The sequence below is a fragment of the Benincasa hispida genome, chromosome 1, assembly GCF_009727055.1.
Source record: "Benincasa hispida cultivar B227 chromosome 1, ASM972705v1, whole genome shotgun sequence".
NCBI lineage: Eukaryota > Viridiplantae > Streptophyta > Magnoliopsida > Cucurbitales > Cucurbitaceae > Benincasa > Benincasa hispida.
Window position 1 is genome coordinate 28,854,144 of NC_052349.1, and position 69,862 is coordinate 28,924,005.

The 69,862-nt window shown below is 34.7% G+C and overlaps 5 protein-coding genes across 7 annotated transcripts; 4 read left to right on the top strand and 1 right to left on the bottom strand.

The window, feature by feature from the left end:
* The first annotated feature begins 17,289 nt into the window (after window positions 1-17,289).
* Window positions 17,290-24,313, top strand: LOC120072123 (DNA-directed primase/polymerase protein). Of its 2 annotated transcripts, XM_039024536.1 has the most exons (14): window positions 17,293-17,521; window positions 17,815-17,951; window positions 18,136-18,299; window positions 18,405-18,551; window positions 18,660-18,711; window positions 18,826-19,000; window positions 19,743-19,825; window positions 20,244-20,453; window positions 22,070-22,186; window positions 22,356-22,512; window positions 22,767-22,874; window positions 23,113-23,178; window positions 23,264-23,511; window positions 23,893-24,313. In XM_039024536.1, the coding sequence occupies exons 1-14, from the start codon at window positions 17,452-17,454 to the stop codon at window positions 23,968-23,970; spliced, it is 1,812 nt and encodes a 603-aa protein (XP_038880464.1). In that variant the 5' UTR covers window positions 17,293-17,451; the 3' UTR covers window positions 23,971-24,313. The 2 variants fall into 2 exon arrangements, with proteins under 2 accessions (XP_038880469.1, XP_038880464.1); XM_039024541.1 differs by lacking the exon at window positions 22,070-22,186 and having other exon boundaries at window positions 17,290-17,521.
* Window positions 24,314-25,653: 1,340 nt separating this feature from the next.
* Window positions 25,654-29,571, top strand: LOC120072142 (protein SAR DEFICIENT 4). Of its 2 annotated transcripts, none has more exons than XM_039024561.1 (3): window positions 25,654-26,511; window positions 27,256-27,606; window positions 28,722-29,571. In XM_039024561.1, the coding sequence occupies exons 1-2, from the start codon at window positions 25,803-25,805 to the stop codon at window positions 27,573-27,575; spliced, it is 1,029 nt and encodes a 342-aa protein (XP_038880489.1). In that variant the 5' UTR covers window positions 25,654-25,802; the 3' UTR covers window positions 27,576-27,606; window positions 28,722-29,571. The 2 variants fall into 2 exon arrangements, with proteins under 2 accessions (XP_038880489.1, XP_038880486.1); XM_039024558.1 differs by lacking the exon at window positions 28,722-29,571 and adding an exon at window positions 27,693-28,093 and having other exon boundaries at window positions 25,655-26,511.
* A 59-nt stretch (window positions 29,572-29,630) lies between these two features.
* Window positions 29,631-40,877, bottom strand: LOC120072133 (uncharacterized protein At3g49140-like). The gene is made up of 11 exons (XM_039024549.1): window positions 40,695-40,877; window positions 39,844-39,940; window positions 39,027-39,249; window positions 37,570-37,672; window positions 37,404-37,471; window positions 33,627-33,821; window positions 33,422-33,547; window positions 32,942-33,283; window positions 32,077-32,229; window positions 31,109-31,204; window positions 29,631-29,939 (listed from the first exon to the last, which is right to left on the bottom strand). Exons 1-11 carry the CDS (start codon window positions 40,762-40,764, stop codon window positions 29,835-29,837), a joined length of 1,578 nt encoding a protein of 525 aa, XP_038880477.1. The 5' UTR covers window positions 40,765-40,877; the 3' UTR covers window positions 29,631-29,834.
* Window positions 40,878-42,362: 1,485 nt separating this feature from the next.
* LOC120072995 (pentatricopeptide repeat-containing protein At4g18975, chloroplastic-like) lies at window positions 42,363-43,338 on the top strand. Its single transcript, XM_039025547.1, has 4 exons — window positions 42,363-42,373; window positions 42,492-42,700; window positions 42,782-42,929; window positions 43,003-43,338. Exons 2-4 carry the CDS (start codon window positions 42,504-42,506, stop codon window positions 43,075-43,077), a joined length of 420 nt encoding a protein of 139 aa, XP_038881475.1. The 5' UTR covers window positions 42,363-42,373; window positions 42,492-42,503; the 3' UTR covers window positions 43,078-43,338.
* A 5,434-nt stretch (window positions 43,339-48,772) lies between these two features.
* On the top strand, window positions 48,773-50,024 carry LOC120076683 (protein Ycf2-like). Its single transcript, XM_039030585.1, has one exon. The coding sequence runs from the start codon at window positions 48,773-48,775 to the stop codon at window positions 49,796-49,798; it is 1,026 nt and encodes a 341-aa protein (XP_038886513.1). The 3' UTR covers window positions 49,799-50,024.
* The last annotated feature ends 19,838 nt before the right edge of the window (window positions 50,025-69,862 follow it).

The following is a 69,862-nucleotide window of genomic DNA, read 5'->3' on the forward strand; positions in this document are numbered from 1 at the left end:
GCTCATCCCTCTCGTAGATTCTCACCTAAAGGAGAATACAGAGGTTTCTTTCTAGTGGTGTCCAGCCAATTGGTTTTTGGCAGTGCTGTGCATTTTCGAGAGTTTGTGACTGGAGAGGTGATGGAACGAACACATGTGCAACAGAAGAAAAATGGATATAAAGTACTATAATTAGGTTAATCATAAAGGTTAAGCATGCAATTAAATAAAGTAGAAGGGGAAGTAGAAATACAACCTTTGTAGACTTTGAATCTTCTCCAAATTAGCTCCAATCTTCTTACGAATGGTTTGTAGACCACCACAAGAGTCTTCCCGACTATGCTCCGACCTTATAATGGGATGGTGGAATCCGGTGAGTGACTAATTTGGAGAGGAAAAGGTTAAGTTTTTTCTAGAGAAAATTATAATGAGATTATCATATAATTTCATCAATTTCCATTATGATCAAGAGTTCTAAACAATCATAAACTCTTCCTTTTAAAGACCATTACATGCAAAACATACAACTTTAAGTTTGATGAGAATTTGACACTAAAAAATTCACTAACTCAAAGTGGGATTTAGTGGGGCAAGTGTCTTCAAATGAAAACAACACTTAGCAACGCAAAAGTTGGCATTTCCCACTCACAATTTGTTGGATCTTTCCACTAACTTGGTCGATGGTCAAAGTTTGACTCTCAAAGTCCAAAGTAAAAAAATTTGATTTTTTGACTTTCAAAGTCAAAAGTCAACAATTTGACTATCATTACATTTTTTTTACCCAGTCAACAATTTGACTTTTAATGCAATTTTGACTAATTCCATTTAATTTTTAAATTAATTCTAATAATCAATTTTAAAATTAAATAATTTAATTAATTTAATTTAATATTAAATCCAACACTAATCCCAATCAATATGAATCCATATTCATAATCTTGATATTAAAATCTTATTTAAATATCTCATATTTTCTCTCTTTTTATGTTTAATTCACAATTAAATATTAGGTTAAATATATCGTATATATTTAACGTTTTGCTCCAAAAACCAAATTTGAACACTTCAAATTTGTTCGTCACATTATTCTAAGGTTTAGTTCGACATGAGCTAGTAGGGGGACCTCATGGACCTACAGATCATGGGTTCCAACGATCCGCGATTAACTGACTAAACACTTTAACCTAATTAACGACCATTCATTAACTATCGGGTCACTTCATTAAAGCCCAGTAGTTGCACTCTCCTCACTTTAGATATATTATGTCCACTCGATATAACCATAATTAGTAAGTTAACCCTTCACAAGTTCTTCGTAATAACGATTGGGTCAAAAAGTTATTTTACCCCTAAGATTACATCTTGCTCCTTAAGTCTCACTGATGCTCTAATGAACAATTGATTTGTGATTCAATCATTAAATCGAGTCCCTCTCGAGCCAGTAAGAGGGTGGAGCCCCTTGTTCAAGACCCAGACTCAGCATTTAAGGGAATAATCTTTCTACTATCCTTAAAAGCGGGTAGGAGTGAATTTCGTCTTACACCCTATGTCCCCAGCTATCAACCTGGTCTTACCCTGAAATGGGAGACTTATGGAGTCAGCGTCGTTGAATCAACCCTCACCCATGAAAATCTAATGATAATCCCGAATAAATAGGAGTTCATAGTTAGCTTAAGATTAAGGTCAAGTTACCTAGGTCATCGCTTTGAAATGATCAATCTCAAACAGTAAACAACGTTATAAAGTAAGAGTGACTTATTTGTTGGTCCGATCTTATGCAAACTCATTGCATAGGACGCCCCCACTCCTCATGTCAATACATGAACGAATCAGGATCACTTCATTTGTAGCACTTTACAACTAATTGTAACAACTACAGAGTGGGTCGCATCCAATAGTGTTACCAGAATAAGGTATCCAGCTTTATTTATATATTATAAACCATTTTGGCTATTACTGAACTTGATCCACTCTTATGTCTCCACATAGAGTTCATGTATTCATATAATATCCATGAATCTTTAGTTTATTGGATTTAGACTTTACAAGTGCAATTCCCATATTCTATAACAGTTTTATTAAATAAACGTCAATAGCATCGTTATTGATAATAGAATATGTTTAACATTACAAACTGCGAGTTTTAGGACATACAACCCCACAAGAGGAATGCGTGAAGAATTTTGTGACTTTTAGGGTAAGTATTTGAAAACCCTAATTTCCTCTCTTTTCTTGTGAATAACATGTTGTAAACTAATTGCATATGAACATTTTCGGATTCTGAATTTTCTCGTTTATGTAAAATTGTAAAAAGGGGATACAACCCACTTCCGCATGAGTGTTCACACATCCTTTCAATTGGTATCAAAGCAGTCGTTTTGGGTCTCAATTTTTATTATTTTCGAAATTAATTCAGATTTACGGTGGGATTTTTGTTTGTACTGCATTTACGTTGATGAACGCGGATGAATGTGGATTTTTCATTTCTGGATGTTTCAGGATTGAACTTTGGATTTTTGCCGTATGGGCGGTGGAGGTCAAATAAAAAAGATCGAGTCGGTAGCTGACGTGAAAGATTTGCGATAGAGCCAATGAACTTCTGATGCGAGGCAGGTGACATGACAGTGCATGAAATTTAATACATAGGGTTAGCGTAATCATTAGTAAGAGACACAGAAGAATTCTTATTGATGTCTATAAATAGCCCGTAAGATTTCTATCTGGAGATACGAACATATAAGAGACTTAATTGAGAAAATGGTCAAGCTCTGCAAAAATCTCCATTCCTCGTCCATAAATACTTTCTTCTAAGCTTTCCCTTTGAGAAATATTGAATGAGAGCTCAAGATTCTATTCGTAGAAGAGGAAAAACGACATCACCACCTTTACAACCGTTGTGAAGCAGTCATCTAATAAGTCAAAGGGCGCAAGAGATTGCAATCTACAACTTGACTCTCTCTATCCTTATCTTTTTGTTTTACACTTTCCTTAATACTTGTATTGTGTAAATTTGAAAAACTTCCATTATCATTATGAATGCCATCATATTTTTTTTTATATATATATCCATCTTCTTACTATCAAGCATGAGCAACTACTTTCATAATGAGTTGAGAAAAAATGAAACTAACATGTACTAAGTAAAGTATTAACTTACGTTCAACTTGTTTAATGCGTGCTTCATAAACTATTTTGATCAAGTCGAGAGATTGCTTTAAATAGAACTAATCACTGTTTGAAAAAGCAAGGGATTTTAGATCTCATTATATAAGAAAAGAAATGCCTTTAGAAATAAAGATACGTCTTTTGCATGAAACACTCATCGCATCCATCCTAAACATAGGATATTGTGGCTAAACACACTAATTAATGTAGCTTGTGATTGTGAGTAAACTGCTTGAACGCATGGCTTATGCATTGCTTAGGAAGTGTTAGTTGATATTTTTCTCATCCCAACTTTATTCACTAAAATCTTACATTTCTCTTTGCAGGCTGTTTCATTCTAAGTTGTGATAATCATCGTATCCTCATTCACTTATTTTAGCATTAGCGCCAGAGTAGATAAACCAATCTATCACATATTTGGTAACAAATTGTGTCAAAATCAAAACATCTCATAGCATCATTAGGAAGCAATTCATGAGTTTAACTTTGGACTCACTAGGACTCTAGTTAAACTTGCACTCAGGTTTAATTAGATAAAACAATGTGCTTATAAGTTTAAGAAGGCATAACATAGGATTATTTTTAACGCATCCATAGTAATGCATCAACCACTTTAGGTTAAAAATAAAAGTTATAGTTTTTTCTCAAATTATGTCATTTATATGCAACCTTAGGTTTTAACTTGTTTCATTTTACTTCATAATAGTTACAAGTTTAATGAAATTAGAAATTAAAATCTATAATAAAAGTTGCATGCTAACATAGGTATCAATTCATTTTTCAAATAGTTTAAAATTTGATTCACATTAGACCTATGATCATAAAATTTCTAATCAGATTAGAAATATGTTTAATCTTTTATTCAGTTTAATAGGATTAGATTGGTTAATAATAAAATATTAATTTTGTAACAAATGTATCTATAAGGGACCTTTGTCTAAGGATGGTTTTGTCTAGGCTGGGGTATTTAAGTTGACGGAAACGGAATATCCCTACCTAGGAACAAACCTAAAAGGTGATTGAAATTTGTTAAATCATTTAATGAACAAGAATCAATATTGTTTAACTATCCAAAGTAAATGTTACATTAGGCAAAGTTAACAAACGCGTAGTAAAAATAATTAGTCATATTTTTCTAAGTCAACTAACCCTAGGTAAAACGCTTAATGGGAGGAAAATGGGGTGTATGATACTTCATTTTTTCTATCATGTTTCTCCCTACAAGTTCACACCGTGAGATTTATACTCGACCTAAAGGTACCTTTGCTTGTGTCCCCCTATGAGAGGTGTTTGTATAGGTCAATATCAAAGTGAATGAAGAGAGTATTTATAGTAAGTGGAAGTAGGACGTATGTCAACACATCTCACGGTCTCACTTATTAGTTTAGAGTAAACTTTCATGCTTGGCCTCAAGATACCTTTGCTTGTATCCTCCACAAACCTCCTGTAATAACCTGCTATACCAACGAATCTACGTACCTCTGCGACCGAGGTTGGTCGTTCTCACCTGACTACAACCTCAATCTTCTAAGGATCAACACTGACTCCTGCTGCAGACACCATGTGTTCTAGAAATAGCACCTGGTCTAACTAGAATTCACATTTGCTGACTTTAACATATAACTGTTTTTCACGTAGTATTTGCAATACTATCCTCAAATGCTCTGCATGTTCTTCTTTGTTATTTGAATACACCATGATATCATCTATGAAAATAATCACAAACTAATCTAAGTAAGGATGAGATATCTTGTTCATCAAATCCATAAACACCGCTGGAGCATAAGTTAAACCAAATGGCATAACCAAAAAATCATAATGCCTACATCTGGTTCGAAATGTTGCCTTAGGGATATTTGACTCCCTAACCTTTAACTGGTGGTAACCTGATCTTAGATATCAATCTTTGAAAATACTTATGCTCCCTTCAGCTGATCAAACAAGTCATCAATATGAGGTAAACGGATACTTATTCCATATAGTTACCTCGTTCAATTGTCTGTATTTAATACATAATCTGAGTGTGCCATCCTTCTTCTTCACAAATAAAATTGGTGCTCTCCAAGGTGACACACTGCTTGATATAACTCTTATTTACTAATTCCTGCAATTGAGCCTTCAATTCCTTCAGCTAGCTGTAGCCATCCTGTACGGTGCCTGTGAGATAGGTGTTATTCCTGGTATCAAATCTATGGTAAACTCCACCTCTCCATCAGGTGGTAACCTCGATAGCTCTTCAGGGAATACATCAAGGAACTCTTGCGCCATAGGAACATCTTCTGGTCTTATTTTCTTTGGTGAAGAAACTGTTACATGGGCCAAGTATGTTGTACAACCTTTACTTAACAATTTTCTGGCCTTAATTGCTGAAATCAGATAAGTAGGGAACATCTTCTTTTCCCCTACAAACACCACTTTTGCCTGATCTAGTAATTTGAATATTACCTATTTCTTATGAAATTTCACAGATGCGTGATATTTAGACAAGAAATCCATCCCCATAATAACATCAAACTCTAACAGTTCTATGGGAATTAAATCAATCACCATGTTCTGTCCTTCTATGTGAATTATACAGATTCTATAATTAATTATTGACTACCAACATATCACCTGCAAAGGTAGAAATAACTAACTCTATAGGCGTAGTTTCTAGCACCCTATCAATATTCAATGCAGACATGCTATAAATAAATGAATGAGTCGCTCTTGGATTAAAAAAAAAAAAAAAAACATGTGCATGTCTATCATGAATAAAAACTGTACCAGTAACGAATTTAGTGCATCCTCAACCTCATGCTGGGTCATGGCGTAAACCTTGCCCTGTTGACGTAACCGTCCGACTGCACCCTTCTGTTTGGCACCATTAGTGCTCTTTTCACCTATTGTCCCTACCTTAGGCTACACCACTGTTTGGGATGCTGCTTTATGCTCAGTCTGTGCCCCTAAATTTAACTGAGGACATTCCCTCCTATAATGTCTAGGTTGTCCACACTGATAGCAAACATTCTGTCCCCCATAACACTGGCCTGCATGAAATTTACCACATCTGGTACACTGGGGCTTCCTACCTGTACTGGCCACTGATTCCCTAGAATGTTATGATCTAGATTCCCTAACTGTCTGACCGAATCTCTATCTGCCTCTCCTCTGCTGACTACGAGCTGTACTACCCTGAGAGGTCGCTGGCCCACAAAATAAGGCCTAAAATCTCTTCTGCTAGACTCTCCTAGCGTAAATTTCTGCTTTTCCCCTTTGGAGACTTCCTTGTCCTGCCTATCCTCTATCAAACTCTTCTCTACTCGCATGGCAGTCTCAACTGACTGAGAAAAATCGTCCAGTTAGTTGTAGTAGTAATGAAAGTCTGTATCTCCTTCCTTAAACCACTCTTAAAATGTATGCATCTGTCTTTCTCTTCGACTATGATCGTAGAAGCATACCTGAATAACTCAGTATACTTCTATTTGTACTCAACAACTGTCATACTACCTTAAACGAGCTTCGGAAACTCATTCCTCTTTGCCTCACGGTATGAAACTTGATAATATTCATCTTCAAAATTCTTTTAAACTTCTCCCATGACATCTCTTCTAATTTGTTTCTTCAAAAGTCTATCACTCTCCACCATTGCTCTGCCCGTTTCTGTAACAAAAATACTGACAATTTGACCTTACGATCCTCTGTGCATCTAGTTACTTGGAAACACTTTTCTAAAATGAATCAACCACGCCTCAACATCCGTGGGGTTAGTAGTGCCTTTGAAAGAAGTGGCACCTTGTAACATCCCGTGTATTCGTAATTTTTTTAGTTCAGTATTTACTGAAGAAAAATTTGGATTTAATGTCACATGAATTTAATTTGGAGTTATTGTCAAAATTAAATTCAATTTGGAGGGGATGTAGTTAATTTTGAATTGGAATTAAGAGATTGATGGTTATAGATGGATTTGGAGTTATATGAATTTAATTTGATGTTATTGTCAAAATTAAATTCACTTTGGAGGGAAAGTAGTTAATTTTGAATTGAAATGAAGAGATGGATGGTTATAGATGGTTTTGAAGTTATATGAATTTAATTTGAAGTTATTGTCAAAATTAAATTCAACTTGGAGATGAAGTAGTTAATTTTGAATTGGAATTAAGAGATTGATGGTTATAGATGGAGTCAAAATTAAATTCAAAATTATGCAGTCTAATTATCGGGTCGTTATAGATGGGAATAATGTAACATCCCGTGTATTCGTAATTTTAAATTAAATTCACATGAATTTATATCTTCCCTCCCTCACGCGCGACATCCCCCCCCCCCCAAAAAAAAAAAAAAATCTCTCTCTCTTAGGACTTACGAAGCACCCCCAGCCTCTGAGATTTTTTTCCTCCCCGTCGTTCATCCCTTCTCCTAGCAGCCGCCCTACTGCTCGCCTCCAGCCAGTGCCTCGCCGCAGATAGAGTAGTCGCTCACCTCTAGCCAACCACCACTCTGTCTGCCAGATTTGAGCGCGTCGTTCGTCCGCCATTGATCTGCCGCACAAATTTTCTTTCCTTTGTCGTTGTTCTTGTTGGATCTTGGCTTCGGGATGGAAGTTGGTGTGGAATTTATTTGTTGTTTAGCGAGTTGATTTTGTTGGCATTTTCGACAAAATTTGGGAACGTTAATTTGAGTGGTGGTGTTTGATTACTTGAGCTAGTCTTGGAATTTCGACTCGAGGCAAGTAATCTTACTACTGAACTATCCACGTGCCAGACAACAAAATTTAAGCCATCATTAAAGATTTTAAGGTTGTTTGCATAAATATGTATGAGGAAATAGTTGCTCTTATTATATATGAACGACGTGTGATTGTTTGCATGAACTTCAATATATGTGATATATGAACTCCTATGGATGTATAAGTATGAGGTGATGTATGTATATGTTGTGAGCCTATGCTATGATGTACGATATATTTATGAGATTGTGTATGTACCGTTAGATAAATACCCACTAGAGGTTGTCCTTCGGGATTCACTAGAAGTTGTGTTTCCTTTGGGATTTACCAGGGATTGTCTCTTTTGGGATTCACCAGAGGTTGTGTCTCTTTTGGGATTCACCAGAGGTGGTGTCTCCTTCGGGATTTGCCAGAGGTTGTGTCTCCTTTGGGATTCACTAAAGGTTGTGTATCCTTCTAGATTCAGCAGAGGTTGTGTCTCTTTTGGGATTCACTAGAGGTTGTGTCTCATTTGGGATTCACTAGAGGTTGTGTTTCCTTTGAGATTCATTAGAGGTAGTGGCTACTCCTAACTATGGTAGGATGATTTTAGATGTTCATTTATATATGTTCCATGAATATAAAGGCATATGTTCGTCCCATCAGAGGTCAACATATAAAGGATGTGGATGTCTAGTCTGACCCTGATAGTGGGGTTACTTACTAAATGTTTTATATTCATCCTTTCTCATTTTTATGTTTCAAATAAAAGTAGGGATACATCAGTAAATGGCAAGCGGAATCTGTGATCGAGCCACTGGGACTAGTCTTATGCTTCCGTGCATGTTTTCGAGTTTTCTTTTCATGCTTTCAATTTTAGTCTTAATGTCTAGAACTCTTTGTTTCGGTATTCATTTTTAGACTTGCAGTTTTGTAGATTCATTTTCATGATTATGGGTACCCTGTCACTTGGATTTTTATCATCTAGTTTTATTGAAATCTTTTAATTGACTTTATTTGTTTGGCATTTATTTCATTATGAAAAGGTGTCGTTTTAAATTCCATGCATGCATGTGTATAGTAACGACCTAGCTTGAGTCTTAGGGAGTCTGGTCATTACACACCCAGTGCCTTCATTCTCTCAATACCATACTTTTTCTCAGAATCTGGTGGTACAGATCCTACACTAACTGCTAATCTCTGAGCAATTTTATCAAAGACTCTATCCTCCATCTGAGGATCGGCTCTAACATGAGAGGTACTAGACTCTCCCTCTAATGTAGCTTCTTGCACTATCGGTCCTCTGACTAACTATGGGTCCCTTTGAGCTACAAGATCTCTGGTAGGGTCACGATCCCTTTCAACTATCTGCCAAGTCAGTCTGTCACATATACATTATTAGGCTCATAACATTATTCATATGCTCCTATTCTAATGCATGTCTCTACTCCCCAAAATCTTATGCTCTAATACCAACTTGTCACACCCCTCCTCATATTACCCTCTTAATCCAAAGAGAGATGTGAAGACAAAAATTGTCAATCCTCTTATGACAATTGCTGCCAACATACCCACGAAAACTTGTCTCCTTAGCACGTGTTAAACCTTATTAGTAATTTATAATTCTCCATAATTCAACACATAATTCTAGAAACCACTTTAAACATATAGTTTACTGCTAACCAGAAATATCAACATAAACATACATAAAAAATTTAGAAACCAAACTTATATAAATACAAACTCCATTATATGCTCCCTCTAACATGGATATAAAACTTAAACAGAACGTTATGAGCCATCTAAACTGTAATATTCTTGAGGGTCTAAGGAGTGATTGACTAGCAGAATCGCTAGGCCTCGGGACGTCGACTGCTACCTGAGGAGGAAGATATTTTTAAACAGTAAACTAGAAAGCCCAATAAGTGATTATCTTAAGTAAAACATACTTTAAATGATAATTAACATAAACATTCTTATCAAAGGAAACATTTATAAAATCATAACAAGGATTTTGAAAAATGGAATTGAAATCATAAGAATACATCATGTAAAAACCCCGAAATAACTCTTTAGCATCTTTCTGAAGATTCCACTACTCCGCTGCCTGAATATGTGGGAGAGCCCTTTTGCTCAATTCCTAATAACCTTAGTTGAGAGAGAATTATTTTGCCCGATCTTATCAATATCGATAACATAGTCGTACGTGCACGTATAGTTAAATTGAGTCTTGACCATCTTACTATACCTTCGGTGTCAAGGATCCTTAACATCATTGAAATCTTGGTACCTTATCATACCTTTGGTACCAACACTAGAGTAGGTTTGTACAAGGCACAAACATTTAAACATTTAAGAACATATACATAATATTCATATTTGAAATAATCATACCTTATGCTTTTATTTCAACGCATAGTGCCTTGTAAAACATGGAGTGTACTTGATCAATTTCATCATGCGATAAAACATGGTATAGGCTATTGGAAAATGCATGCTAAATTCTTAAATAATTTTAGCATTTAAAAATATAGATCATACGGTCAACATTCATTTTAAGGCATGTGTTGAAGAAAATCGTAATATAATAACTTCATATGAAATGCTTATGCATTGGAAATTATTCTTAAGACTTGCGTTAGAAAACATTCATTAAAACTTATCACTCACTATCTTAAGCTACTTATCAAAGGAGTTGTACATCTCTCCTATTTTGCATTTGTCCTAAAAAGGAAAGATCCATTGGTCAGTATATTTAACTCCCTTTTGAGCTTAATGCATGGCTTAAATTTATCGCATACAAATGGTTATTGTATCATAGCTAAGTTCGATTATCAAAAACCATCCTTAATGCATCGATTATTCCTTAGCCATCTTACCTTATAACTTAAATGACATCGGGTAAGCATTGAAACACTTCTTAGCTTATGCGACATACATCCACTATACGATGTACTAGGATTGCTTTCGTTGTGGATTTGCTACGCTGTATGCGTTAACGTGTAACCTTACTGAATCAGCCGCTTTCTTATTCTTTGTATACAACTGCCTACTTATTCATCCACAACATCATCTCAAAATCAAACTTCTAGATTTCATAACTTTAATTCCAACATTCCTTTAACTAAACTTTCTTCAAAGAAATGCTCATAAACATCTTAATTTATTGTTTACCTTATAATCTAAGCAATCATTTCTTCCAAAACCAATAAGAAATTCCTCAAATTTTCCTTTAGCTAGCCAAAAGTTCTTCAAATTTCAAATTCTTCAGATGGCAGCAACTCTCCCTTACTTCGGCGTTAAGAAAATTCTGGCAAAACAATCCCTTTCTTGGTTAAGCCTAATTATACTTGGGCTTGCATGAAGAGTTAGCTTAATTAATTGCCACCTGTCAAACTTATCCTTTTTATTGACGTCTGCAAGGCTGTTGGCTTACTTGTTCATTAATTAAGTTGAATCCCTCAGCTTAAACTTGATCGCATAGCCTTGCGTCTATCAAAGACTTCTCCCTTCAACGCATGATTGTCTGTCGCTTCACTCATCAGCTCAGCCTTCATTAATGGCATATAAAGTTGGTCATATAAATCCTTCATACCATTTGTTGTACTTAGCCATAATGTTCTCCTTCTTGGACCTTTGACCGCAGCATTCAACTAGGCTGGCGTGCCTCATGGTTCCAATGCATGGAACTTTCTCCTCTCTAGGTGTTAACTCGTTCCCACTTCACCTAAGAACCCAACGTTCCATACTTAACATATTTTCTTGCCCTTTTTCGGCTTACTATTAATAGGTTTCTTCAACTTTCTATGCGTCAACTATGTTACAACCTGAACGCATATAGTCATAACATTTAAAAAAATTTCCCCATTTTCTTACACTTTAGACACATTATTCATTATACATTCTTAACTACTTTTTTCTATTGACATTACTACACAACTTAACTCATAATTAAGAGGAATTGGACTTAATTAACTAGTAAAACAAGTTCAGGGGTTTACGATATATTTTAGCAAGCTTATCTGAAATCTTGGCAAAGAAGCATGAGCCCATACTCACTACCTGTGAGATTTTGGCGCCCCCTAGGGGAATGTTTGGACAACCATCCACTTAGCTCAGGCATGACACTTTCAAATACATCTTCAATGCCCGTACGAAAGAAGGGGCCTCTAATTGAGAACATGTTCTGAACATGATAGTCCAGTTCAACGTGATTGAGATAAATGAGTCTGTCATTGATGAAGCCAGTCAGGTTAGCTTCATCTTAGAAACTTTATCTGAATGTTTCCTATAATTCTGTAGCAATGTTGTTATGAACATAATTGACTACAACATGACCGCCCTGTTCAATGAGCTACAGACTTATCAATCCTTGATGGAAGTCGAGGAATATAGAAGGGTGAGGCAAATGTTCCCTCACCCTTCAAGATGTTCTACAGAGGTTCGAACTTTGGAACCAAGTCTATACCTTCTTTTTTCGACATAAAAAAATGGAAGAAGAAGAAGAAGGGATGCCCGGGAAGGCCAACCCAGTTGCTACCTAAAAAGGCAAGAAGGCTAAAGCTGCAAAGGGAATTTAGTTCCATTGCAACTAAGAGGGACATTGGAGGATAAATTGTCCCAAATACTTGGCAGAGAAGAAGGTCAAACAAGGTAAATATGATTTACTTGTGTTATAAACTTGATCGGGCTTCTGATCGAAAGCGTGAACTTACTACGTTGATGACTTTAAGGAGGCAAATTGGGGAGGATCCTGATCGTGCTAGGCTCTTTTCATTGATATTTTCTTTAAGCCAGAGAGGGAGTTGGTTGTCAATTTGAATTTATTATTGCTTAGATTGATGGTTGGATGATGGCAACTGCAAACGTTTAGTTTGGTGTTTGAGCAGTTGTTGTTTTTGTTTCGATATCTTTTGTTGATGGGCTAAGACTTGTTAATCACATACTTACTTTTGCATGGACCTTTATTACTACTATAGATTAACAGTTCTATTATTTTATGTTTACCCTTGTTAATTGTTGGTATGGGATTTTTTTTTTAAATAATATTATTTTAATAAACAATGACAAAAGTAGGGAGAAAATATTTGACAAAAATAGATGGTAAAATCGTGGACCTAATATACAATTTCTATAAATCATGGATCAAGTCCACACCTACACTTGACGGTTTTAGGGTAAACGTGGACCAAGTCCACGATTTTCACCCCATGGCACCACGTTAGCTGCAGTTTACTGCTGTACCAGCCACATTGCAGATGATGGAAATCGTAGCTCACACTTTCCTTCCGTCTCGCAATCTTCTTTGATATGTAGGTTTCTTCCATTCACGAACGCCAATTTATTCTCTTTCATTTCATTTATTGTTGTTACTTTGACTTTTCAGACATGGAATTGACGATCAAGCTTCATCATTTTCACCTCTGCTCGAGATTTCTCACCGGCTCGCCTCTGTTGGATTATCAGAATACTGTATTTGGGTCTTGTCAGCACCAGGTTTCGAATCAAATAGTTGCACAGTCTATTGGAGGTAATTTCAAGAGTATTAGAGTTAATGGTTTACCCAATCCTAGAAGAGCGAATTCTAGAATTGAATAGTGGTTGTAGAAGTGTCGGTTGCATAAACTTTCAACGATTTTGTGGGTGAATTGGTACGTGTATATTAAAAAGGCAAAGACAAATATGGAAAATTGCATTTTTGAGCAAATAATTTGAGGTTTGGTTGAGCAGGACAATGAGGGAGGAGGTTTCAAGTGCATTCAAAGAGGAAATGGAGATAGCAACAAGGTAGAATAAGGTTCAAAAGGCATTGGAAAGCGCATGGAGGATTTACAGTTGATGACCCATACTCCTGTGGTCTTCTTTGCATGATTTACAATAACAAAGCCCTTTTAATTAACAAAAAGAGAAACTTAATTTAAATTTAAATTTACACTAGACATACTCGTGGAGAGGGTCCACGAGTTCTACCTTACTCGTGGACGCACTATGTGGAAGATGACATGGACGAAGAGTCTGATCAAATTTAACTTGAAAGAAGTCGTGAACAGTGTCCACGATTTTCCCATATATTTTTGTCTATACTTTCAATTTGATCTTGAGACGAGACATGTTTTTTTATTACCATATTATTTTAGAAAAAGTTTCTACACAACCACATTTTTGTCATTTTTTAAAAATTATATCATTTGTGAAATTAACCTGTATGGGTTGGATGTGTTTATTGTGTCTCGTCTTAAAAAAATATATCTTAGTCAAAGGGGGATTTGTTAGAAATGTGATATTGTCTAAATATATTTGTTTAAGATTTTTGGCGTCGACTCCTTGGGCTTTTAGGAGTTGACTTTGTTTCTGTCTTTGGTGGATCTTGTCTTAAAGGATGTTCTTTAAGATGCCAAATATGCATAATATTTATTTCCTTATTTAACTTTTTATGTGTGATATTTTATTTGAGATGTTTTCCTTTTTGGTGAGCTGAGGATTTTATGTGAGGATATTTTCCATCATTCCGCTGTGCTATTTTAAGTTCGAGAAGTTCTCATGCTAAGGTTGTCACACGTATTATTTGAGAGATCATTGTGAGAATTCTATAAAATACATGTTGCATTGCATTGATTTCAAGAAGAAGGTTTTGTATTGTGTTTGTAGTGGCGTGTCTTCACTTGCTTTCATATTAAGCATAACACAGCAACAAAGTTGTTTGGTCTTAAGGGAGCCTAAGACTTTGTTAATTGAAAAGGGTTTCTCAAGTCTTAGGGGGAGCCTAAGGTGTTATTTATCGAGAAGGAAGTTCTCAAGACTTAGGGGGAGTCTAAGTTCTCATGTGAAGGGAGTTCACAAGTAGAAGGAAAGATATCATCGAGTGTGAGAAAGTCTCACACACTTGGGGGAGACTAGGTGTTTCAACACTAATATTCACATACTTAGGGGAGCCTAAGTTAGAGAGAGGGGGAGTCTCACATCTAGAGAGACCCTAGTTGATCAGCTAAGTTGAGTTGTATGGGTGTCCTTGTAATTATTGTTATTTACAGATAAATGCAATGTTGTAATTATTTGATTTATATATATTAGTGAAATATATTTCTCGGACACTCTACCCTCCAGACGCAAGTGGTTTATCACACAACTAGGTTACCAATCTTGATGTTTTTATTTGATTCACTCTCTATTGCTTTACCGTTGTTTCTGAAATTGCTAGGATGTTGTATGAGACACGCATATTGAGTGCGAGTAACCACTTTCTAAAATTTCAATATCTATTCTCCTTCAATCCATCGTCAATTTCTCTTCTTTCTCCCTTTAATTCATTGTCAACTTGAAATAAAGATTGATTGATGCTTGATAGCCCTTTGTTATACTTTAAATTTTAAAATTGTCTCTGGTAATAGCTTTATGGCCTTTTGATATACTCAAAATTTTAATATGTTTGTTGATTGATGCATGATAGCTTTTGTTTTATATGAAATCTTAATATGTTTGCTAATTGATGTATGATAGTTTGATGATATATTTGAAATATTAGTTTTGCTCGCTGATAGATGTCATGTAGTCTACCGATGTACTAAAAAAATTAATATATTTGCTATGTACTCATATTTTAACATGCTTGTTAGATTGTGCTTGGTAGCTTAGTTTGTTAACGAACTCGAGATTTAATATGGTTTCCTAATTGATATTCAATAGACTATATTATTTATATTTGAAAATTTAATATGGTTGATACACTTAGAATGTTGGTTGATGTTAGATATATTGTTGATACATTCATGTCTAACTTCATGTATTTGCTAATTAATGTATGAGACAATCAATCTTATATTTGATATACTTCAAGATAAGTTATTGATTAAATGTTGATTGTTGTTAGATATACTTCTATACACTTGAAATGTCGAACATTGGTATATGGTAGATATATATGTTGTTGATACTTATGTTTTACTTCAAGTATTTATTGATTGATGTATGATGCACCCGTGTCTTACTACACTCGAACTATCATGCTTATGAAATGAAACACATATGATTTACTTTAAAACAAGTCATTAAATGAAAGTTGATTGTTGTTAGATATACTGCTGATATTTATGTCTTACTTCAAATATTTATTGATTGATGTTTGATACACTAATGTCTTAAATCTAATTTGGCGTCGATATACTTGAAATATCCTACTCACGAAATAAAACACACAGGTTTTACGTTTAAATAAGTACTAATTGGATGTGTCTTGCTTCAAATGTTTATTGATTGATGTCTGATACATTAGTGTCTTAAATCTGATTTACTATTGATACACTTGGAATTTCATATTTATAAAATGGAACACACATGTTTTACTCTGAAATAAATTACTGATTAAATGTTGATTGATGTTAGATATACTGCTAATACACTTGGAAAGTTGATTATTGCTATATATATTGATGATATAACAAATTTAAAGTGAGACACACGTGCTTTACTTTAACATAAGTTACTGAATGCACGTTAATTATTGTTAGGTGTACTACTGAATTTGATAAAATGAACCATAAAAGATGAAGATTTATTAACTGTCAAGCATCATTTATATACCAAATACATTATTATTATTATATTATTCTTTGGTTTCAGCTATACATGTAAAACTTATAATTATTTTTTTCATTTCATTTTAAAACTCTCATTATGAAGAAGAGATGATGATAAAAAAAAAAAAGAGAATAAATTACAATAAATTTAAAGAAAAAAAGGGCACGTTGAATAAACAATCACGTCAAGTTGAGAAAAGAATAACACACGATTCACTAAGGATTTAGAGGAGAAAAGATTACAAATTATTGTAGGAGAGACCTTATAACCACATTTAGAAAATGAAGAAGATATCTCACATAAGAGAAATAAAAATTTACGTCGATAAAAAGAAATAAGGAAGAACACACAAGAATATTGTAAAAAATAGAAAAAAAAAAGAAAAGAAAAACATGCAGGAGATTACAATGAAATAAAAACCATGCATGATTTTTGCAACATATGCAAAGTGTAAAAAGTGAAGTTGCGGTTACAAATATATAATTATCTTTAGCTATCCAATATAATTTCCCTATTATTTATCCGTTCACTCCGGAACAGTTATATGGGTTTACAAATTGAACCAATCAAATTGAAAATTTTAGTTAAAGATTAATACTTTTTGGAAGATTATAATTTCTAATGATTAAAACCGAACAAAAAGAACATAGATCAAACGACATATTATTATCTTCGAGGTTAATTCAAATTTTGTAACGCACATGTTAAAAAAATACACATCTAAAACCATTTAAAAATGTGCGAGACAGAGAGTGGAAACATTTTGATGCTATATGAGCTATACTAACTTTGGCGCGGAGTGTGAAAACTTGTGGCTAACTAGTAATTACGAGGACTGCTTCAAATGTTTTACCATTTACGGAAGGTAGGAGCCAGGAGGGAAAGATCGTTTCGGCGGGAAGAAAAGCACACAAAAAAAATTCCAATTCGTTTCATTTAGAACCGCCTCTCACTCCCAAAATATATCACAGTTATTTTTTCAAAACAAGAGAGAAGGAAAAGGCGAGAGACGAAAGCGATCCACATTCACTTCCGAGCAAGAAAAAATGGCATCGACCGTGGAGGACGACGTCGATCGATTGTTTGAATGCTTCAAGTGCGGCTTTTCTCCTCCCCGTAAGTACTATTTCTCTTCTTTCAATTCGACTCCCTCCAATCATGGCAGCCTAGCGTATTCCGTGAAGCAATGTACTGCAAATCTCATTTCTAGACACAACCGAATTCCAATTGCGAAGCAATGATAATCATTGCACTAAAATTAGTAGGTTTCGTAAATTGGAATTACGACAGAGGATCAATGTTTGTTATAGGTCAAATTTCTGTAGTGGCATGGTGACCAGCATGAATGTTCTTCGTTTTGTATGTTTTGCTTCTAACTATGTGCGGTTATCCATCATCTTTCTATTCAGAATCTGCTGTGAGACGAAAAAAGAAAAGAAAAAGTAAATTGAAGCCCGAGTGTTCAGTAAATTCTGAGACTCCAGCTTCTGGATCAGTTAAAGAAAGGCAGGAAACTGCATCGAGCGTCCAAGATACTGTGGAGAAAGTAAGTCGTTGTTTTCTGAGGGCCAAGTTTGTCTGATTGTTATTTTTAATATGCTTATCCAAATATTTCAATTATCTAATGAAGTTCAGTATTCATTGGGCGAATGGTGAGGCTGAAATAGGCGGATATATACATATATATTTGTTTGGCGTTGCTTAACAAAGCTATGTTTAACGCTATTCAGATTGGTTTGACAAGTAAAGAAACAGGTTCTAGTTCCAAGAAGTTCTCTCCAGTCGTATTTTATTGTTCGCCTAGAGGTGTCCCTCCAAAGAGGCCATCTAGTTTGTGGAGATTATTGCATGAAATCCGTGTCGATCTCTCTGAGCAAAGCAGATTCAAGTTAAGGTATATTTAGGATCCTTCCAACCTCTCCTATTTTTCCTGTCTGCTTCACCATTATTCCACTTCTTTATGGTACTATTTGATATTTCTGGGATCTTGTCTGAATAGCAAGCAAGTATGGTCCACATTTCCCAGACAAGAAGAAGCAATTAATTTTGCGAGAGCACACACTGATGTTCATATTTTTAGTTATCAAGATCACTTTAATGGACAAAGGAGATTTCTAGTTTCATCTTACAGTGAGTTCTGGCATAGGTACCATCAAATTTTAATCATGAGCAGGAAAATTACTTCGCATACAGAATTGTCAACTTAGCTAACACTTATGATCTTGTTTTAACTACGTTTCTTAATTAATTTCAGGTACAACAGCATGGATTCAAAATGTCGCCACCATTATGAAGTGATCCAAGAGGTGAGCTGAACAAGTTTGAGTCAATGCGTTGATCATGTGGTTTAATCCATGGGACTCATGTGCTCTTTACTTTTTCTTCTGCTGTACTTCTCACTTTTCTATTCATGTGTTCAGGGCGCTCCTTGTCACCTTTACTTTGATTTAGAATACAGTAAGAGGATCAATATGGGAAAAAATGGAGACGTAATGGTTGATTCCTTGATATCAGTTGTTCTAGAAGCCTTGAATGAAAAGTATTCAATTCAAGGAAGCTTTGACTGGGTACTAGAGCTAGATTCCTCAAACGAAGGTATATTTAGCATCAGTTTGATCTAGGCTTCATCTCCCGTGTTAATTCGTCTGTTATGTCTTAGTTCATCTTAAAATGGTTAAACTGAGGCCTTTTAATTTGTGTCTTTGTTGGACATGATAATTGAAATTTTCCTGGTATAAGTATATATAATAATCTTTTACCATTTTTATTGATTACAAGTTCAAAATAGTCAACAAGATTATTTTTCGTAATTCTACGGGAATATGACTACTTCAAAATTTTAAAACCATAAAAAATTAAAAAGAAGAGCCGAAGGTTTATTATTGGCTGATCTAATACCGTTGGCGACATTTATGCGAAAAATTATTTTGAGTTCAATTTTCCAGAGCTATTTGTTCAATTTGCAATTGAATGACATTGTAGAATTCACGGATAAGCTTTACTTTACCCTAAAATCAAACCATTAATTAATTTTTTAATTAAAAATATTAAGGGAGGAATAGCTAGTCACTGTTTTTGTCTAATAAGTCATTCAGCTGTATGTTTTGGAGATTTCCTTTTGGGAAGCTAGCCTTGGATTTTTTATTTCCATGCAATGCAACTTTCTTTCGGAGATTGATAATGATAAGGGCTTTCGCCTATAGCCTAGATCTAACATCTAGCATTTTATTTTATTTTATTTCTTTTGTAGATGCCTCGATGTTTACATTGCAAATGATTTCATTAGTGACGTTTATGATTTTGTTGATAATTCTTCCAATTTGATTTTTATGTCTAGAGAAGTTCTCTCGCCACCTGATAATCCGCATACCAAAAGTCGCTTTTAAGGATAACTCGCATGTAGGAGCATTTGTTGGTGAGGTACTCCATTGAAGAAACATAGGACCAAAAGATTTACCTACAGTGATAAACACTTGAACTCTTACTTTATTCTATCGAATGGAGATCGTATTGGTTTGCTATTACTGTCATCAATTTCCTAATCCTACCCCCTAAACTCACGCATGGATGGTACCCACCCCAGTGGTTATTATAAAGATGCATCTGTTAAACTTCTGAGAATGCAAAATGCTCATATGTTTACATCACGATTTCTAATTGCTTCTTACTTCTTAGATATTAGGCTATCAGCTAAGTAGGTCATTCATCCGAGGCATGTCCAATATATTTTAGTTCTGAATCTTCATTATTTAACAGAATTTTAATTGAATAGCTACAATCATACTGTCTATTTATACAAGACTCCGTACTGTTTTAATTGGTGATGGTATATTATCAGATATGTTCACGGATTTGTAATGCAAAAGTGGAAGGGAGATACGAAGAACTGTTTGTCAGAAAAGATTCAAGCTCCACTGAATTTCCCAGCCATCTGTTTGTGGACAATGCAGTTTATTCTAGAAATCGTTGCTTTCGTTTAGCTTTGTCATCGAAGGCAGGGAAGATTTCTATGCTTCTACCTACGGGGAGGCATGGTCGTACAAAAATGGTATGGTACTTTTACTATCAAATATTAAGTTCCTCAAATTTGTATTATTTTCTCGGCAATATTAAATCATAAGACGAATGCATAGCCAGTCAATCCCAAATGTCATTTTTAACATGAAGTTCTTTTTTAGATACCCATCCTTTTCCTTTTGGAATTTTCATGATCTCCTTATTATCAACTTTTGGTTTTGACATGGAATTCAGATAAAAGAAAGATATTGTGAAGTTTTTGGTGTACCAATTTGTTATGAAGCCTTAAGAAATTGCAAATAAGAAATCTCATCTAAGGAGATAGGAGAACACCTAAACTCCTAAATCAATTTAGAATTCTTGAAAATGTTGTATTTGCCCTAAGGGCAGTTTAGTCTTTTTACTTGTCTCTACTATTTTTGGGTTTGCCCGGGTCTACTTATACATTGTATTTGTGGTGTTTTAGTGTGTGGAAAATAATAAAAATTCTTCTATCGTGGTGTTTTCTCTCTGACCTAGGGTTTTCCATGTAAACTTGTCTTCCTTTTTCTACCCTTCTTTATTTCAATAAGAATCAATTCCAGGGAAAGGATTAGTGGGTGGTACCTTGATTGTCAAAGACCATGAGGTAAAACGAATTGGTTTCCTACTCAAGGTTGAACATTCCACAAGAAGGTTGATGAAACTTACTTGTATGCAACCTTAGTAAAATTTTAAAATGAATCTAATGCATACTACACATAAGTCAAGCACGATTGCTTAACAAGATAACTAACAAACCAAATGACTTAGTAACAAACAATAAGAGCAGAGTCAGAGAGATGTAAAGATTGGTAACTTAGTTCGGTGCAATGTCACCTACTAGGGGATGCATGCCTTGGAGAAAGAAACTTCATTGGATAAAGAGTTAAACGATTACATGAAGAAAAAGAAATTAAACGATAGACTCCCTCTTCAATATCTTACGTAAAGCCTCCTATTCAATTTTAACTTAGGCTCCCCTAAGTTTGAGCTCCCTTCACTTTCACATGCATGCTTCTCTCGAGCGTTGAATGAGATCCCCTCAAAACAACAACAACTACTCATCTCGAGTTCTCAACCGTTAAATGAGATCCCCTCAATAATCTATTTAAAAGGTGGCTATCCCAATTGTTTATCGTTCAGTTGGAAGGCAAAGAGGCACCAAGGGATTAAAGTGCTAAACCATTGAGGGGGATATAGGGTATTGGTTTTTTGGTATAGCACTGCCTTGTAGAAGAAACATGCTCTTGGGAAGTTTGAGAGTGATCTTCCTCAGAGAGGTTGAATTAGGTTCTTTTGATTCATTGAGTTTGGCTCCGATTGCCATTTTCAGTTGTTGGGAGGTCATGCATGGGTTGCTAGGTAATTGTACTTGTATTTGAAAATTACTTTTGCGAGACAAATTTAGACAAAAAAAAAGGGGAAAAAAGAAAAGTGACTCTGGTTTCCTATAGGAAAGAGGAAGCTCAAGGCTCCTCGTTGTCATCATTATTTATAAAACTTTGCCCAAAATTTTCCAATATTAAAGAAATTGTTTTGTTACTTGACTTCTTAAAGAAGTACTTGCAGAAGATACATTATTTTGAGAAGGATCCTATTATTTACCTTTTACATATTTAACCATAGTGTAAGAAAGACATGTTCATGGCATCCTTGATTTGCAACGTTGGTGCTGACTGTGAGAAGCTTCTAGTTTGCAAAATGGATTTAGACTGCGTAAAGACATTGCAATTTGAGATGGAGGTAAGCTCAAGCTGAGTTTCAGTTTAACTGTAAAGCTGCTGTGAACATTTCATGACATGTGTATTATACCTTACAAATTGAATTATCCTGTAAATCCAAATGTTTCGTACCTTTATGTTTGATTTTAATTATTCAACATCTGTTTACCTTTGAGGTTCTCTTGCTGCAGGAGAAATGTAATTTTGGACGGCATTTCAGTTTCGCTAAAGAAGTACCGTTGACTGGTTGCATGAGAGATGTTTCGGCAACTTCTTGCATGGGAAGATCTCCATTCCCAGCTGTGGATAAGTTTGTTGAATCAGTTGCCTCCACTGGATGTTTAGCAGGTAACTTGCTTGTATTTCCCATGCGATAGGCAAGTTTTGGACTTCGTGCTTAAAAACCTAATGTATTTGAGAAATTGTAATTCTTTGCAGTAGAGTTTCTCCACTTTTTTTTTTTTTTTTTCAGGGAGATGATTTTTTTTTTCCCCTTGCATTTAGCGTATTTGCTCTTGTCTAAATTTCACGTCTGCTGATATCTATCGCTTTCTCTTCTATCATTTAATTGCTAGCCATTAACGTAGCTGCTACCTTCTCAGGAAAAATACGCTGCTGGTATTGGTTCTCAGAATATGGACTAATAGTCTACAGCATGTCCCGAAATAGATACTGTGAACGTATTGGTCGTGAACACAAAAGCAACCATGGTACCTTTGAATCGATGAATGCTTTTCTCCTAAACTTGTGTTTTCAAAAATAGACTGAAGTACTCGTATATATTATATTTGAGCATGTGTAGCTTCCCTAGTTTTCTCAGTTATCATCTAATTCTTTAAACCTAATGAATCAACTTTCTCTGGATTTTCTTTTTCTTTAAATCAACTGAGAGTTTTCCCATTTCTTCTTTGATGCAAAGCATTGATTATCCTTGTTTTCATCGTTCAGTGATGTATGTTGTCGACCTTAGGAGGGCTGCATATTATCAGAAGTGTCATGATCCAGATTGTAGAGGTGCTCGAATAAAACCTAATTCTCTCACTTTTTGTGAAAACTATTGATTTGCAGTCATTGTTTAATTGAACTTACCATCTTACAGGTTATCGATCTCCTCTGCGTCCAATCCCAATTGATACCATGCCTAGTCCATGGGTTTCCATGGATTCAGAACAGATATCAAATGACATAGTGTCAACCGATGATTGCATCCAGTATCAATCTCTAAGCAACGATGAAAATTGTCTTTTGCTTTTCAGTGATAAGAACATTACAGATAGCAGTGCCAAGGATTCCTGGTGGTTTGAAGTGATGAGAGTGGCCGACGATGTTGAAAACAAACGGAACATGGTTGATCCCCAAACATGCTATTTAATTCACCTACTTGTGCACTTTTTTCTACATTGGTTCTACATGATCTCTCTTTTCCATGTGAAAGATTAGTTATAAATAAGAGCTTACCATTCAAGAGATAATTTCTCTTTCTTATTGCCCATCTTGATCTAAATCAAATACTAGCTGTCTTTTATGGTAGATCATAATTAATTACTTGATTTTACAGTTTGAAGGTCCTATTCTTTGATAGACCGGAAGGAACCTAGATTGCTATGTGCTATTTGACTTGCCTCACAAAATCACAAATAACTAAGATCTCTAAGGATAAAAAGATCTTATACTATTGACTGGAATGCATCATTCATTTTATTGACTCGATGACCATTTTTCTGCCAGGTCCTTGGAAAATTAGAGTTTGAAGACGATGACTGGTGGATGGCTGTGGAAAACTCAGTAAAAGATTTGTCTACTTGAAAAGTCAGGACTGGATGGCAAATGTATTCTCTTGGTACCATAAAGAAATTATTATGCATTTGGAAGCATCCAATAACGAACCTGTTGGATATTTGGCTACAATTTAGGCGTGGTTCCTTAGAATGTTAGCTCTGCAAATTCTACTAGGAAAATTGCATTCAGTTCTGTCAGATGAATGAGAGGCCTATACGTAACTAATTGTGGAGTTCAGGATGTGATTTTACTTATAGTCATAGATGAAACGTATGGTATGATGAGAGTTAAATGTAGTGTTGAAGTTTTTCTGCTCTAAAAGCAAAGAATAAATCAGGAGTGCAAGAGCGAGTAACTTTTGAGAGTTAAATGTAGTGTTGGAAGTTTTTCTCCAGATTTTTCTTTCCTTGGCACTTTAAGTTGTAAATTATCCAGGCTTTATTTATTTAGCATTCAATTTTATTTTTGAGAATACGTTAAAAAAAAAAAAAAAAAATTGATGGTGGACAATCCTTGATTTCCTCTTTCTAGCATTTTCATTCTCCGAACTGGTTCTTAGTGTCAATCAATGAAGATTTACCATCAAGAGTATTTCATGCATTACATTTATTATACCTATGAAATTAGGTCAAATTTCATAACAAATTCTCTGGGCGAGTCAGAGTAAAGTATTGGAGACAACCACGATTCTTCTGTCTATCAATAATGATATGTACTGCACTGTTTTTCTAATTTGTCGGTCCTCAATTATAAGTCCTCGGCCACTCATTAAAAAAAAAAAACTTCCTCTCTGTCAAGGAGCAACAAGGTCGATCTCATTCGATATGGAACTTAGACTTTATTCCTCTTCTCCTGAACCCTTGGGTTGATCAAAGGTTTGACTTGCTTCTCCCAACCCATTTAGCATTTTGGCCCTCGAGGAATCGAAAAGTTTGAAGTGGGATGTGGAATGTGATTGGCGATGGAAACTGTCGAAAACTCGAACGGGTTCTTAGAGCGTATTGATTTGATCCCATAAGCGGAATCGCCACCCCATAGCATGTTGCCACTAGAAATAGAACCCCAACAATTTCTTTGATAGATCCTAAAACGAAAACTTGCTCCTTTTGATTAACTCGTCGTTACTTTTGACTCATCGCAATCAAAATAAAACAAGGAGAAAGAGAAGATCAAGAGAAAGGGGGTTCTATAAGTAGAGGGTCTCACCAATCGTGTTTGAAAATATCTTCATGCAATGTGCTTGGATCAACCTCAAACATGAATAACTGTTTTCCTATCACTTTGATATCTCATTAAATTTTAGAGTAAATTGTTCCGTTCCCCACATAAGTCTCCACTCCATTAGAGAATCGGTTATAAATATGAAATTTGAGTAGTTATTGAAAAGCTATCAAATTTTGTTATTTTTTGAAAACTTGTTGTGTTAGCAAATCAGTGCTTCCCACCCCTTGAAAATGAGAACTGTATATTCAACTCGTAATTCAATCAATAGCAGGATTTTTAAAAAGAGGTATTTTGCATAGTTGGAGTCTCTTCTTGTAGAGAGAAATCTTTTCTTTTGTGGACTGATTCGTTACTTGTATTCTTTCATTTTTTTCACTATGAAAATGAAAAAAAAAAAGAAAAAAAAAAAGAAAAAGAAAAAGGAAGTCTTGTAATTCAACCATTATTAAATAAGACAAATCGATAAAATTGAGCTCATGCAATTTCCCTTTTTTTCCTAGGAAAAGAAACAGAAACAAAGTTCAATTTCTCCACTAGATTGAAGACTCCTTTTATTTTCTCCCCATGTTCCATTTTTCCACCGCTGATCATCGTCTTCTCCAATTCATCAAAAAACCATAAAAGACCTTCGAATCATGGCTTCCACATCCAGCAACCCAAAAGACGAAACCGAAACGAATCTCGCAAAGAAGATTACAGCCAGATCTCCCATGTTTATCACCAAAGAAGCTTTGGACTCCATTCTTACACACCAACGTCTAAGCGAACACTTCCAATCATCTCTCCCGATCGTCTTCCACACAATTTTCAGCCCAATGCGTCAAAGCCATGCCGTTCAGCCCCATTCCTCTCTCCTCCTCATGCCCTCTTGGTCTTCTTCTCCATCACTTCCATACATAGGCGTCAAACTTGTAATCCATTTCCCCCAAAATTCCGCCATAAACTTGCCAGCAATTCATGCAAGTTACTCGCTCTTTAGCTCCACCACTGGCCAAACTCTGGCCTCCATGGACGGCACTACCTTGACTCTTTACAGAACCTCTTGTATCTCTGGTTTGGCTGCGAAGTATTTGGCCAGACCTGATAGCAGGGTCATGGTTATGGTGGGTGCGGGTGCCTTGGGACCCCATTTGATCAAAGCTCATTTGGCAGCAAGACCTAGCGTTAATAAAGTGATTATTTGGAACAGAACAGAGGAAAGGGCACAAAAACTAGCTGATGAGATGCGGAAAAATGCAGGGCTGGATGGTGTCTGCTTCGAGAGTAGTGCAAATCTGGATGATGCGATCCCGGAGGCGGATATTGTGAGCTGTGCAACAAACTCGGAGGTTCCTCTGGTCAAAGGTAATTTCAATGACACACATACATTTGGGTTCGATATGTGGTGGGAGTGTGGCTATTTTACTGGTTATATTTTGTTGGGTACATGCATCCTTTAACTTCATTACCTGTGGACATGAATGTCATAAGAGTTGGCATAATTAATACTGCACGAGTATGAATTAAGGTTTTATTTGTCTAGATTATATATATATTCCAGCTTATGTGCACCTCGAAACCCATCTAATCCTATAACATTTGAGTGTCAAATTCAAAGGTCATTAAACTCATTTCTTCTTAGCCCTTTATCAAATCCATGTCTAACTATGTTATATTGCCACCAAATGAAAGAGTAAGTTGTGGTAAATTTTCCAGGAACACACGGGTAGACTAGAGGATGAATCTATGGGTTACAATAGTCTCTATTTGAGTGTGAACTATTTTAGTCTAAGTTACAGATAAGGAGAGAGGATGGTTACAAAATAGTAAATGATTGTCAAATAATTTTATTGTAGCTAACTATAGGTTATAATAATTGAGAACTTCAGCAGACTCAAACATTGAATGAGCTATAATAGCCAATTCCACTCAAGATAAGTTGGGACCAATTTAATTTGATTGATAAAGTCCCACCCTTAAAAGGAAAATAACATGCATGGATTTGAGTTTGGGACCTTGTTTGATATCATGCATATCACCATTAAATTATGAAATGTGAAGTGATATTGATGGTTAGAGCATATGTGTGTGTGTGTGTATATTGAACAGGTGATAAGTTGAAAGCCGGGGCGTACTTAAATTTGGTGGGGTCATTCAAGCATTCAATGAGGGAGTGTGACGATATGGCGATAAAGAGAGGGAGGGTTTTTGTGGACGGTGAAGAAGCTTTGGAAGAGGCAGGGGAGTTGGTGGGAGCTCTGGAGAGAGGGGTTATTGAGAAGAGGGATATTTTGGGGAATTTGGTGGATTTGATCAAAGGGGAGGTTGTGGGAAGGAGAAATGGGGATGAAATAACCGTGTTCAAATCTGTTGGATCTGCTGTGTTCGACCTCGTTGCAGCCCAGTTCGCGTACGAGACAACCATCTGAGTTCTTCAAACTTCTTTGTTAACAGCTACAGGTGCTTCCTCTTTACTACTACTGTTTTCTCCATCGGGATTTTCCTGTTTTATTTGATTAAGGTTGAAATCCAATCCTTTCTTTCAGTTCCCTCTTTCGGCTGCTTGCTTTCCAAATATATATATGGTGAAAGTCGAAAGAAAGCAGTGGCGGAAACAGGGGATTGTTTCTGGACTTAGAAATGGGGATGAGAGAGGAAGAATGTTGGAGAAGCCAATGGAGATTACTGCAAATAAGATCTTAATTATAAATCAGTAGCATTCTAATTAGGATATTAATTTATGTGTCGTTGTGTGGAGTCTCCCTAATTAGGTCCTTGCCGATTTACTGACATTGATGCATTTGTATCATTTCTGATAATGGCTTCTCTGTCTAAGAATCTACAAAATTTCAAAATTTTCATGGCTTTAACCAACCTATTGAATTTCAAAGGTTGGGTTGTTTTTAAAATAAAGATCATTAAAAAGTATCATGCTTGGAATTTCAAATGGGATTGTAGCTTCTTTGTCACGAATCTCATATAGTTCATTAACATTCTTTGGAAGTGGATGTTTCCTGTTTCGGGTTGAGGCTACAAAGGCCTATGCTTGAGAAGGATAAAACAACCATACGTTTCATAGAGAGAGAGAGACAGAGGAGAGAATGAGAGAGACAAGCATTTATAAATATTTTTATATTAAATTAAAAAGTTTGTTCCTTTTAGGGAGGATTTTTCAAACATATTCTTCAAAACTCAATGATAAAAATGATTAATTTGAAACTTTAGGACTAAATGCACTTATTCTTCAAAATTCAAGGTACCAAAAAGTTATTTTTCTCATTTATTTATTATTATGTTTTATTTATTTATTATTATTTTTTATGTATAGTTACAACATCAAAGACATCTTTCAAAATTTTAAAATAAAAAGAAATGTATATTGAACAATCCAAATTTCTTTTAATAAAAATATCAACAAGAAAATGAACTTATATGATGCCTCACTGAACATTTTAAGTTATGTAAATGTAATATTTTATTTTTATGACACAAGTGTTGAGCAAATCATATAATATATATAATTTGATTTCTATCATTTAGTTTAAAATTCAACTACAAATTGATTTGTATTATAGATTCTTGCGAGTAGGGGTTCACATCGGTCCGTTGTCGTCGATTTAAACTCAAACAGTTGTCCACCAACAACAGGTTTGTTTTATGAAGAATGATTTTTGTTGATTTTGAAGGGCTAGGTATGCAAATCAATTGACCACTTTGGTGCAATAGCTTTGTAGGCACGTGATAATGCTTTCTTAAAAAAAGAAATGAACATGTTGGTAAGATTGGTCGATTTGAGTTCTTATTGGACACACCAACCGAATGAAGTTTTGTAACTGACTCTAATCGAAAATATCCGTAAATCGATTGATCAAAATCTGTTTGGTTTGATTTTTTTATCTCTAATGCTCATCCTATGTGAAGTTTGAAATTAGACACTAGATAATTTAACTAGTATATAATATTAAATATTAAATAATAAATTGAAATTTTAAACCTAACACTGTTAATTTAGTTCATCTCTGACAAGTGGAAATTATATTCCTATACTTTGATATTTATTAAAATTTACAATTGTACTAGACAAAAAATTGAAACTTATTCTATTAAACATAATTCCAGTTTATATCTAAAACACAATTAATTTTTTAACCTAGGAGAAATATTAAAAGTTAGGTTATATTAGGATCAAATTGACAAAATCATCAAAATTTAAACTTGTAATTTAACCTAGGAGCAAAATTCTTTAGTTAACAGCAGTTTATTACTTCAACTGATATCCTTTATGCTTAATCACTTGAATAAGTGTCAACTTGTGTCTACTGTCTTATCTTAACTAGATAAAATGTCATTTACTTGGGTGAAAGAGTCAAATCTTTCCACTCCATTTGTTGAACCCAAAAAAAAAAGAAAAAAAGAAAAAAAAAACACACTAGAAGCAAGCAAACACTTGATGTCAGATTAATGGCAGTGCAGCAAGAGAAAGCTGTTGGAAGAGGCCAATTGATAAGAATTGAAGAATGACTGCAGATTTGCAATCACCGGATAACCGGATCCATAATCTAAAGAATCGACAATTTAAAATAAATTTACCTATTTCCATTCTGCTTTCAAACATCAAAGATCAGAACCTGAGAAGGCCAAACACACCCATCATTAGATTGTAATGTACTGAGAAGGCTTACAATGTTTTAACATTCATTTTGATGTGTTTGTTTCATTTTCTGAGGTTTCGAATGCATTCTCGGGAAAAGCAACTCGTTCAGCTGTTTTTCCGCACTGAATTCTGAGGTTGCCTGCACAGAAATTAATTGGTTAAGCTCCCTAATAAGCATTTTCCTGCCAAGAGCACTGCCATTTGAAATATAAACTTTAACACCTACGTAGGACAGCACCAAGAGAGGGTGGTAACTGGTAAGTTCTATGATATATATATATATATAATTTTTAAAAAGGTTAAAAATGTGGAGGTTTTCAAGTTTTCTTCAATTGAAAGATTAAGATCCTGTTTGTTAACCCTATCATTTTTGGTCTTTTGTTATTGAAAATTAAGCCTATAAGCACCATTTTTATTATATTGGTTTCTATGTTTTGTAGCCTATTTTAGGAATGTTTTTAAAACCAATGCCACATTTTTTAAATCTAAAAAAAAAGTAGTTTTCATACACTTGATTTTATTTTTGGAAATTAACTAAGAATTTAAATGTTTAGTTGCAAAATATGAAAATCATGAGTAAAAAACTATGAGAAAACAAGAACAATTTTCAAAAACGAAAATCTAAAAATCAAAATAGTTATCAAAACGATATCTGATTTATGCCAAAAATTGGTAAATTTTGGTGTACAAATTTACGGCTCTACTCTGCAAGGCAGCACCAATAAGGATGAAAGAAACTGGACTGAAAAAAAGCTAAATGGATCCAATCCATGATGCAGTCAAATGCTTTACCACTTAGCTATGGACCCAATCCATGATGAAAATTGAAACATTCTTTATGTTCAAGAAATAAGGTATAATGACTGAACCAAATCAGGTAGATGGAGCTTCAGAAATATGCAACTGTACGCTATGTGCCAAGAGGTAAAATCATACTTGAATAAAATTCGGCTTAATCAAGTTCCATGAGAGCATATTTAAAATGACTTTTCAAGTGATTTAAAAAATATTTTAAAGTAATAAAGAAAAAAATGTTTTCAAGTACTTGAAAGTTATTACAAATAGTTCCTAAATTATTTTCATAAACATGACAATTATGATAAACTATTTCACATCTTAAAAAACGGAGAAAAGCACCATAGAAAGTTCATCAAACCACATCATATATGCTTACGTTCAAAATATTGCACCTGCCAATTATGTCACAAATTATGTATGAACATTCTTTTGCTTCTTTAGTAATCATATCTAGTTATTAATCAAGAGGAAAAAAACAGTAACTTGAGACTAACGTGATAGTTGACTTACTCGTGTATCAAACGCAAACCGCAATGTTTGGACCTGAGTTCCGGAGCAAACCCTCACATCAAATCCAAGTGAATCGATACCATTGATTACTGCCTCCTGCAATCATTCAGTGAAAACCAATGATCCAAAACATCAAGACCATCATGATAATCTGTGTACCTATTATTGAACTATAATGGAAAATGAAGAAACTAAAACAAGAAAGGATAGGTCTTTCGAGAAACTTCATAACTAGGATTTTTGAAGTTAAAAGATTTCTCCTGCCATAAAACAACTCGATGTTTTTGTAATCCGCCATTGGTGATAAACACATTCATCAATTTTCTATTTCTTTCTAAAAATTAAATTATATATTATCGAGCACTCCTATGAATTCCATTATAGCCAATGTTCATTTCATGTTTAGCTATTCAACTAAGTACTAATTTTTAGAAAATACTTCAGTTCATGATAGCACCAATCAAGTAACACCACTAGAAAAGTACATCACCTAGTAGATTTATCTCTATGTTACAGCCAATGAAACAAGGCATCCTCTTGCAACATCGTAGGCTACTTTCCTTTCATGTGCCTCTACTAATTTGGTTACTGTTTAGTTTAGAAGCGGACTGTTTTCAAAACCAACCATAAAATTAAGAAGTCCACTATGAAGTACGTAATGAATCTACTGACTAATTAAAATTTGTGAGAATAACTCAATGGTAATTGACATATACTACTTTATCTTGAAGATTTAAATTCTCATGCTCAAACTTTTTTTTTTGGGAAGATCATACCCAAACTAAAAATACTATAATAAGTCAGTATAACTAATTAACATACAAAATGCATAATGAGATTTAAATAAAAACAACAAACTGAACAGCCTTGTCCTTTGGGAAAATGAAAAGTAATGATTCTGAGATTAAAACAAATATTTTAACAAAGAATTGAAATAGTTTCTGATTTTGTGTAGGTTTATATATTACCTCGACCTGAATGCCCTTGCATCTCCAACAGAGAGACTTGAGCGCTTGTGCGGTCTTTTCTCCACCTGCTCTTAAACGAGAAATAATTTTTTCGGCTGAGTGCGCAATTGCATCAGGTTGAGCTTTCATGAGATCTTCTATTTCAACGTTGCTCTAGGAAAGATCAACGAATTTTTGTCAGCAACAACCAGAAGCAGGCCCACAAGAAAAAAAGACATTTTTAGGCTAGAACAGCATGACCCATCCAGAAATGTGGCGACTGCATATTGTAGCCATTAAACATTTATAATCCATAAACTATCTACAATCTGTCCACCAAAGTCGCCCAAGTTCCAGGAAGTGCCGGTTCTCTTTGTTAGATAGCCTTAATATATCATGCTCAAATAAAAATTAATACAAATAATATACGACATGAAGGCAAAGTGGTTTGTATCAGTTAAATCTCTGTTGTATGTTTATAGTTTCATTGGCTGAAGCTGACAGCAGTCACGAGCAAATATATCTTACTTTAGTTTTGAGGCTGCAACTTTTTCACCCACCGCCAGAGAAAGATGCAGCACATTGTTACTTTTATAATCAGTAATTAATAACATTAATAGCTTTTTCTAAAAAATATTATGCATAGCAAGCAAATATAAAGTCCAAGATACGTATTATAGAGGAAACGCACGAGGCACAAGGTTTCCAGCGCAAGGAAGCGAGGAAATCAGAAAAACTCAGACAGGCCACTGCAATTGTAGACTAAGAGACTCATTCTTACAAGTGAACAAGGTGTGTGGTGTATGATGCTGTTTCAAGAAAACATGCTTCAATGTGAAAAAGAAACCAATGACAAACTGCGAAATGAAACAGAGATTAAACATACTGGATGTGCATGTCCTGTAAATAGCTGAACTTTTATCATCTCCAGCCGGTAAAATGAAGCATCGCTCACTGGAATATTTTCATCCAATGCATCCGTCAAGTTTGAACCATCTTTGGATGAGCTTGATTCATGACCATGATGATTGATCCTACCATGATTTTCAAGGTTATCTTCAACTTCAAGTTTCTGAGCCTCGTTTATGTCACCAGTAATTGAATGGCGACTGGATAGATGCTTCTGGATAACAGTATTCTCTTCACTGAATGCAGGTCTTAGAACACCTTGAATCACTAAAGTTGCAGGAGGCTGTTCCATCCAATCAATAGGATCATCTGATGCAGCCTAAAAGCATAACAGGCATATGGATATCAATGTAATTAGAAATCAGTTGCTTCATTTAACATATATGGAGAGAACATGTCTTGTTAGTGGTTGTCTTTGGAAAAAAAGATGAACTTTTAATCCATCATAAATTATTACCTCTGAAAGCTTGTTGGCAAAATGCATTGGATGTGATGAACGCATTGTCTCTAGTTTTGCCCAATCTCCTAGGGTCTCATCAGAGTGATTTTGATCATCTTCATCGTCTATAACAGAAACCCAGTCCTGCAGAATGGAGAAACTTTAGGATCAAACTAAAATAGTTGAATCAAACAGTAATACTTTTTCTTTTATATGGAGAGACCCTATTGTATTCATCATCTGCATCATCCTCATCCTCATCCTCATCTTCATCTTCATCTTCATCATCACGATCATCATCATCTCCATCATTTGTAGCCTCATCATCAAGCTCTTCAAATCCAAAATCAATTTCTGATGGACCAAACAACTCCATCTCATCGATCATTTCCATGGTATCAAGGCCAATAAGAACTTGCTGCATCAAAGCCATCAATGTGAATCATATTAAGGAAAGAAGATAGGGAGATAGTCGTTCAAATGCATCATCCATTCAAACAATTTTTTGTCCATCAGAAATAAATTCATACAACTGATATTACTGAATGAAAGTATGTTAGATTAAAGAATCTCATGACTCATGAGATGCTAGATGGGAAAGACGTAAAGAAAACGCCTGATGTAGAGAAAGGTGTATAAAAATTCACAACGGTTTGACCATAATGAACATTCTTAAGCTAAGCACTACTCTGTATATGCTGTGATAGCAATGACAAGTTCAAAGAGCTTGTGAAATTAATCATGAATGTCAAATTTAACTCCCGCAAAATCTTTAATGGTTTCAACCAAATTTTGATTGTGATATATAATTAAAACATTGAATTCATGTAGAATGAATCTTCCATTATACAAATTAAAACCAATTATATGACTCCCACATTTGTTTTAACAAACTGTACTCCGAAAATTAAAATCGAGAAATCTCATAAATGAATTCAAATAAAGGAATTGAGACTCCAAAGTAAATTTAAAGAATTATTATATCATTCTTTCGGAGGAAAAATACTGAATTAACTGCATCATTTGTCAAAAATTTAATAGTAGGCCAAACAAAAGTAAGGGAGAAACCTTTGACAACTCCATAACCGTGAGAGGGCAATGAAATCCCAAAAAAACAAAAGGAGGAGGACAAGGAGGAAAAGCAAGGGCCCTAGACTGTAATTTCATATCATCGGTGGTATAGAATATAGATGGGGTAAAGGTGAGCGGAAGATTTCTTCCCATCCAATAATCTTCCCAAAAATAGGTACTTGAGCCATCCTCAATTGAGCATTTAAAGAACTAGGAGAATAAGGGAAAACTAAATAGGAGGTTTAGAGGAACACAAACTTACTTCTCCAGGGAGAGATAATAGAAGAGTCTTGCACTCATCTTTTGATTTCTTCATCAATCGCTTCTAAGCATCTTCAACCCTTTAGATTCTAACAAGTTCTTTTTGTCTCTCTCCCTGGATATGATGTTCAATTTATTAAAGAGGTATCCCCCCCCTTCTCTCTAAAGAAGTTTTATGCTATTTCGAAGAAGATGAGAAATCATTGGTAAGTGTGAGTGGTGAAGTAGAAGTTCTTATGGAGGAACTAGTGCAATAGGAGTTGCTATCAGAGTATATGTTTGCAGAAGCCTATAATCATATTTTTGCGAGTGAAGATATTGGGTCACTTAAATCAGAGTCTTTTGCTGTAACTTCTCCAATGTCTCCTTTGATTCCTGACAAATTCGCTTCTTTGGTTAAGGTACGCTGTCTTCCGTTGCGGGCAATTCCTTCTAGTTCTCCAAGAGCTAAAGTTTAAGGGTATTCTTATTTGTTTAGAGCACTTTGCATTTTCATAGATTGCTTGAGCAAGTTGAAGTTTTTTAATGTCCTATTTGCCTTAGTGTCTCGTTTCCCTCGCATAAGGGTCAGTTTGATGTTTCTCTATGTTTGGCCCAGTTTGTCTTGGTTTGATTTTTCTCTTAGTTTCTTATGGGACTCTCTCTAAGTTTCTTGTGCTTTTTAGTCGAAGGTTTTCTTCTTCTTGGCCTGTGTTCTTCATAAGTTGTGTTTGTCTCCTATATTTATCAAATACTTGGAGATCTTGTATTTTGTAGTAAACTCTTTTCATTATATCAATGTAATTTTTGTTTCTGTTTCAAGAAAACAAAACTTACTTCTCGAGACCCAATCAAAGGGAGGAGGGATAACTCCAATGACCTTGAAACTATCTCCCAATTAACAAGATGAAATCCTCCACTCGTCAACCCACAAGAAATTCCTCATAAACTTCTCTAGGCTCTTATCGAGCGAAGCAGGAATTCTAAAAAGGAGAGATAGTAGGATCACAGATAAGACAGCTTGGATGAGACTTGAGAGTAAATGTTCCTCACTTGGAAAAGATTATTTTTTCAATAAAGGTGCTTGTGGACCTTTCAAAACACCACAAACCTCCATTTTCTTTAAAATATAATATATATATATATATATATATATATCACGAAGCAAGGTGCTAGTGGACCTTTCCAGTAACCATAAACCAAAACGGGATGCCCCTCAAATTGTGACCACAAGGGAGCCCCAAACAGAAAGAAGCCAACACACTCACCTCACAACCCACAATAGCTGCCAACGAATTATTTCTATTCTCTCTTTACTTTACAATAGAAATGAAATAAAAAAGTATTTGAGTTTAATCTGAAGGTTTTGGTACCTAATGAAAAACCATTATAAATTTTTCTTGTGAATTACAAAGGTATAGCAGAACCATTTCTTGTTACAAAAGCATGTCAGTCCTTTAATACAATCTTCATTCCCAAAATTATAGTGAAAAGAAATGCATTAAAATATCCTAAATATATCTATATCTATATATATATTTCTTTTTTTAATAGAAAGAACTACTTTCATTGAGAAAAAAAAAATGAAAGAATACAAGGGCAAACTAAAATCAAATCCACAAAATCCCCATTAAAAAAAAGAGGTCCAACTAAGTAAAATGTTGCCAAAAGAATAGTTATAAAAGTCTTTGACATCGAAGCTCAAAGGGAGACATGAAACTTAACTAAGGACCAAACATTACTAGGGCCCCTCTCCATCCCTCTAAACACTCCGTTATTTCTCTCTCCCCATATATCCTATAACAAAGTGCACACCCCAACATCTCAAAGAATGCGGGTCTTTTCTCTAAAAGACGGATGAAGGAGGTAATTAAACCACTGACACTCCTCTAAGGAGCCAACATAAAACCAAACTCCTGAAAAATTGATTCCACGTCAACCTCGCAAATTCACATCCCAAAAAAGAAGATTCAAGTCTTCCTCCACCTTCCGACAAAGAATACGACTCGGTCCATCAAGTTTACATGATTGAATAAAACTTGCCAAGCAAAGAACTTAACTTTCTTTCGAATCTTAATCCTCCACGAGGCATCAAAGACAGACTTACTAATCTAGCAAATATCGAAAGAATGACTTGCAAGAGAACCATCTAGCGAGACAAGACTCCAAACATAAACGTCCTTTCTCCCAAGCCTAAAACCAAACTCTCCAATAGAAGAGAAAAGAGTGACAACCTCGATCATTTCTTTATCATTCATTAGTCAACGATCGACGAAAGTCAAACTAGAAAGAAATAGAGCTCCCTGACCAAACTAGGAAGTTAGATATAAAACGATGCTTATGGGAAGACAGATGATAAAGATGAGGAAACACAGAGCAAAGGGGTCTATCCCCCACCCATTGAACCTCCCAAAATACGTTTTCTTACCATACCCCGCTACACAATGAACAAGATGGAAGAAAGTGGAGAGCTCCAAAGAAATGTCATTCTAGAAAGTGCCTTAACCCCACTCCAAAACTAATCAAAGAGATAAGGGCCAAATTTGCATTACCTATCACAAGGGAACCTTCACATGCCGAGTTAAATCTTGTAATAATGAAAAATGAACAACTGAATGCATCTATTGGTTTGAGACGAGATGTGAGAGGTGTGAAGACATATATTTAATATGTAAGTCAAAATCCATACCACAAAGTTATTTTCTGACGTTAGGTTTTGCATGGCCTCTTCAGTATTCTTCATTTGAAAATAGATATCTGCAATGGAGCAACATAACACAATCAATAAGATAATAGGGAAAATAGTCAAGGCTGGCCTTGAGTATGAGAATGTTGTACTCTTATGTTGGACATACTTCCATGTTCGTCAGTAACATATGGTAGTTCTGGCCAGATAATATTTTCCTGAACTTCATTGTTAATCAAACCCGCGAACATTAATGTTGCTTTGCTATTTACCTGAACATGGAATGCTATTGAAAATATTAATCATCAAAATCTTGTATGAAATATCAACCTATATATAATACAGAATTACAAAAGCAACTCCTTTTAATATAGCTCCCACCTACTTTCGCTTTAGAGTAGGAGGTTCAAATCTTCATTCCTATATTTGTTGTACTAAGGGAAAAATAAAGTTTTAATATCCTACCCCCATTAAAACATAGGTGATAACAGAAAAAGAGAATCATCCAACATTTGTAAGACTTGGACCAAAGGGAAGCAATATGCTGCAGTAGCTGTACGTTCTCCCACATTTCACAACCAGGTCCGATAAAATAGCTACATACAGGAAAGAACATGTTCACAGAAAATTTACATCTATAAAAACTAAGCAGTAGTGTCTTTGTGGTTGAGCGTTGAGGTGGACAGGTTTCGACCTTTGCTTTTCTTATCTTTCTTAGACTTATTGGTCAGTTATGAAATCAAAGTGACTGTTGTTTTAAGAAAGTCGCTAAAATTATCATTTAATCCAAGCCCATATATTCTATCTTCAGGGCCAGAAGTAAGGTATTTATCTTTTATATTATTTTAATTATAATGAAAACCCCTAGAGTTATCTTTCTTGCTATGCCTTGGTGCAAACTTACATTTTTCTTTAGCTCATATAGTCTTTCCACTCTTTTGGCCAATTGGAGAGGTCTAGTGTAGCTTCTTTAGTTTTGGCTTATTCCTTTTTGTAAATTTCATACATTAATGAAATTTGTCTCTTATCAAAAAAGAAAAAAGAAACAGAAAAAGAACACCTAGTGCGAGGAGTTTATTTTTAGGACTTCCCAGGATGAGTAGTAATTCATCATTTTCCAAGTCATTAGGCATTGAGCTGGCAGAAAGATTGTAACATGTTCCAAGAACTTGGAGACATGGCATCTACGGTATTTACGTGAATGAATCCCATTGTTTGTGTACAAAAGAGAGAGGAAAAAGTTGAGTTTATCATTACTATAAAAGGTAAAAAGGTAGTGAAAATTTGGGTCCATTGTTTTTGTTTCTAAGATAAATAGATAATCTTCCAAACTTCAAGATTAGCCATCTTACATCGGTTCACAAAATTATTTTATATAAATCTCATTGCATGCACGATGTAGATTAGTGTAGCTGGGTGAATTTTCAGTCTTTGACCTCCACTTTGGTCCTCGAGAACGTGATGGAAAAGGAATATATAATTCAAACAAATGAATGCCTTCCAGCGGTAACATTTGTTGCTGCATAAAGCAGTAATGCAAACAACCTTCCTGCTAGTGATGCATCACATCTATTAAACATCGTGATTAAGTATGACATTAAGAACAGCATTAGTCTAAATTGATACCTCAATGATTGTTCTCGTAGTTTCTGCAGAGGTAGGTCTAACATCCTCAGCAATCTCTGTTATTGATTTCACAAGCTCCTCAGATGGATGATACTGCAATCCCCTATTTTGTTTAATTGGATCTGATGCAGAGCCCAAATGCTCTGCTGATGCTTGGATTCCATTCTTTTTGAGATTGTTCCTTCCCAAGAGAGACTTACTATTAAGTCTTTGGCATCTTTTCCTGCAATTTAGTTATCAGGTTTTAGTATTCTAATCGTTCTTTTCTAGTATCTGAAATTGTGGTGTTCGTGCAGTTCTCCTATTGCCTTTTACATACATATACCTGATCAAATTTGATGTTCATAAACAGAAACAGTACCATTTGGTCAAGTTTCTCTGTACACAATAATTATAAAATATATACATAAGTGGCATATCAAAGCACCACTGAGATCTAGTAACCATCAGATACACAATCTTTCCAGAAAGATCTCAAACAACACAGTTGCCAATAACATTAATCCTTTTGATGCTTGCCAATTGCGATTCCATAAAGACCACATCTTATAAGAATAAAAAAAACATTGTCTGAATTATGAGTTCTTTCTCATTGCATTAGGCTTGGACCGTATAGTATGTACAAGTATTTTCTAATCATAAATTTGTATTCAACTCGGACTTTTATTCAATTTATTGCAAATTTTCAGTAAGTGGAAGCAGGATAAGGACTAAAAATCCCGCACACGTATGTTACCAAGAAACTCGTCGACAAAATTATTTAATAAAAAATAAAATAAAAAAAAGGAAAAGAAAGTAGCAAGCTCAAGCTAAGTACCAATGCACGTCGGAAGTGCAAGAATGCAAAAGCCGGCAAAAGCTGCTAGCATGGACTATACTAGATACATCCTCCGAAGTCCAAGCTGGACGGTGATCTGTACAAGCACACGAGCAAAAACAAGGAAGATAATTAGTCTAAGCCATGCACCAAAGAAAATACCGGAAAAACTTCAGAAAGAAACGCTGTGGAATCGTATGCTTCATTGCTTTTATCAGATATCAATTAAAGCAACCAAAAAGATTGCTTCCTATTCCACATACGCTTAATTCAAAACAGGATTAAAGAACACTAGTCTCAGCTTGGCAGCCAAGAAAATGCAGGGGAAAACACCAAAAAGAAAGGCAGCGGAATCTCGAGCTCCATTGTTTCAAACAGAAATCACATTGAGCAATCAGAACAACTGTTTCCTCTTCCTCTTTCGCTTAATTCCAAAAACATAGAAGAAAAGTAGTCTCCGCTCGGCAGCAGAGAAAAATGCGGGAGAAAACGCCAAAGAAAGAAAGAAAAAAAAAGCTGTTGAATTTTAAGCTCCAAAGCTTTCAATAAAATTCAAGTTAAGCAATAATAAAAATTGTTTCCTCTTCCTCATTCGTTTAATTCGAAAAAAAACATTGAAGAAAAATAGTCAGCTTGGCATCCATTAAAAATGAGGGAAACAGAACGCCAAAAAGAAAATCCGTGGAGTCCTGAGCTCCATTGCTTTCAACATAGAGCAAGTTAAGCAATCAAAACAATCGTTTCCTCTCCTTCTTTCGTATAATTCGACCAAAAGAATGGAGAACAGAGAGTATAGCTCATCTTCTGAAGTAAGTAATGGCGGCGGAGAAGAAAGAGAGAGAGAGAATTACAGGACAAGGCAGAGGAGTAGCAGAAGTTTGCGCCGGCGGGAAATCGAACGGCCAGAGCAGTTTCGATCATTCTTTCACCTTTTTTCTTGGTAATGCGCTATTGAAGTAGGAGATCCACAGGCATTTTCGAAGAGAAATTGTGTATTAGGATGAGGTACCTGCTCTTCTTATTGGCTTCACGTGGAAAATATCCTTTGCGGCAATGAATATGCCATTGCCGTTCGAGCGAACGTCTACGGCATTCCGGTCAAGCCCAATGGCAGCAATCGATTGGGCTCTCACGTTATGTGCAGCCCATTACCTTTGATTTTCTTTTACTTTTGTGTTTGAGAAATTATACATAAGGCTACTTTAGAGATGTTAAAAAAAATCCGATGATCCGAAAAAATTAGATTAAATATACTCTAAATTTCAATTAATTTAGTTTACATAGTCTTAGAAATTATAATTTCTATCATTATATAATTGGATAAAATTACTTAAATAGTCTAAACTATTTATGAGACTTTTATCAAATCATGTTAGACTAAAAAAATAACAAATGTTTGAATATAGCTCAATTAATATATAAGTGTGTTAGTAATCACAAAATTTGTGGTTTGATTCTTCTACTCAAATTATAATAACAATGAAATAAAAGGATAAAAAGATTGTAGATCTCTTTTGGTAATAATTTTATTTGTTGTTTTTAAAAATTTATTCTAGGAAGACTACATCCACCTCAAAATTTTTTATTTATTATCTAAAACTCTCCCTTTTTCTCATTCTATCTCTCTCAACGTTTGTGTTTGATTACTGAGAAGATTTCAGAACGAAAACGAAAAATTTGTTCTTAGATACGAAGAATGCTTTGTGCTAGATGATGAAATTCACTCTTCTTCCCTTCAATAGTGATTTCGCGCTTCTGCTTCGTTCTTCCTCCTAAGCTCTTAGAGTTAAAAATTTGGATTTCAATTTATCAAAATCTATTGATATTTGTTTTCATTTGCTGGCTCAGGATGCTTACTTTGATTTACACTTTTCCATCATATCCAAAAGGATAGAATCTGTTACATTTTCCTGGCGTGCGAGCAGTTCAGTTGTAAGCCTTCTGGTCAATTGCTTTGTTGCTAGCCATAATGAAACTTAATCAGACTTATACCTTATACGTCGTTTGTTCATTTCGATTGTGAAGAAGCAATGTCTGATAAATGGAAATTGGATTTATGTATCGTAATTTTTAGACAGATCCTGACCTTTTCTTTCACTTCTTACCCAAGAATTTCGACTTATTTTTAGGTATGCGCTGCAAAGGGTCCACGGCCGAGATATCCTCGGGTCTGGAAAACCAAAAAGAGAATTGGGATCAAATCCATGGCAGCATGCTTGTTGATTGTGTAAGCTCTCTTGTTCTTGTCTCACTAATCCAATACCCTCCATCCACAAAAAGAAGGATGCCATTATGCCTATTGAAATTGAATTTTCATTGCAGAAAATCTTTTCTGTCATCTTGATACAGGGTATATTTGGGATGCATTTTAAGACTTTTGAAAGAAGCATTTTAAGTGCTTTTAGGATTCAAGATTTTAATTACTCTTGACAGCATAACCAAACATCAAGCGATTTTTAAATAATGCTTTTAATTTTCCAAAAAAAAAAAAAAAAAAAACACACAAAGAGAATGGAAGAGGATAATTCAGGTACATTTCCTATGTAGGACCTTCTTGCATGTTTATTTTGTGTCCTTTCTTGCTCTGCCGTTTCTCTTGACGATGTTTCCGACCAAATGAGTTAAGAAAAATGGGTGTACTATTGTAGTTGACGAAATGGATGTTAAGTAAAGGCCAAGGAAGAACAATGGGAAGCTATTTCACGTTATTAAATGCCTTAGCTGAAGATGGAAGACTTGATGAAGCTGAAGAGTTTTGGAACAAATTGTTTTCTCAGCATCTGGAGAGCATGCCTCCTATATTCTTTTATAAAGTGATATCCCTCTACTACGATCGGGCAATCACAAGTTATTTGAGGTATTCAGTTTTATTGCTACAGAAGTAGTTTCAACTGAATACAAAGCTTTACCCATTCCTTCCTTGCCTTGAATACTTTAGAAGTGAAAGTTGTCCCCATAAACCAACACGGGTCCTTTCAGCATGCTTTGTCCTCGCTCACATGAGTCCTAGGAAATTTCCCAGGAAGTTACCCAACATAGGATTACTCCAAGCTAGAGTTCTTATGATTGAGCCACCGAAAAGGAAGGTGCACGTTGTTGGTATAGGTAGTAACTTTCAATTTTTTTAAACCTTTCTTAACCATACTTTCATGTCTTCAGGATCCCTCTCGTTCGGATGTGATACCGGTTCATTCATGTACCCCTCCTGAACTCGGGTCGTACTGTACAAAATAGTAATTTCAGTAATGGTTTTAGTGAGCTTGACAAAATGGAACATAGTTCAACAGAGCCTAAGGATTCTAGTCTTGAAGATGATGAAGAAATGAGTGAAGATCCAGATGAAATTTTGGAAGATGAATGTATGTCAAAAGAATCCAGTTTTGAGCATGATTTCATGGGGTTTGTATTGGGTTTTATGTCTTAAAACTCGCAGTTTGTAAAATTAAATATATTTTATTATCAATAAAAGATGTTATTCGACATTTCTTCAATAAAGATATTGAATCTATTAATTGCATTCATAGAGTCTAAATCCAATAATCTAAGATTTATGGCTATTACATGAATACTTAACTTTATGTAGAGACATAAAGATTGATCAAGTTCGAGTAAATAGCCAAAACAGTCTAGTACATGATTAAGGTTGGGTACCTTATTCTGGTAAAATTATTGGATGCGGCCTACTCTATAGTAGTTACAAGTTGTTGTAAAGATACTAAAAACGAAGTGATCCAGATTCGTTCATGTATTCACATGAGGAGTGGGAGCGTCCTATGCAATGAGTTTGCATAAGATCAAACAAGAAATAAGTCACTCTTACTTTTTAACGTTGTTTACTATTTAAGACTAACTATTTTGCTTAGATGGCCTAGGTAACTCAATCTTAACTATGAACTCTTGTCTATTCGAGATTAACTTTAGATTTGCATAGGTGAGGGTTGACTCAACAACGCCGGCTCAATAAGCCTCCCATTTAAGGGGTAAGACCTGGTAGATAGTTGGGAACATAGGGTGCAAGACAGAATTCACGCCTACCCGATTTAGGGATATGAGAAAGGTTGTTCTCTTAAGTACTGAATCCAAATCTTGAACAATGGGTCCCACCCTCTCACTGGCTCGAGAGGGATCCATTTAGTGATTGGATCCATTTAGTTATTGGATCATAAACCAATTGTTCATTGGAGGATTAGTTGGAAGTTAAAGAACAAGACATAATATTGAGGTTAAAACAGCACATTGACCTAGACGATATCACGAACAACCTGTGAAGGGTCGACTTACTAGTTATGGTTATATCGTGTGGACACAAATATATCTACAGTGAGGAGAGTGCAACTATCGAGCTATAGTGGTGTGATCCGATAGTTAACGAATACTGATTAATTTGGTCTAAAGAGTTTACCCAATTAATCTTAATCATTGGAGCTTATGATCTGTAAGTCCATAAAGTTTCTCTACTAGCTCGTAAAACATGAACACCTTGAATTATTAAATTGAGTGAATTTGGTATGATATCAATTTGGAGTGTTCAAATTGAATTTCAAAGAAATGTTTAAATTGAAATTAGGGTTTTGAGTTTGAATAAATTCAAAATCAAATTAGGGTTTGTTTAATTATATTCGATATAATTAACGTTTAATTTGTTGAAATTAAACGAAATTGGAGAGTTTATAATATTTAAATATTGATTTAAATATTAATTACATGAATAAGATTCATGTTTAAAATTAGGTGTGTGATCAATTTAATATTTGATATTAAAATTTAATTAATTAGAAATCATTTTCCAATTTAAATTCAATTTAGGAAATTGAATGATTTAGATTTAATTAATTATGAATGAATTAAATTAAAGTATTAATTGATTATGAATTAATTAAATTGAATTTAAATTTAAAAAGAAAAAATTGGAAATTGAAACCCAAAAGTGGGTTGATCTTAGTAGGAGGTGTTCCTCCATGAGATACACACAAATCCCATCATCTAAATTTCAAGCAGCTGCTGGCCAAGCTCAATTTCTGAAGTGGTTGCATGTAAAGGCTGGTTAAAACTCTCCAATTGAGCTGATGAAGGAAGATATAGTTGCTGAAATCTGGTTTCAGCTGACTTCTTCTTCTTTCTCTTGAAACCCACATAACTCTTTCAACAAATTCACTCAAATCTGAGTTCCACCACTCAATTTTAAGGTTAAGAATAGTAGAGAAGATCTCTTGGTGGTTCACGGTTGATTTGGTACTGAATTGGAATGAAAAACAGCTTGAAATTTGAAGAATTCATTAAGAGATATGTAACATAAAACCCATTTGTGATTTTCTGAAAATGCATGCTTTAAAACTCAAAATAAGATTATGTTTCCTCTAGCATAATCTGTTTTAAAGTCAATCTTGTTGCCGTAAAACTTCTAAATTGGTATATAGAGACAAAAAAAAAAAGAAAGAAGAAAAAAAAGTTCTAATGCACTATCACTGTGTGGAAGAGTCCATTTACTCACGGGAGGGGTCGGTTGTCTCACTAATAATAGAACGGTTTTTCATTCATCATCAGAATCAGAGCCTTCTGAACTTAGACTCTGCTTATATGCTTTTCCATTGGCAATAGGGCTATTCTTTTTCACATCTTGTTCATCAGCTTCGTCTCCGGTTGTACACAGCTCTCGTAATCATCATTTTCCTCTTCCTCTTCAATTCCATCTTCCATGGTTGGTCCTTCTTTTTCCATAAGGCCTCCATGGGTACCCGCACGGGTACGTTTCAAGATTTTCACTTTCAGGTTTGTTTCGTTATCGCAACCGATCCAAGAATCACACAGGCAGTAACAAGTTAAATTGTAGTTTCCCTCAGCTGGGGCGTGGAACTTGCCTAGAACCAGTCTTGATCCTGCTTTTACCTTCTCCACTGCTTCCCTAACTGCAGCACTGGTTTCCTTCACACTTGCTCCAGATCCCTCCATTTGTTACTCAATCGCCTTGGAAGCAGCAATTATGGTTGTAGCCTCATCCATGAAACTGACCTTCTGGTAAAACCACACATTATTTGAATTCGGATCTGCAAGTAAGAACCACAAGTTCACTTCTTTGTGAAATGGGCAGTGGAGGGGCATGCAGTGTTGGAATAAACAATATATTTTTTAATCAATTATCCCACTCTGGTGTGAATCTAATAGAATACTAATTAACTAGCAATAACAATAATAATCAAGTAAGGACACAAACAATTTTAATGTGGAAAAACCCCTCAATGTGAGGAGTAAAAAAAACTACGTACCGAAGTCAAAATCTCCACTATAATCAATAACGGGTTATAATGAGTTCTCCCTAGTCACAACTAGAGGCATACACAGTAAATATCTCAAAATTAACAATCTTGGCAACAAACAACAACAAATTGAGGAGAATAAAATTAGAAACGTCTCACTTGAATTGGCAACCAATTACCTATGGTATTATACTGTAAGTAGCTCCAAACGAAATCTCCAACGTTCAGATTGAAGACCCTCGTGTCAAAAACATGTCATCAAAATTTCAGCTTGATCGGATCACAAATTAATCTCCAATGGCTGAAAAACATTGTTGGTCGGATTGCCAAAAAGTCTAATTTTTCTGCCGTTTTAATCTCTCGTATTTCATGCTACATCTCATGACCGACGACTACAAAGTTATTTAAAAAAAAAAAAAGTGATTTAACCCTAATGGGCCTTAGGCCTTCACAAAGTAAATAACCCAACAAATCTCTCCCTATTTCACTTTGTGGAGGAACTTGTCATTCCCACGGTGGAACGACAAAACTCAAGCTTCTCTCTTGGTAGATTCTTCATCAACATATTGGATCCATTATGATTAGTATGTATCTTCTCAAGATCAAACAATTCATCATTCAAAGCATCTCTCATCCAGTGATACCTCACATCTATATGCTTTGTTCTAGAATGAAATGTAGCATTCTTACCAAGATTAATAACACTATGATTATCGCAGTATATCACATATCTTTGTTGCTTGAAGCCAAGCTCTTGTATAAAGCGCTTCATCCACAGCATCTTTTTACAAGCCTCTGCTGCAGCAATATACTCCGCTTCAATTGTAGAAAGTGCAACACACACTTCTACAACCATAACTGCCAAGATACTTAATAACGGGCAGAAATGCACGTTATCATAGTGCTAAGTTCTTAAACAATGTTAGATTTCATTGATGAAATATGATTAATTGCGTCCATTAAGCATAAATTCTATAATATTGTGGTCGCATGCGTTCATCGCATCAGAACTATTGATTTTTGTATTTTTTTTGCAGAATATGCGTTCACGCAATGCAAAGATTGCGATCATAGGAATTCATTGGTCGAGCGCAACTTCATCGCAAGGTTTTGCGTTGATCGTGCTCGCACACATTCACCCAAGAAGGATCGCCGCAACTTGGTCAGCACAACATGGTGGACGCATCCGAGTGAAAGGATAATTAAGAGCGATGAGACAGAAAGCTGAGGACAGTCGGATCTAAATTAAGTTGACAGCCGATAACGGTCACGAAGTACATTCAGCTTTATCAGTGACAATTATCCGACGCATCAGTTAGGAATTAAAGCTGTCCTATCTGTACAACCAGGAGGGAGAAGCCGCCTTTCCCATGGAAACTCTATAAATACCAAGTGCATTCTTCAGAAGGGGGTTCACGACTTTTACAATCTTTTGTTCCACAAGTTCACGCCTCAGTCCATAGTTTTCTTTCATTTTAAGGCGGACGCGAGGAAGAAAGTTGTGTCGGTAGATCGTTCCGGTAAGGTTGGGAAAGTGCCGGAAGCTCCAAAATAAAGAGAGGGTCGACGCCTGCGGAAGCAGGAATATCTTTAGATCAGAATAGAGAATCAGTGTAAAAAGCCTCGGTCAGCAAGGAATTGCTACCGGGCTCTCTTCCTTTACTTTCCATTGACATTTTGTACTCAACTCATTTATAAGAATGAAATTTCCTTCTCTATATTTGTTCACTCTCTGTTGTTCACGCATGAGTAGCTAAATTAGTTGAATGGGTTGAGAAGCATTTAGCTAGTATAACTAGGGAATCTTCATTCTTTACGATTATCTTGTTTATGTATGCTTCATTCGTCCATTAGAGATACTCGGGAGGGTAGTCTAAGGACAGAATCTAGCCTTGGGAAGGTCAGGTTAGAATCTAAGTTTGGAAGAACCAGATTAGAACGCATAAACGAGAGATAGGTGCTTAGGAATGAGCACTATTTGTTATTAATGCATTGCATGCATCTTAGCGATAAGATATGATTGTATGCAGTCACCTTGCTTTCATGCATTTTGCATCAACGCATAGGACAAGAGTAGAGACTTAGGGATAAGCTCAATGGACAATTTGCATTCAACATATGCGTCCTAGACTTAGGAGCATCACATTTACATTAGAAAATGACTTGCTGTGCATGGTTGTAACATGATCACATAGTCTGACGCATTCCCGAGTAATGCTAGCTAAAGATCTTCTCAACCCATTCATCGCATACTTATTGCATCTATCAATGCAATTGTCTTTCTCAAATCCGCCGCCTTTATTTATTTCTTTTTCATCAACACAAATAACAAACCCAAATTAGCAAAAGCAATGTCTCCTTGCATAATATGGATTCCAAACATTCATGATCTGGATGTGAATGAGTCGAATTACTTATCCCTTGGTCTATTAGTGAACTATCTCTCCAGGGATTGTGAAAGATGTTCCACTAGAAATATTCTTGTTATTGCTTCAACCCATATTCCCCAAAAAGTGGATCCCGCTCTAATAGCTCCGAATAAATTAAATACATGCATTAAAATACGAAGGTTTCTTATTCCACAACAACGAAAGCACTTTTTCACTCTTTCATATACTAGGGGATTTCACTTGGAAAAGAAAATGTTCCATACTAATGGATTCGGTTTCATAACCATGGGTTCCAATCTACGAGATCTTGTAGCACTTACCAATGAGGCCCTATCGATTAGTATTACGCAGAAGAAATCAATTATAGACACTAATATAATTAGATCTGCTCTTCATAGACAAACTTGGGATTTGCGATCCCAGGTAAGATCGGTTCAGGATCATGGGATCCTTTTCTATCAGATAGGAAGGGCTGTTGCACAAAATGTACTTCTAAGTAATTGCTCCATAGATCCTATATCTATCTATATGAAGAAGAAATCATGTAACGAAGGGGGTTCTTATTTGTACAAATGGTACTTCGAACTTGAAACGAGCATGAAGAAATTAACGATACTTCTTTATCTTTTGAGTTGTTTTGCCGGATCGGTCGTTCAAGACCTTTGGTCTCTACCCGGACCCGATGAAAATAATGGGATCACTTCTTATAGGCTTGTTGAGAATGATTCTGATCTAGTTCATGGCCTATTAGAAGTAGAAGGCGCTCTGTTGGGATCCTCACGGACAGAAAAAGATTGCAGTCGATTTGATAATGATCGAGTGACATTGCTTCTTCGGCCCGAACCCAGGAATCCCTTAGATATGATACAAAATGGATCTTGTTCTATCGTTGATCAGAGATTTCTCTATGAACAATACGAATCGGAGTTTGAAGAAGGGGAAGGAGAAGGAGTCCTCGACCCGCAACAGATAGAGGAGGATTTATTCAATCACATAGTTTGGGCTCCTAGAATATGGCGCCCTTGGGGCTTTCTATTTGATTGTATCGAAAGGCCCAATGAATTGGGATTTCCCTATTGGGCTAGGTCATTTCGGGGCAAGCGGATCATTTATGATGAAGAGGATGAGCTTCAAGAGAATGATTCGGAGTTCTTGCAGAGTGGAACCGTACAGTACCAGACACGAGATAGATCTTCCAAGAAACAAGGCTTTTTTCGAATAAGCCAATTCATTTGGGATCCTGCAGATCCTTCACAAGTCCTTGTGTTCGACCCTGGACTTACCAAGAAACTCAGAGGAATTTATACTTGAATTCCACTGGGAAAACTTGAGTGCACAACGCAATTCCATCGACGCATTGCAATCCATATTTCTACCACATAATTCCGAGCATCAACACTGCACCACCTGCAAATGTTATCAAGTAACTAGTAGTAGACTTTTTGTTATCTAGATCTCCTGCCATATCTGAATTAGTGTACCCAACAAGAAATAGCTTTCCACCTCCAAATGTGAGCTTCAAACTGGAAGTATCTCTCAAATATCTCTTGATGCACTTGACTGCCTCCCAATATTGTTTTCCTGGATTGGATATAAAACGACTAACAACACCAACAGTGTGAGCAATATCAGGTCTAGTGTATACCATGACATACATCAAACTCCCAACTGCTGAAGCATAAGGGATTTTGCTCATATTTTCCTTCTCTTTATCTGTAGAATGACTCTATTTGCTACTCAGTTTGAAGTGACTAGATAAAGAAGAACTGACCGGTTTCACTTTACTCATGTTGAAACGCTCAAGCACCTTCTCCAAGTATTGCTCTTGTGACATATACAATCTCTTGGAAGCTTTGTCTCGAACTATTCGAATTCCAATAATTTTCTTTGCTAGCCTCAAGTCCTTCATGGCAAAGGATTTGCTCAATTGTTTCTTCAACCTATAAATTCTTGAAACACTCATGTCAACAATCAAAATGTCATCAATATAAAGCAATAATATAATAAAATCATCATCAAAAAATTTCTGGACAAAAACACAATGATCAGAAGTAGTCTTTTAGTAGCCTTACTCTCCCATAACTGACTCAAACTTCTTATACTACTGCCTCTGTGCCTGTTTCAACCCATAAAGACTTTTCTTCAATTTACACACCATATGCTTTTTGCATTTCTGTTCAAAACTCTCTGGTTGTTCCATGTAGATTTCTTTATCTAAGTCCCCATGAAGAAATGTAGTCTTAACATCCATTTGCTCAAATTCTAAGTCAAAACTAGTTGCCAAACCCAGAACTACACGTATAGAAGACATCTTGACAACTGGATCAAAAATTTCATCAAAGTCAACACCTTTCTTCTGACTGAACCCTTTGACAACCAATCTCGCTTTGTAACGTGGATTTGAGGTATGTTCTTCCTGTTTCACTCTATAAACCCACTTATTTTTCAGTGTAGTTTTTCCTTTAGGTAATTTCACAAGCTCAAAAATGTGATTTTCATGTAAATACATCATCTCATCTTTCATGGCATCAATCCACTATCTTTTGTGCTCATCTTCTATGACCTCTTCATAACTTTTAGCACTCTCCCATCAGTCAATAACAAATATTCATTAGCTGAATATCTTATTGACATACGTCGATCTCTGATAGATTACCTGAGTGAAACATCTATAGGAACTTCTGTTTCTGACAACTATTCTTGAACACTATCATCTGCCTCAACCTATTCAAAACCCTCAAAACCCTCAAAACCCTCATTTTCTATTTGTGTAGAAGGTTGTGTCAAAGAAACTGAACTCAAATCAATTAGATCATCATTGTGCTCAGACTTTGTTTTATTTGTCTTCTCAATGTCTAGTATCGTTTGGTCTTCAACAAACACAACATCTCGACTTCTTATGAGCTTCTTCTATACGGGATCATATAATTTATAACCAAACTCATCTTGGCCATGGCCAAGAAATACACATAGTCTAGTCTTTGCATCAAGCTTCAATCTCTCATCTTTAGGAACATGAACAAAAGCTTTACAACCAAAGATATGCAAGTGATCATAAGATATATCCTTATTTGACCATATTCTATTCGGAACTTCTGATCCCAAAGGAACATATGGTGTGGGATTCAAAACATGTACAATTATATTCAATGCTTCATTACAGAACGATTGTGATAACTGTGATTTTGAAAGCAAGCATATCATTCTCTCAACTAGTGTTTTGTTCATTTTCTCAACTATGCCATTTAACTGAGGAGTCTTAGGAGGTGTCTTTTGAGGTCAAATACCATGAATTTTACACTACTCATCAAAAGGTTCACAATACTTACCTTCATTATCAATCTTAATACACTTCAACTTTTTATCAGTTTCTCTCTCAACAAGGGCATGAAACTGTTTAAACACCTGTAATACCTGATCTTTAGTCTTCAAGGTATAGACCTATATTTTCTTTGAATGATCATCAATAAACATCACAAAATATGATGCACCTCTAAGTATTTTTATTTTCATAGGATCACACACATCAGAATATACCAAATCTAGTACATTTGGTTTCCTTGAATACTGAGATGACTTAAAAGTAACTCTAGCCTGTTTTCCTGCCAATGGGGACACCTTTTTAGGGTGCACTCTTTATATCAAGAAGATGATTTTTCTTGGCTAAAATCTTCAAACCCTTCTCACTCATGTAATTGAGTCTTTTATGCCAAAGCTCAACATTCGCTTCGTCGTTCACTGTATTTATATCACAATCAGTGATCTTAGCCTCCATATAATACAGTGAGGAATATTTCTCTCCCTTAGCTATCACCATAGAGCCTTTAATAAGTTTCCATTTACCATCATAGAAGGTATCACAGAAACCTTCATCGTCAAGCTTACCTGTAGACATAAAATTCATGCGAATATCAGGAATGTGCTTCACATTCTTCAAAATCAGCTTAGAACCATTCTTGTTCTCCAAATGTACATCTCCGATGCCAACTGCTTTTGCTAATCCATCATTACCCATCCTAACATTGCCGAAATCACCAGGTGTATAGGATGCAAAGAAATCCCTCTTTGATGTAGAATAAACTAAGGCACCACTGTCAATCACCCAACTGCTCTGTTGTGTAGCAAGATTTATAACATCACTATTAAATAAGATGTAAAAATCTTCGGTAGCTATAGTAATTATGTCTGCATCACTGTCATCGTGTTAGTGTCAGAGAATGCGCAGCGGAAGTGAAACGCATCAATAAGCATTCTAATTCATTAATTTTGGTTATAAATTAAGCATGCTCATAAACTAATAAGCGGATTTCATAACATACCTTTGTAGAACCATTTGAATCTCGAATTCAGCTACAAATCTCGTCCAAATCAGCTTGTGAACTACCTTAAGGCCTTTCCTACTATTCTCTTGGAGCCTTAGATTGAGTTGTGAGACTCAAAATAAGCTTGAATAAAGGGAATTTGGAGAATAAGCTCACTGTTACACCATGAAAGAACACCTTCTTCAACCACAAAGTTTTTCAACAAAAACTCATATGTTGCATCAGTTTGCCTACTCGATTCTCAACCAAATCTTCTCTATTTATTGCAAGGCAATCATGCAAAGTAGATTGTTGCATGAAGAGCACCTCATGTTTGGAAGATTGAATCAAGAATTTGGTGGGAAATGAGTGAGCTACTAAGACTGAAAGTGGAGAATTATCACTTTTGGGATTTTCCATTTTCATCTTTTTCCAATTTTGATTTTTTAAATTGATTTCCAAAATCAATTTTTGTTTTCAAAATTGAAATTTTTATTAATTTTACAAAATTAATTCATTAATTAATTTTTTTAATAAAATTAATAATAAATAAATAATTAAACAATTTAATTTATTCTAATTAATTTAATACCAAATATTAAGTTAATTTTACACAAATTCTTCCATCATGAATCCCTCCCTATTCATGAATTTAATATTTAAATCATATGTAAATATTAATTGATTCTTCAATTCCGTTTAATTCTAAGATTAAACGCGTAATTATATTACATATAATTACTAATTCCCTTATTTCTAATTTGAACGTTTCAAATTAACTTATGGCACTACTCTAAGGCTAGTCCATTTACGAGCTAATAGAAGAACCTCGTGGACTATAGATCATGGGCTCCAACGATCCGAGATTAATCGGCTAAACTCTTTACACCGAATTAACCCTCATTCGTTAACTGCTGGGTCACTTCACTAAAGCCCAGAGTTGTACTCCCCTTACTGTAGATATATTATATCTACTCGATATAACCATGATTAGTACGTTAACCCTTCACAGGCTGTTCGTAATAACGGTTGGGTCAAATGGTTGTTTTACCCCCAAGATTACCTCTTGTTCCTTAAGTCCCACTGATCCTCTAATGAACAATTGGTTTATGATCTGATCAACAAATCGAGTCCCTTTTGGGCCAGTGAGAGGGTGGGGTCCCTTGTTCAAGACCCAGAGTCAGCACTTAAGGGAACAACCTATCTACTATCCCTAAATGCAGGTAGGAGCGAATTCCATCTTGCACCCTATGTCCCCAACTATCTACCCGTTCTTACCCTTGAAATGGAGGTTTATTGAGCCGATGTTGTTGGGCCAACCCTCACCTATACAGATCTAAGAATAATCCCAAATAAATAGGAGTTCATAGTTAGCTCAGGATTAAGGTTAAGTTACTTAGGTTATCACTTTGAAATAGACAGTCTTAAATAATAAACAACGTTATAAAGTAAGAGTGACTGATTTCGTGGTCCGATCTTCTACAAACCCATTGCACAGGACGCCCCCACTCCTCATGTCATAATTTGCACGAATTGGGTCACGTCGTCTGTAGCACTTTCAACTCCTTGTAACAACTATAGTGTGGATCGCATCTGATAGTGTTATCAGAATAAGGCACTCAACCTTATTCATATACTATAGACCATTTTGGCTATTTACTCGAACCTGATCTACTTTTATGTCTCCACACAAAGTTCAAGTACTCATGTAATAGTCATGGATCTTTTAGTTTATTGGATTTATTTCTAAAACGAAATAAGCAATTTATATATATTCAATAACAACTTATTGAATTTTTAGAATAAGGTTTATTGTTTACAAATCACGAGTTTTAGGATATAAATCCCAACACATCGTCATTCTTCTTTTCCTTGCCTTTATCATTTTTATTGTCCCTTTTAAATTTCCGACAATGCTTCTTTATATGCCCTTTCACATGACAATAATGGCTCAACATTTGCAAACCGACCATCTTTACTTTTGCTTTTGTCTTTCTCCGTTAGACCTTTACTCCTACTCCTCCCCCTTCTTTTAATAACAAGAACATCTGATTATGAAGAAGAGCCTTATGACTTTCTTCTCATCTCCTCGTTCAATATGCTACTTTTTACTAAGTCCATACTTAGTACACTATTTGGGGTTGAGTTCGATAAGGAAGTTCTAAATGTCTCCCACGAGTCCGAAAATGTACCAAGGAACCATAACCCATGTATCTCATCCTCACACTTGATATTCATCCTAGATAACTAATTAATAATACCTTGGAATGTATTCAAATGATTTAACATGGGTGTTTCATCTTGATTCTTCAATGTCATCATTTGTTTGATCAGGAACATTTGATTATTACCAGTTTTAGGGGCACATAGCGACTCAAGCTTGTTCATATAGTTCGTACATGAGTTTCTTCACCAATATGGTTTAGAAAGTTATTTTCTACCCATAGTCTCATAATCCCAAACACTTTTCTATAACATAATTCCCATTCTTTATCAGTTTTATCATCATGCTTCTCTTCAGAAAAAACTAGAAGATGCAAATCATTTACATATGAAATATCTTCCATCTTTCTTTTCCAAACTTGATAATTTGACTAAGGGTAACCATCTCAGTAGAACTAGTATCCATATTCAACACAAGGTAAAGCCAATTAACTTAACCAAGGCTCTGATACCACTTTGTTGGGATAAACAATATATTTTTGAATCAATTATCCCACTCTTGTGTGAATCTAATAGAATACTAATCAACTAGTAATAACAATCATAATTAAGTAAGGACACAAGCAATTTTGACGTGGAAAACCCCCTTAATACGAGGAGTAAAAAAACCACGGACCGAAGTCAAAATCTCCACTATAATCAATAATGGGTTGCAACAAGTTCTTTTTAGTCACAACTAGAGGCATACAAAGTAAATATCTCAAGATTAACGATCTTGGCAACAAATGGCAACAAATTGAGGAGAATAAAATTAGAAACATCTCGCTTAAATTGGTAACCAATTACCCACGGTAGCTGACTGTAGGTAGCTCCAAACGAAATCTCCACCATTCAGATTGAAGACCCTCGTGTCAAGAACATGGTGTCAAATTTCAGCTCGATCGGACCACGGATCGATCCCCAAATGGTTGGAAAACATTGCTGGTGAGATTTCTAAAAAGTCTAACTTTTATGTTGTTTTAATCTCTCAGTTTGCATGCTACATCTCATTGACAGGCGACTGCAAGGTTATTTAAAAAAAAAAAGTGATTTAGCCCTAATGGGCCTTGGGCCTTCACAAAGTAAATAACCCAACATGCAGGAGAGAGCAGCTACCAACCCGTTTCGACGTTTATATCTAAGACATTTGCTAAAACCATTATGAATGAGACTGAAATAATGGTTTGAAACAAAGAACTACCATCTAACTTTAAGACATTTGCTACCCAAAAGCTACAGAAATAATTTATAAGGCATATTGTTACCACTAGGTTGTCAACCGTCTTTTAACAATATTCTAAAACCATTATGAATGAGACTGAGCACATTCTTCCTAGAATGAATCATTCCATTATCTTCACAAATTTGCCTTTCACAAATTTTCATCAAAAGCGGAGAGTACTGTTGAATGGTCAACATACATGACATCATGATATACAATATAATACTCAACACTAAATGCAACTTGGAAAGTTCAAAGATGTTAAGATACCTTTAACTTTGGACTAGAATTCATTAATTCTTCAAGAAGGCTAGGAGCAAGTTCCAGTACGTATTTAAGCGTTCAAAGGTGGAGGCAAGTTGGCAAATTCATGAGTTAATTGAGCCTTGGATCAACAATGAGATTTTTGTATGGATGACATAAAAATTGGGTAAAAAATATCAAATGACCCATATTAAAAATAAATAAAAAAAAAAGATGTCGAATGACCCTTTGCTGATGTCAAATTTGGTTGAAATTACCAAAATATACTTGCGCGCATGTGGAAAAGTATCTTGCTTTTACTCTCTCTTGGTCTCGCTCTATCTCCCTCTCTCTTGTTTCCTCTCCCTCTCTCTCTATTTCTCTCACACACGCTCTCTCTATATCTCTCTCCCTCTCTCTATATCTCTCGCTCTCTCTTAGTCTCGGTCTCTCTCACTTTCTTAAATTCTATTAACTTTGGTTTTGTTGAAGTTGGTCAGAGAAGAAGTTGCGAGCATCATTGGTGAAGAAGAAGAACAGTCGATACCACCAAGAGGAAGGAAAGAGAACAAGATGGAATGTCTAGCAGTTAACAGATGATGGATCTCATCATTAAAGAGTTTAATCGGCTATTCACATATCGTTGGAGCTTTGAGCCATAGGTCAATAAGGTCCCCTTAGTAGCTCAATGGATTCAAGTTGAAAATAAGTTTTTGGATCAGTTTGAAGTGTTCAAATTGACAAAAGGGATTTCAATTATATATGATATGATTGAATGAGTCAATTATATATGATATGGTTGACATAATGTATTAAATACATTAATTGAAGGAAATAGATATAAATATGATTTATATCTAGCAGAGGAGAAAAGACTATGGTTCATATGTTGCATTCGATGTGATATTAAACCATAGGTTAATGAATATAATATGATTATATTTATTATTTAATTTGACAAATATAGGATAATTGTTGCCCAGCTTTTTCTCCGTAACTGAATGAGATAGTAGGAGGTTGCTTTCAGTTTTCGTAACTAAAGGATAAAATGAAAATTGTTTTCATTTTGTAAAGGATCAGACATTCGCTCACCGGATAGTGTATACTGCTTATTGCATAGCAAACCGAGAGCATACACGATAGCTCAAAGTTTCTAAACGATCGTATACACATGCAAATTCTTCTAAGCGATCGCATAGGATTTACTAAACGATCGTGTACCTCTACCTAAACGATTAAGCATCGTTTATATGATAGACACATGATATTCTCCCACTTGTTTGGTCGTGGTATACGATTATCTCTTCCTCCTTCCCTCTACCAAATCCAACAGAGTCCACACCTCCTAGATTCTCACGCCAAGAATATCGAGGGTTCCAAGTGGTGGTGTCTTCCTTGCTCCGAGTTTGTGAGGATTCCGTTTATGGGTACACGATTTGGTGGATGATAGCTTGGACGTTCTGAGCGAGAGCGAGAGGAGTAGTCCTTAGACGAGAACGTGTTTTCTGTGAAAAAGGGTTCTTCAACTGGTATGTTTCTAGTTCTTTTGTTGTTGTTAGAGTTCAAAGCATGCCTGTAATTTGTTGTTAAATGCATATCTAGTCTGTTAGATTATGAATGCGGTAATTCTGTCACAATGAGTTTGGAATGATCTTACTTCCGCCCAGATGTACTCTTGATAAGAGTTCCTTCATCAACAACATATATGTTCAAGTTATATGAAATAATCTTGGATCTTAGTTTATTGAATTTGCCCTATGTGGACTAAATGTCAAATAAAATAAAATTTTATTTTATTAAATAAATAATTTGTGTATAAATAATTCACAAATTATGAAACCCACGAGATTTAGGGCATTAACCCCAACAAGGACATAAATCCTAACAAAAACTATTTTGTTTGCTTTCAAACAAACCATTTACATGATGCGTTATTTTCTGAATCTACGGTAGTAAATGCAATGGGGGAAGATTTGATTATTACCATCTACTATTAAGGTTGTTAATAAAGTGTCAACAAACATCCTATTACATTTTTAGCCTAAAGGATAACTAGTGATTGCATCTTTAGTCAAAGTCAAATACCAACAAACATCCTTGTCTTGTTTAATTGGTCTTGTCTTCAGTTTCAGTCAAATCGCAAGCTACCATATGAGAAAAGTAAAGAAAATTCTTCAGCTCTTCTTCTCGAAGTAAGTCTTATAATTTTCTTTTCTATTGTTTTCTTAACATTATCAATAAATTTTGCTATACACAGCAAAGTAATGGATGTCTTCATAAAGGTAGCGAGTATGTGGAAATGCTAGTTCATAGAGCTGATAATGAACCTTTTCAAAAGATATTTGGACTCGTTAGAAGTGAGTTGAATCTTGACCTTAAGAAAATTATTAAACAAGAGAAGGCGAAGTTTTGGAAACAACATCCAGCCCTTGTTAAAGTAATTTCTATTCAGCGCAACTTTGTTTAGTGACTTAAATTTGTTCCTACCTTTGACATTTTGAATGTGCATACACTTACAATTTTCATCTTTGCCCTTTTATATTCAAACACAATTGTTGATGGAATATTTTTATAGATGACCCAAAAATTGAATCCGAAATGATAAACGACCTAAATTTTTTTAAAAAATGTCGAACGATCTTGCTGATGGCATAGATGACTAAAGTTACGGATTTGTCCTTTAGATTTACTTTTCCCTTTTCCTAAAGACCACAACTGCACTCTTTTCACCACAAATATATTTTTGTGTCCATCGGATATAACCAATCAATAATACGATAACCCTTCATAGATGCTCATAAGTATAGCTGGGCCAATTTACCGTTTTTCCCCAGTAGTTACATCAAACTTCTTAAGTACCACTGATCCCTCTAATGAACAATACAACATAGTCCTATTATGTGTGGACACCTCTCGGACTATGAGAAGGTGTGTGGCGCCATATCATTTAAGTCCTAAAATCAGCCCTTAAGAGAGCAATCTATCTACTTACCCCTACTTCGGGGAAGGTGTGAGTTCCATCTTGTGTAGCTGAGTTCCCAGCTCCTAAATCAGACGAATCCCCAAAGTGGTAGGTTTGAGTCAGCAATCTGGTCACTTGCACCCGTGCAAATCAAAGGACCGCCCTCAAAGGCAGGAGTTCCCAACTCACTCAGGATTGAGGTCATGTTACCTATGGTCATCCTAGTGAAGTGAAGTCTCTATCATGAACAACGTTATATAACGATACTATAACACTTCATGGCCCGGTTTTATACAAAATCCTTTGTATAGAACGCCCCGCTCGCATGTCTCCATATGAATAATCAAGATCAGACCATCTGTAGCAAGTCACAATACTTGTAACTATTCTACAAAGCGGGTCGCATCCATAGCATTACCAGGATAAGGTTTTCCTTCTATATCCATATACTACAGACCATTTTGGTTATCACTTAAGGCATGATCCACCTGTATGTCTCTACATACATGCTTAAGTTACAAATGACAACCAGAGATCTTAGTTTATTGGTTTGTGGTAAAGCAATTAAAACATCCAATGTTCATAGACAAAAGTGAAGAAAATATCATATATTATTACATCATAAGCTTTTGTTCAAACTTGTGTTTATAAACTACAAGACCCAATGAGATTTTAGGGCACCATCCTCAACAGTTGATATACGAGTGGATCATGTTTAAGTAATAACCGGATAAGAATAGGTACCTTATCTGGCGATATTACTGATACAATCCACTATATAATTGTTATAATAGTTGTAAATGGTTTCAAATGATTTGATCCTGATCGTTCATGTGGAGACATGGAGTGAGGGTATCCAATACAAAGAGTTTGTCTAAGATTGGACCGTTAAATGATTAGTTTCTCTTTATAATATCGTTACTTGAAGAGACTTATATTTCACTAGGACGACCATAGGTGACTTGACCTTAATCCTGAGTGAGTTGTGAACTTCTACTAGATTCACTGACTCAATATGCCTACTATTTTGAAGATTTGCCCAAGTGGAGAGTTGGGAACACAGCTACACAAGATGAAATTTACTTTTTCCCCGTCATGGGGTAAGTAGATGAATTGTTCCCTTAAGAACTGATTCCGGATTTTGAACAATAAGACACTTCACCCTCTCACTGGCCAGAGATGGGTCTAATTTATAGTTAAACTCTAACTGATTGTTCATTAGAGGGATCAGTGGTACTTAAGAAGTTAGATATAACTACATGGGTAAAACGATAATTTGATCTAACTATAGTTACGAGCAATTTGTGATGGTCAACTTACTGTTGATTGATTATATCCATGGACACAAAAATATATCTACAGTGTGAAGAGTGCAGCTGCAGGTCTTTAGTGGAGTGACCGAAAGTTAATGAATATTGATTAATTTAATTAAAGAGTTTAATTATTAATCTTGTATCATTGGAGCTTTTATTATGTAGACTCATAAGGTTCCCTTGCTGGTTCACTAAGGATAAAACAAGGGATAATTACTTTTGGAATAATTTGAAGTATTCAAATTATTTAAGGGAATTAAAAGTGTTATTTATATTAATGTGATTAATATAATGAATAATGTATATTGATACATTGTAGTATATAGCTAATTATAGGAAAATTGCATCAGGTAGCTTTTTTAACATATATCTTAGCATCTATTTCATCATTCTTTAAAAAATTGCAACTACGGTAAACATATATATTAAAAAAATATACCAAAAATATTTAAATTTTATTTGTTGTAGAATTTTTTTTCTTTATTCTAAAATTACCTTCGCAAGGTATATTTTATATTTCTAAAATGTTCAATTTGTGAATTGTCTCCTCCCGTGTTTTTCCTTCTCCTTAAACATCCAAGTTTCTGCAACCAGTCGTAAGAATCGCAGTCAATTCCTCAGTCGGTTTCAATTTTGCATTCAACTTTCTCTCGTGTTTTCGAGTTTCTCAGGTTTTGATTTCTACTTTCTCAATCGACTTGTGGATTTTTTTCTTTGAAATCAAAACTGAAAATCCGAATTTATGGATGGTTGTTACGACAACCAGCCTTAAAAATCACGCTCAATTGGTTCTGATTATATTTTGCTTTCGAATTTATCAGGTTTGTTTTCGAATTTCTCAGGTTATAATTACATTCTAATTTTCAATTTATTAGGTTTTGATTTCTAATTTCTCAGTCGATTTGTGGAGTTTCCTACCCCCTCCCCCCGGAAAACAAACCTGTGTTTTCAATTTTATAGATAGTTTGTTTTTGAAAACAAACATGATATTATTAGAATTTATGGAGGGTTTGTTTTCGAATTTCTCATTTTCGATCTCTACTCTCTTATTCTCAGTATCACATCTCTCAGTAAATCTGAAATAGAGAGGAATTTCTCAGTTTGTGAAGGGTTCGTTTTCGAATTTCTCAGTTTATACCTTCTTTGTTTGTGGATTTTTTTTCAAAAATAGAGAAGAATAATAATGTATCTTATTCTAAAATTGCTATCTGATTTCTATTTGATAACACTTAGTTTTTATGTTTTATCTGATTGGCATCTGATTTCTATTTAGTACTTAGTAGTTAGTGATTTCTATTTGATTGTCATGTAATGACTATCTTTTGTATTATTTACTAATATATCAATGCAAGTTATATCATTGTGTTCGTTATCTGATTTCTATTTGATTTTCATGTGATTAATTTTTTTTATGGAAATCAGATTACAATATTGAGTTATATATTATTTTATTTTTTTCATATTTTTGCAGCATTTTGTAATTATGGTTAAACTTCCAATAGTCATTTTTCATAATGGTCAATGGGATGATCGACAATTCTATGTAGGACACAAAACCATTGATGTTTTGGTTAAGGAAGCGATGCTTTTTTAGTCTTTTGTTAACTTTATACAGAAGGAACTTCGGCTTCATTCATCTATTGAACTTTCAGTTTTATTGAACTTATGTAGTACTGGGGTTCAAGATGTTGTTAAGATTCTTGAAGATAAAGATGTATATTTGTTCTAACTATGGTTAAAGATGAATTTATGAAATATCCTTTAGTTGCTCATATTGTGAATACGCTTTTAGAGGTTTTAGTTACTTCTCATTTTTCTATAATTGAGGCTGATTTTGAAGGTGAATTAGAAGTTTTTAGAGATTTTCATATCAACGATATGTCTTCTGCATTGTCTTTGAAGAAGAAGGACTTGTTTGCTAGTAAGGAAATTTTGTTGAAGTCGTTTTAATTCATAGCTGTAAAGAATAATTTTGAGTTTAGAACTTTAAAATCAAATTCAAAATCTGTTGAGTTGGAATGTACTAAAGATGGTTGCCAATGGTTTGTTTGAGCATCACGTTACAAAAGTAGTGAATTGTAGATGATTTGAAAGTATATTAGTGAACATAATTGCTCTTTGATGGTTCGTGTTTCTCATAAGCAGGCATTTTCACAGTTTATTAGTCATTGTATGGTTGAAAATTTTAGATATAACTATGATCATTCAATACCAAAGGATATAATACATCATATGCGAATGAATTATGGGGTTGTTGTTAGTTATTATAAAGCTTGGAGGGCAAAAGAATCCCTTGGGAAGATGTTGAGAGGAGATGTTGGTGATTCTTATGACTTGATTCCCAAGTTCTTTTTGAAGTTAAAAGAAATTAATCTAGGTTTATTTTTTTTCAAATACATTGGTTGTTTCAGTGTGCAAAATCATATACAATAGATGATTTTGAGTTGTATATGAGATGGATGGAGTCAATATACCTATTTATTAGAGAATATCTTAGGAATATTGGGTTTAAGAGATGGGCATGTGTCTACTTTAAGCAACGAAGATACCAAATGATGACAACTAATAGTTCCGAGAGTTTGAATTTAGTGTTGAAAAATGATGGAAATTTACATGTCACTTCACTACTTGATGCAATTCGAGAGTTACTTCAACAATGGTTTTATGATAGAAGTAAATCGACATCCTCTTTGAAGAGTATTTTGACTAGTTGGGCTAAATGAGTGATGAGAAATCTAGCTGATGAATCACAGAGTTTCACTATATGTAATTGCTATTTGATTTCTGTTTGATTACTGCATCGTTATCTTATACTAATTGTTGTCAGATTGTTATCTAATTGCCATATTATATTGATTGTATTAAACTTTATGAATTGGTTTAGGAGTTACTTTCTTGTACATGCCATACTTATATTACTTATTTTGATTTTATATTTTTTTAGGTTAATCCTATTGGTGATTATGAATATCAAATACTTGATGGAGGTAAAACCTTTTTGGTAAAGTTGAATTATAATAGTTGTACTTGTCGTGTTTGGGATTTGGAAGAAATACCATGCAATCATGCTCTTGTTGTTATTCGTACTCTTGGTTTAAATTCTTATTCTTTTGCAAAGTATTATTTTGCTAGCATATTTGCATCAACTTATAATGGTAATGTTTGCCTTGTTAGTAACCATAATGAATGGAGTATTGTAGCAGTAAATGACCGATTGTTAAACGTTCAGTAGAAAGACCCTGGAAGCAAAGGATCCCTTCAATTGGTGAATTGAGAAAGAGCAAGAAGTGTATCCATTGTAAGCGTAATGGTCCTAATAAAAGAACATGTAAAAATCAACCTATTTGAATGATCATATTGTAGCCATCAAAGATAGCTTTATTATTTGTTTTCATTTGAGTTTATTTTTCTCATTTGAGTAAGAACAGTTTGTTGTTTTAATAGGTTAAGTACAACATTATATTGTTTTAGTGGTTTTTTAGTATATTAGTGGATTTATTTTGCATCTTTTTTTAGTATATGAATGATGTTGCTATTATCCTTTGAGTGAAACTCAAATTCTCTGCACCATATTAAAGTTATATGTATGCAAGTCAGGTAATCTTGAATACATCCATATTAAAAGGTAATCAGATGACAATATGATAAAGAACTATTATAATTTGGAATAGAATTAACAAAAATAAAATGCAATTAGAATACAATCAAATAACTATTAGAATACAATCAGAACACAATCATATGACAATCAAAAGATTTTGCCTTTTCTTTATAGCAAGTTCTCTTTCACAGAAATCTCCATCCCTAAACCTGTTTTCCAAGCTTTAAATTCATAATCCACATTGTTATATTGCTCTTGAATATATTTCTATTAGAAGTTAATCAGAAAGTAATAAAAAAACAATCAATAGCAATATTACTATATGACAATAAATAATAATGCTATATATTTAATACACACAGTTTAGGTAATTAAGAACTTTTCATTTCTGAATAACAAGTACATTTGTTTCACTATCGACATATGTGCTAATATCAAAGTCATTATCAACAAAATATTCTAACTGTCTAACATTATATGACAAAATATTGTTGAAGAAATTATCAACAAAAAACTAGCATAAAACTAGTCTAGGAATTCCACATCAACACCAAAGTCTACAAAAGTTATCAAAAGAAATTTGTTTTCATTTTGGTTGTGAAATGTTCAAATCAAAAGAAGGTGGTTCAATAACAGTACTTGTATTTCGTATCTTCTTTGGAGATTTGTGTTTTTTTCGCCATTTCCAAATCAACAGCCTTGGGTATGGGTTTTAATTTTCTTCTTGGTCGTGCATATTCCACTTCAAGCTTATCTTGTGAAGATTTTCTTGTTTGCATTCTATTCTGAACAACCTAAAACCAATAGATAATGAATTAGAAACAAGTATAGAATAGTAATAAGAAGGTAATTGAAAAGCAATTACATGGAAATCAAAGAGCAATCAGATAACAATCACATGATAATCAGAAAATAATTGTAGTGAAGAAAATAATGTGACTGGTTTCTTTTCTTTGTCATGTTTTTTCTTTGTCCTTTTATCTTCATTTTCTTCTTTTGATTTATGTTCTTCAACCTGTTATCAAATCATACATTTCGAAGTATATTAATCAAAGTGTATCATATGACTTAGTATTAAGAGAATGTTGTTATCTATTTTTTCCCTTTATCATTCTTTTTCTTTGTCCTTATCTCTCTCTTTTTCTTCTCTTAGTTTTTGTTCTTCTCCGTTTTTCTTCTTCTTCAATATCTTTGACAAGCTATTATAAACAAAATTAGAAATTTGAGATTGCTTATTATTAACAATCATACAGATTTCCAAAAAGTAATCAGATGGAAATCAGATATAAAAAATTGCTAACTATCTACCAAAAAATAGGGATGTAATCAAACGAAAATTAAAATGCAATAAGATGAAAATCATATATCAATTAGATGAAAACTAAAAACTAATTAATGCAATCACCTGATTGATGTTGATTATTTCATCAATTGATACCAAAAGATTTTCCAACTCTTCCTGTTTTTGTTGTTCTTTTCCATCATTTTTTTTTGCACTTCTTGTCATTGCTCTTTATCCTTTTCTCGTTCCACTTCTTTTCCTTCATCTTCTTTATCTTCTTGGTCTTTTTGTATCTCTTCACTTTCATCTTCTTCCTCTTGTCCTTCATTTTCTCCATCCTTTTCTTCTTCCTGTTCAGTAAGCAAAGAAAAGTAATCATTATCAGTAAGTTAATGTACATCAAATTGTATTAGTAAGCAAATATAATAAACATTTCACCTCTTTGTCTTCCAATCGTTGGATATTCATCTCATCTTCAATTCTTTAAAGACTTGCTGTTGGAGGTCTTTAGGATGGAAGGAATCTTGAGATTGTTTCTCCATGTTTTTTGCATCTAATTTTTCATTCATGGAGTTGAACAATTCAAACAATGTAGTTGTATTTTTCGAAATCTTAACAGTTTCCTCCTTAAAAAATTTCAAGTCCTCTTTTATTTTTCTGATGTCCCCTAATCGAACCATCTACACCTAGGCTTTGAACCTCTTGTTCATTCCAAAATTCTTCTTCATCATCCAAGCAGATTGACCTCTTATATTTCCATATTTTTTCAATTACTTCCAATGGCTCGTTTGTAAAATATTGGAAATAGTTTGAATGTAATTAATTTTCAGATGGATTCAAAGGGACAACTTTAAACTGTATAAAATGAAAATAAATGACTGAGACAAAGAGTAAATTAAAGAAGATAAAAATGAGATCACAATGGTTGATAAACTTACATCGCTCGCTTTGAAAATACGCTCTTGGAGATAATTCCAATCAGGCTTCTTTGTCGGTCTCCATCTTAGCATTCTCTAGCATTCTTCATTCACTTGTATTACAATCCCAACATCTTGCTAAAAAATTTTTGGGATTATTTAATAGGCCCAACATAATAAGACTTGAGGAAATCCTTGTAAGGTGCAATTTGTACTTTTGGTTGAGCAGCCCTTCTAAAGAATCCTATTGTCAAAGTAAAAACTAACCTACTCCAAGGAAAGGTGTTTAAAGTACCATCATCCTTAATCATCTCTACATTATTCCATTGCATCTTATTATGCTTTCGCTTGCAGTTATGAAAATATTTTAAGATATACAAGTTGGCAAGCTTAAGCATCGAGTCATTGTCATATTTACATATTGCTAAAGAAGCAACTATGTTAATCCTATCAATGGCATCTAAGTTGTTGAAGACATTATCTCTCAACAAATGTGTTCAATCCTCTCGATTACTTAATTCTATGGACTTTGGGAATGGATGACATCTATGACTAGTTATCAAAGAAAAGTCTTTCAAGGAGAATCAAACTTTATATCCTTTTAAATGAAAGATCAGTTGTCCATCGTTACTATCTTTTTTAGATAGTCTTCCTAATAGATGAACAAGAAATTGACCTTGAAACTTATTTATCCTATAGTCTAAAAAGAACTCAAATGGTCCATTTCTAAACTTTTCTTTTTGTTTTGGTGCGAGTGATTTAAGCAAATTTTCTATCATGTCAAATTTTAAATAATAATGCACCTTGTACCTATGAGGTGGAATGTCTTATTAAAGTATATTGACAGTTTATTAGTTTTACTAAATGATTGTAACAAACAGTATTAAGTTATTACATGAAGTAAAACAGACATAAATCAATAGGTAATCTAACCATGTTGTAATATGCTAATTACCTCATTTTTCTTTTTGTTTGTTTCTTTTTTCTTTTTGTTGATGTTTCACCTTTCTCAAATTTCATTGTTCTTTTTTTGTCTTTTTCTTCTTCCTTGGTCTTCCTATTTTTTACAATAATAAAAAATAAACATATATCAATCACAACAAAATCAGTTGACTATCAGAAGTATGAAATAGTTAAGAAAAAAATAGAAGGTAATAAAATAGTAATTGGTTGTCAAGCACATGGCAATATTACGAACTAATTGTTGGAGTTAATGTCCTAAATCGAGTGTATCTAGTAGTTTTTAAAGACAAATTATATATCTAATAAAGTAAGAGATATTTTATTGATATTTAGATTGTACTAATTCAATCTAATAAACTAAAATCCAAGGTTATTTTATGAAACTTAAACATGTATGTAAAGACATACACGTGGATCATGTTTGAGTAATAACCTACATCTAGTAATTAGTAAGCGATCATTTAGAAAAGCTCGAAGCGCTAAGCGATAGTTTAGAGAAGGTGAGCGCTCCTTTAGAGAACGCATGCGATCGTTTAGTGCGTGGGTGTGCGATCGTTTAGGCAATGGCCGCTATCGTATAGGTTCTCAACTAAGCATCATGAAGTTTTCACACTGTGAGCGAATTTTTCGAACTCTTTACAAAATGAAAACAATTTTCATAATATTCTTCAATACAATAACCGAATCAATCTTCCCACTTTTGCACGATTTAGGAGAAATTCCCGATCAATTATCACATAACCGCCTTAATTAAATAAATAATGAATATAATCATATTATATTCTTAACCTATAGTTTGATATCATATATCTACTATAGTAATTTCCCCTCTACTTGATATAAATCATATTTATATCTAATTTCCTTCAAAATAATGTATCTCATACATTTAGTCAATTATATCATATATAATTAACCAGTTTAATATATCATATATAATCGAACTCCCTCTTGTCAATTTGAACATTTCAAATTGACCTAAAAACTGATTCTCAACTTTTATCCAAGCTAGCAAGAGGACCTTATGGACCTGTGGTTCGAAGCTCCAACGATACGTGAATAGCTGATTAAACTCTTTAACCACGAGATCCACCATTCGTTAACTGTCAGACATTCCACTAAAGACCAACAACTGAACTCTTCTTACCATAAATATATTTCTATGTCCATCAGATATACCAATCATGAGTACGATGACCTTTCACAGATGCTCGTAAGTACAGCTGGGCCAATTTAACGTTTTGCCCCTGTAGTTACATCTCACTCCTTAAGTACCATTATTGGATTCCTTCTAATGAACAATACAACATAGTCCAACTATGTGTGAACAACCTCTCAGGCGCAAGAGAAGGTGTTGTGCCACATCGTTAAGCCCTAAAATCAGCCTTTAAGAGGAGCATTCTATTCTACTTGCCCTACTTCGGGAAAAAAGTGAATTTCCATTCTTGTGTAGCTGGTTCCCAGCTCCCAAAATAAGACGAATCTCCAAAATGGTAGTTTGAATCGGCGACTGGCCACTCGCACCCATATAAATCAAAGGATCACCCTCGAATAGCAGGAGTTCCCTACTCACTCAGGATTGAGGTCATGTTACCTATGGGTTCATCCTAGTGAAGTGAAGTCTCTGTATGAACGATGTATTATAACGAGACATTAACATTTTGGGTTAGGTCTTTATACAAAATTCTTTGTATAGGATTCCCCCCTCGCATGTCCCCTACACGAATGATCAGGATCAAAACCATCTGTGATAAAGTCACACACTTGTGAGCATTCCACAAAGTGGACCACATCCGTAATGTTACTAGGATAAGATTTCTCCTATATCCATATACTACAGACATTTTGTTATCACTTAAGCATTATTCACTTTGTATGTCACCATATACATAGCTTAAGTTACATATAGATAACCAGGGATTTTAGGTTATTAATTGTGGTAAAGCAATAAAAACAAAATAACTGAGAAAAATCAAGAGGTGAAGTAAAATATCATATATTATACATCAAAATCATTCGTGCAAACTATTTTACAAACTACAGGACACGAGACTTTAGGGTTCAACCCCAAACAATCTCCCACTTGTCCTAAAGCGAAGTGTGGTGTACATAAACTAGTACAAAACAATAAACTAGGGCATAAAAGCTAGTACAAGAAAATCTCCTACTTTGCCCTAGTCCAGCCATAGGCGATCCTGTAGACCATGCTCTGAAGGTGACCCTTAATCACCATAGCCATGAGACCTTCTAAATGTTCAAGTACATTGTGCTCTGAAGGTGATCTTCGTGACGATCACGTCCCCTTGATTGCCACTATCTCGGGCAGGGCGGGGGCCAATTTCTTCTTCCTTTTTTTTTTTTCCTTTTTT

Bases quoted from the DNA above. Each gene is read 5' to 3' on its own strand.
- LOC120072133 (XM_039024549.1), bottom strand. From the start codon at position 40,764: ATGATCGAAACTGCTCTGGCCGTTCGATTTCCCGCCGGCGCAAACTTC. The intron at 37,673-39,026 runs GTATCAATTTAG...TTCCATGTTCAG, and splicing joins CTACGAGAACAATCATTGAG to GTAAATAGCAAAGCAACATT. The intron at 29,940-31,108 runs GTAAGTCAACTA...ATTTCTGTGCAG, and splicing joins GGTTTGCGTTTGATACACGA to GCAACCTCAGAATTCAGTGC.
- LOC120072995 (XM_039025547.1), top strand. From the start codon at position 42,504: ATGTTAAGTAAAGGCCAAGGAAGAACAATGGGAAGCTATTTCACGTTA. The intron at 42,701-42,781 runs GTATTCAGTTTT...TGAATACTTTAG, and splicing joins GCAATCACAAGTTATTTGAG to AAGTGAAAGTTGTCCCCATA. The intron at 42,930-43,002 runs GTGCACGTTGTT...TCATGTCTTCAG, and splicing joins TTGAGCCACCGAAAAGGAAG to GATCCCTCTCGTTCGGATGT.
- LOC120076683 (XM_039030585.1), top strand. From the start codon at position 48,773: ATGGGTTCCAATCTACGAGATCTTGTAGCACTTACCAATGAGGCCCTA.
- LOC120072142 (XM_039024561.1), top strand. From the start codon at position 25,803: ATGGCTTCCACATCCAGCAACCCAAAAGACGAAACCGAAACGAATCTC. The intron at 26,512-27,255 runs GTAATTTCAATG...TATATTGAACAG, and splicing joins GGAGGTTCCTCTGGTCAAAG to GTGATAAGTTGAAAGCCGGG.
- LOC120072123 (XM_039024536.1), top strand. From the start codon at position 17,452: ATGGCATCGACCGTGGAGGACGACGTCGATCGATTGTTTGAATGCTTC. The intron at 18,300-18,404 runs GTATATTTAGGA...TTGTCTGAATAG, and splicing joins CAAAGCAGATTCAAGTTAAG to CAAGCAAGTATGGTCCACAT. The intron at 22,513-22,766 runs GTAACTTGCTTG...CTACCTTCTCAG, and splicing joins CTCCACTGGATGTTTAGCAG to GAAAAATACGCTGCTGGTAT.